We start from the raw sequence: 71,093 nt of genomic DNA on the forward strand, positions 1-71,093 counted from the left end.
TTATACTGAACTTTGATTATTTCACAAATAGCCAAATGTACATGTTAGGGTTATAATTGCAATAACTTTGCAATAATAGCCCATCTGTGCACAATTACCTTATTTCACAAGAAAATAACCTTTTATATTTTTATAATACTAAGTAACTATTTTAAATTATTTTCATGCATAAATAATATTTTATCATTTATAAATTATTTTATGAAGTTGTTTTATTAATAAATTGGGTATTTAACAAATAACCCCTTTAATTATGTTAAATTCGGACCCCCAGCCCAATTCAAATTAAAACCCCAGCACAACTCATCTACCTTAGCCCAATTTCCTATCTAACCCGTCCCAACCCGGAACCAATCTTGACCGTTGATCTCAAATATCAATGGTCCAAAACCCACTTTCCATTTTTAATTAAGCCAAACCCCCCAAACCCTACCTCACTCTCTCATTTGCGCCGCCTCCGAATCCTCTCCTTCTCTCTTCTCTCTCAGACAAAACTCAAACCCTAGCCGCCGTCACCAAAAAATTACCCGTTCCATGGGGTTCCTCTGTGATTTTAGGCCCTTCCGGCCTCTTACCTCTTTTGGTTGTTCGATTACGTTGATTTATGAAAGAATCTCGAAGAGATTCAACTCAGATTTGTTCAAAACCTTCGTATGAATCTACCTACGGTCATCTCTGTTTGTGAGTACTTCGTGTTTATAGCTCGAATCTATGGTTCCAAACCAGATTTTCTTTCAGCTCTGTCATTCTCTTAAAACCCTAGCCTCTTGCTACTCGAATCCGTTCAGATCCTTGTATATCTGAGATAGTTTTAATTTTATTTTGTTATTTCTCTTAAAAAAAACTTTCCGTGTTTTCTTATTATTAACCAATTTTTGTCTTCTCTAAAGCTAGGGTTTCACCCCTTTAAGTTTCTGAAAAATACTAACTTTTTAAGTGTTTAACCTTAATTTTCTTTACTTGTTCGACTGATTCTCATGACTGTGTTCTAAACCCTAGGGTTTTGATTTCTAACGAGCCTTCTGTAAAATGCTTAGACGTTTAAATGCTTTCAATTATGTTTTTCTTCTTTACTATCTTGACCGATTCTTTTTGAGTTCCATCTCTATGCCTTTGACATATCCTAGGGTTTTGATTCTCCGACTATTTATCCTGTTATCTTTTGCCCGTTACCTTTAACTATGTCGATTAAGTTGTTAATCGATTTACTTACCTAAATTAAGGTTTGAATTTAGTACCCATATTTCCTTATTTAAGTTTTACTTGTTCTTACCCTATTTATGTATCTGTATTATTGGCTTGATTGTGTGTCTTGATTCCTAATTGATTCCGAAAATTGTTTCTTATCTTATTAACCTTGCTCTTAATTACATATTGATTCTGTATGAGATTTTCCTTAAATTAAGTGGTACTTATTTGATTTTGTCCTCTTAATTGATTCCTGGCTGATTGCTAATTGATTTTCATACCTTATGTATATGTGATTGATTCATTACCTTATGTGACCCACCCTATTGCATGTTATAAAACCTTCTTGTTCTCATTTTTAAAAGACAGACTCAAAGACTTACACAAACACTCAGTAAGAAACACACACACACACACACGCACACACACAACTCTTGCTCTCACTCAAACCTTTCTGTTACTTATGTTTGCTACATTGTCTAGCTGGCTGAAAGACAAGGCTAGACTATTGGACTCTACTTGTTCTCATCTTCCTGTTTGCTATTTCTCAACTAGTATGTCTCCACTTCTACTATCGTTCAATATGCTATGTATTTATATTTATGTTCTTCCTGTCTACTGCTTTTAAAATAGCATGTCCATCTCTGTCACCATTCAGTATGCTATTTGTTGTAGATATCAACATGCCTTTGTGTGCCTTTATGCTTCTGTCAACTAGCATGTTTCAACTCCTGTGAACTTGTCCTATCCAATGTTAGTGTTTAATACACTTAAGCATGCTTTTGTTTGATCCATGTCACTTATTTACCTATTTCTCAACTAGCATGCCTTAACCCTTATCCTTCTTTTATGTTCTCCTAATTTCCATGCTCTCAAATGTCGCTACTTTTTCTGTTATGACTGTCTGATCAGTAACTTGATCCCAACATGTTATACTCTGTTTAATATATGCCTATATGCTCACCTAAGTAATAGCTAATGAACTAAGTCAATCCTAGGCATTGTGAAACCTATTTTGAATTGATTGTGACTCTGACCATTGAGGTTCATGTCTGAACCTCATATACCTAACATGTTTCTGCTTTTAGTCTTTGTGATATGGTAACCCGTTTCTATTCACTTCTAAAAATTCAAACTATTTTCTTTCCTAAAACTACTTCCTACTCTTATACTATTTTCAACTCCTACTCTTAGTTAACTAGGGTCCTACCACCCCTAATGTGAGTACTGATAGGGTCCATGAGACTCCTCTGAACTCTGACACATTGGGGCTGGTTTCCAATCCTTTATGAACTGCTTCTGAACATTGGTTCTCTAATGTGAGCACTTCCCTGGGTTCTTGAAGCCCTTGGGAACTTTGACACACTAGAGATTTGGGTTCTTTGTGCATTTCCAATACTTACTGTGTATCTCTGAGCTTTGGAGCTGTTATGGTTTGAGGGCCTGGGTTAGCCGAACGCATTGGTCCTGCTACAGGCCTCCTATAATTATATACTTTGTAATTTATCCATTTGCTCATGGTCTGTAATAATTATTTTGTAATAATGATGGGGTAATAGTGAATTGGGAAAAACTAGGCTTAGTTTAATGTTTGCATGAGAATAGGGTAGAAAACCTGTTTTAGGTGTCCACTTCTTTCACATATTTTTACCACTATATGCTAGATATCCTGCCTATAGGTTATTTATATTCTTTTATTGCATGCAGTAGATAACATGCATATAGATATTTGTTTCAATGCATTTTGTTACTGTGTGCAGTAGATGACATGCCTATAGGATTTAATTTGTTCAATATGTCCTGACCTATTTTAGATGTTATGCCTATAGAACCAAAATAATTCTGAATATCCTTTCAAGATTCACACTACTGCATTTAGATACCATGCCTATAAAGCTGTCAAATTAAGTTCTACATTTAAATCATGCCCACAAAGTTTCAAAATCGGTTCTGCATTTTTAAAATCACGCCTATAAAGTTTTAAGTCACTTCTGTATTTAGATACCATGTTAATAGGAATTTTCAGAATTATTCCTGCATTTTAGATACCATGCCTATAAGGTCTTAAGTCAGTTCTTCTACACTTAGATATCATGTCTGTAGGGCCTAAAAGATAAAATCAGCCTGCTAAAATCAGTAACTATTTACAGCTCAGACACCAGGTTTATAAAATTCTATTCGGCTATCACTTAGGCAATCTTGTAGGACAGTTAAAACCTGAGATTATAATTGTGATTTTGACTGTTTATAAACTACCCAGGTTAAGGAGGTAATAAAATCAGTAGGCAAACTAATTAGGTATTGACTGCCTCGCCTTAATAAAACTGCTGCATATCTTGTGCTCATCTAGATATCCTGCTATAGGACTTTAAATCGTTTAAAACTGTTTATTTGAGACGTGCAATTGTTTGTTTATTTGTAGAGGTAAACATGAGCCTTTAACTGTATATATATATGATGGTCCTATGTGACTTTTTATTTTTCGCTTAGTTTTCTCCTTTTAAAACAACATAGGTGAGTCTAGAACTTCCTTAAATAGAGGTCCTAAATACCTCTAGGGCCACAGGCAAGGGATGGGTAATGCACACATAAGGCATGTACTGGACGCTATTAGAATGCTTAAGTAACAATAATTAAGGGGAGGGCAATCGGGTAGTAAAGGATATGATGACATGTGCGCTAATGCTATGCGTAACACCTCTATTTGAGGAAAGTTTACCGAGTATTGCACAGAAGTGATCCTATATGCTAATAAACCTAGGATCCCCTTTATTCCAGTTTAAATAATCTCTGTTTGTTTATCTGCTTATAAGACTAATTCACCTAATTCGAGTTTGGCTAGGACACACCGTTGTGGACCTCGAGGGGTGCCTAACACCTTCCCCTCAAGATTATTTCGAGCCCTTACCCAATCTCTAATAATGCAAACCGGCTTCATGAGTTAATTGTCCTAGGTGCCCTAACGCACCTTAAATCCGTTAGGTGGCGACTCTTCAAATTCCATACCTAATTCCCAAAAGGAAAAGAGTTATCCCAAAGAATGTCGAAACCCGGACTCCGCGAGGAAAAAGGGGGCGCGACAGATAGGGTTCAGCACGGTGATGCCAGAGATATGACTATTGGAGATGTGGGGTGTTAAGGATGTATGGATAGATTTGTGTGCCCAATGTAGATGGGCTACGTGAGTAGATTCTTGAGGAGGTCCACAATTTGCGGTACTCCATTCATCCGGGTGCCATGAAGATGTACCAGGACTTGAGGTAGCACTATTGGTGGAGGATAATGAAGAAGGATATAGTTGGGTTTGTAGCTCGGTGTCTTAACTGTCAGCAGGTAAAATATGAGCATTAGAGACCCTGTGGATTACTTTAGAGGATAGAGATTCCAAAGTGGAAATGGGAGCAGATCACCATGGATTTCGTAGTTGGACTCCCACGGACTTCGAGTAAGTTTGATGCTATTTGAGTAATTGTGGATCGGCTGACCAAGTACGCACACTTCATTCCAGTTAGCACTACTTATTCTTTAGATCGGTTAGCTCTGATTTACATCCGAGAGATTGTTCGCCTTTACAGTGTGCTAGTGTCCATCATTTCAGATCGAGGCACACAGTTTACATCACAGTTTTGGAGAGCCGTGCAACGAGAGTTGGGCACTCAGCTTGAGTTGAGTCAGCTTGAGTTGCGTACAACATTTCACCATCAGACGGAAGGACCGTCTGAGTGCACTATTCAGATATTGGAGGACATGTTACGCACTTGTGTCATTAATTTTGAGGGTTCATGGGACCAGTTTCTGCTGCTCGCAAAGTTTGCCTACAACAACAGTTATCAATCAATCATTCAAATGGCTCCGTATGAGGCTTTATATGGGAGGGGTGTAGATCTCTGATGGGTTGGTTTAAGCCGGGTGAGGCTAGGCTATTGGGTATTGACTTGGTTCAGGATGCTTTTGGGCAAGGTTAAATTTATCCAGGAATGGCTTCGTACGGCGCAGTCTAGACAAAAGAGTTATGCCGATAAGAAGGTCCGTGATGTTGCTCACATGGTTAAGGATAAGGTTCTGCTGAAGGTCTCACCCATGAAGGGTGTTATGAGGTTCGGAAAGAATGGAAAGTTGAGTCCTCGGTTCATTGGGCCTTTTGAGGTACTTTAGAGGATTGGGAAGGTGGATTACAAGCTTGTCTTGCCACCTAGTTTGTCGAGTGCGCATCCAGTATTTCATGTTTCTATGCTCCGAAAATATGTCGGCGATCCGTTTCATATTTTGTATTTCAGCATGGTTCAGTTGGATGGTGATTTGACTTATGATATGGAGTCGGTGGCCATTTTAGATCGGCATGTTCGAAAGTTGAGGTCAAAGGATATAGCTTAAATGAAGGTGCAATGGAGAGATCAGCCCGTTGAGAATCTACTTGGGAGACCGAGCGGGAGATGTGGAGCAAATATTCACACCTATTTGAGACTCCAGGTATGTTTTTAGACCAGTTCGAGGACGAACGTTTGTTTAAGAGGGGGAGGATGTAATGACTCTACCGGTCATTTCGAGAGTTCTAGCCCTAATCCTCTATTTACTGCCCCTTTTGTGCTCTACATTCGTTATATGACTTATCGGGTTAGTTGGTTTAGGTCCGGAGAAATTTTAAAGTGAATTGAGACGTTGAGTCTCATAATTGGAAGCTTAAGTTAAAAAATTGATTGGATGTTGACTTATGTGTAAATGACCTCGGATTTGAATTTTGACAGTTCTGTTAGCTCTGTTGGGTGATTCTGGACTTAGGAGCATGGCTAGATTATGATTTGGAGGTCCGTAGTAGAATATGGCAAAATTTGGAATTTTGGAAAGTTTGACCGGGAGTGGGCTTTTTGATATCGGGGTTGGATTGGATTTCCGAAAGTTGGAGTAGGTTTGTGGGGTAATTTGTGACTTGTGTGCCAAATTTGAGGTCAATCGGACGTGATATGATAGGTTTCGACATCGTTAGTAAAATTTGGAAATTTCAAAGTTCATCAGGCTTGAATTGCGGTGTTATTCGTGTTTTTAATGTTGTTTGAGGTGATTTGAAGGCCCAACTAAGTTCGTATGAGGTTTTAAGGCTTGTCAGTATGTTTGGTTGAGGTCTGGGGCCTCAGGTTGATTTCGGATGATTTTCAGAACGAGGTTTGAAGTTGAAGAGTTGTTGAAGATTTGAAACTGCTGGTGCAATCGCACCTGCAGAGTGAGAACCGCAGATGTGAGCTCGAAGAAGCGAGAAGGTGACTGCAGAAGCAGTCAAGGAGTAAGTTGGCAGAGGTCGCAGGTGCGAGGTCCTTTCCGCACCTGCGTGTCCGCAGATGCACGTATTGGATCACAGAAGTGCATGGGCGCTTGGTGAGGCAGCTTCCGAAGTGAACGGCCCTTCGCAATAGCGAACTGGGCGCCGTAGAAGCGTGAAAGGCCGCAGATGCAGTTAAGTGAACCGCAGAAGCTGTTTTGCTAGGCAGAATTAAAAACATAAGGGTTCGCGATTTTCTTTATTTTCAAACGTTTTGAGCTTGGTCTAAGGCGATTTTGGAGAGGGTTTTCGAGGGGATTCTTGAGGTAAGTCCCTTGTGCTCGTTTTTAATCAATAATCTTGTATCCCTATTGATTTTCCCACGTAGTTTGTATGTTTTTGAGGTGTAATTTAGGGGTTTGGGGATAGGGATTTGGAGAGTTGATTTGGGAAATTTGGATGACGATTGGGTGTTGGATTTTGATAAAAATTGTTTAGTTGAACTCGTTGTTGGATGGGCTTTCGGATTTTATAATTTTTGTCGGATTTCGAGACGTGAGCCCGGGAGCTAGATTGGAGCCAATTTCAGATTTTTGAGTTGTAGCTTCGTAATTTCTTGTAGAATTGATTCCTTTAGCCCGTATTGATAGTATTGTACTGCTTGTGGCTAGATTCTAGACGTTTGGAGGCTGATTTGAGAGGCAAAGGCATGTTGGAATAGAGTTTTGCTCGGATTGAGGTAAGTAACACTTCTAAACTTGGTTTTGATGGTTCAAAATACCGAATTATGTGTTATGTGACTGGTATGAGGTGATGCACATGCCAAGTGACGGGCGTGCGGGCGTGCACCGTGAGAATTGTGACCTGGTCGGTTCCATGGCACTGTATAGTGGTTCTATCTCATTGATACCCGCATTTTCATCATGTGATAAAGTATTTGAGTTGTCATTCATGCTAGAGATCATGTTTAGGCTGTATGCCGGTACTGTTGGGACCCGTAGTGGTCATTTCTTGCTGTTGTCTTACTGATTTCTTTGATATTTCGTACTCAGTCATAGTAATTCATTTCATATCATTTCTTAGTCTCTGTTGTTATTTATTGATACATCATATTATTATTTTTGAGCTAGTTTCATGATATTGTGAGCCCGTGAGTGAGACTGGAGAGATTGATGACTGAGTGAGGCCGAGACCCTGATTATGAGTGACATTTATGGGATCGGGTTGCACGCCGCAACGGTTATACTGATTTATGTTAGCGTTTGGGCTGAAGGAGCCCTCCGGAGTCTGCACACACCCCGAGTGAGAGCAGTTAATATTATTGAGGGATGGATCTTCACTGCATATGGATCTTGTCCGAAGCATTATATACCTGGAGATGGATCTTCTCCACGAGCTGGATTGACCCTACTAAGTACTGGGTGATTGAGCACATGAGGCTGTCAGCATTGTGCATCACATATAATATGTGCATTGGCATGTAGAAATAGAGGAGTTATATTCTTCATATCACTCAGATTTGATCTATTTTACTATTTTGAGTTATCTATTGAACTTGAAAGCATGCCCACGTTTTTACTGTTTGAGCTCGAAGAAGCGAGAAGGTGACCGCAGAAGCGGTCAAGGAGGAAGCTGGCAGAGGTCACAGGTACGAGGTCCTTTCCGCACCTGCGTATCCGCAAATGTGCGTATTGGATCACAAAAGCGCATGGGCGCTTGGTGAGGCAGCTTCGCAGAAGTGAACGGCCCCTTCGCAAAAGCGAACTGGGCGCCGTAGAAGCGTGAAAGGCCACAGATGCGGTTAAGTGAACCGCAGAAGCTGTTTTGCTAGGCAGAATTAAAAACATAAGGGTTCACGATTTTCTTCATTTTCAAACGTTTTGAGCTTGGTCTAAGGCGATTTTGGAGAGGGTTTTCGAGGGGATTCTTGAGGTAAGTCCCTTGTGCTCGTTTTTAATCAATAATCTTGTATCCCCATTGATTTTCCCACCTAGTTTGTATGTTTTTGAGGTGTAATTTGGGGGTTTGGGGCTAGGGATTTGGAGAGTTGATTTGGGAAATTTGGATGACGATTGGGTGTTGGATTTTGATAAAAATTGTTTAGTTGGACTCGTTGTTGGATGGGCTTTCAGATTTTATAATTTTTGTCGAATTTCGAGATGTGAGCCCGGGAGCTAGATTGGAGCCAGTTTCAGATTTTTGAGTTGTAGCTTCGTAATTTCTTGTAGAATTGATTCCTTTAGCCCGTATTGATTGTATTGTACTGCTTGTGTCTAGATTCTGGACGTTTGGAGGCTGATTTGAGAGGCAAAGGCATGTTGGAATAGAGTTTTGCTCGGATTGAGGTAAGTAACACTTCTAAACTTGGTTCTGATGGTTCGAAATACCGAATTATGTGTTATGTGACTGGTATGAGGTGACGCACATGCCAGGTGACGGGCGTGGGGGCGTGCACCATGAGAATTGTGACCTGGTCGGTTCCATGGCACTGTATAGTGGTTCTATCTCATTGATACCCGCATTTTCATCATGTGATAAAGTATTTGAGCTGTTATTCATGCTAGAGATCATGTTTAGGTTGTATGCCGGTACTGTTGGGACCCGTAGTGGTTGTTTCTTGTTGTTGTCTTACTAATTTCTTTGATATTTCGTACTCAGTCATACTCATTCATTTCATATTATTTCTCAGTCTCTGTTGTTATTTATTGATATATTATATTATTATTTTTGAGCTAGTTTCATGATATTGTGAGCCCGTGAGTGAGACTGGAGAGATTGATGACTGAGTGAAGTCGAGACCCTGATTATGAGTGATATTTATGGGATCGGCATGCACGCCGCAACGGTTATACTGATTTATGTTAGCGCTTGGGCTAAAGGAACCCTCCGGAGTCTGCACACACCCCGACTGAGAGTAGTTAATATTATTGAGGGATGGATCTTCACTGCATATGGATCTTGTCCGAAGCATTATATACCTGGAGATGGATCTTCTCCACGAGCTAGATTGACCCTACTCAGTACGTGATTGATTACATGAGGCTGTCAGCATGGTGCATCACATATAATATGTGCATTGGCATGTAGAAATAGAGGAGTTATATTCTTCATATCACTCAGATTTTATCTATTTTACTATTTTGAGTTATCTATTGAACTTGAAAACATGCCCACATTTTTACTGTTTGAACTCGAAGAAGCGAGAAGGTGACCGCAGAAGCGATCAAGGAGGAAGCTGGCAGAGGTCGCAGGTGCGAGGTCCTTTCCGCACCTGCGTGTCCGCAGATGCGCGTATTGGATCGCAAAAGCGCATGGGCGCTTGGTGAGGCAGCTTCGCAGAAGTGAACGGCCCTTCGCAAAAGCGAACTGGGTGCCGTAGAAGCTTGAAAGGCCACAGATGCGGTTAAGTGAACCGCAGAAGCTGTTTTGCTAGGCAGAATTAAAAACACAAGGGTTCGCGATTTTCTTCATTTTCAAACGTTTTGAGCTCGGTCTAAGGCGATTTTGGAGAGGGTTTTCGAGGGCATTCTTGAGGTAAGTCCCTTGTGCTCGTTTTTAATCAATAATCTTGTATCCTCATTGATTTTCCCACCTAGTTTGTGTGTTTTTGAGGTGTAATTTGGGGGTTTGGGGCTAGGGATTTGGAGAGTTGATTTGGCAAATTTGGATGACGATTGGGTGTTGGATTTTGATAAAAATTATTTAGTTAGACTCGTTGTTGGATGGGCTTTCGGATTTTATAATTTTTGTCGGATTTCGAGACGTGGGCCCGAGAACTAGATTGGAGCCAATTTCAGATTTTTGAGTTGTAGCTTCGTAATTTCTTGTATAATTGATTCCTTTAGCCCGTATTGATTGTATTGTATTGTTTGTGGCTAGATTCTGGATATTTGGAGGCTGATTTGAGAGGCAAAGGCATGTTGGATTAGAGTTTTGCTCGGATTGAGGTAGGTAACACTTCTAAACTTGGTTTTGATGGTTTGAAATACCAAATTATGCGTTATGTGACTGGTATGAGGTGACGCACATGCCAAGTGACGGGCGTGCACTGTGAGAATTGTGACCTGGTCGGTTCCATGGCACTGTATAGTGGTTCTATCTCATTGATACCCGCATTTTCATCATGTGATAAAGTATTTGAGTTGTCATTCATGCTAGAGATCATGTTTAGGTTGTATGCCGGTACTGTTGGGACCCGTAGTGGTCGTTTCTTGCTGTTGTCTTACTGATTTCTATGATATTTCGTACTCAGTCATACTCATTCATTTCATATCATTTCTCAGTCTCTGTTGTTATTTATTGATACATCATATTATTATTATTATTTTTGAGCTAGTTTCATGATATTGTGAGCCCGTGAGTGAGACTGGAGAGATTGATGACTAAGTGAGGCCGAGACCTTGATTATGAGTGACATTTATGGGATCGGGTTGCACGCCGCAGCGGTTATACTAATTTATGTTAGCGCTTGGGCTGAAGGAGCCCTCCGGAGTCTGCACACACCCCGAGTGAGAGCAGTTAATATTATTGAGGGATGGATCTTCACTGCATATGGATCTTGTCCGAAGCATTATATACCTGGAGATGGATCTTCTCCACGAGCTGGATTGACCCTACTCAGTACTGGGTGATTGAGCACATGAGGCTGTCAGCATTGTGCATCACATATAATATGTGCATTGGCATGTAGAAATAGAGGAGTTATATTCTTCATATCACTCAAATTTGATCTATTTTACTATTTTGAGTTATCTATTTAACTTGAAATAGAGGAGTTATATTCTTCATATCACTGTGCCAGTTGAGTTCGTCACTACCTTTCAGTCCAAAGGTTATATTTGTTACTTATTGAGTTGGTCGTACTCACGCTACACCTTGCACCTCGTGTGCAGATCCAGGTGTTTCTGGTCACGGCGGCTGCTAGTCGAAGAGCCAGGATCCCGGGAGACTATCGAGGTAGTTTCATAGCGTTCCCAGGCCTTGACTCTCCTTCATTATCTTTATTTGTATTTCAGTTCTTATTCCTTAGACTTTATAGTAGACTGTATTCTGGTATAGATGCTCATGTACTTGGTGACACCCCGATTTCGAGATAGATTGTATTGTGTTGCGGATCTATTTCTGTTTCAAAAAGGTTTACTTAAATATTTATTGTTTCCGTAAATATATTAATTTTCAAAGCTTTTACTGTGTTGAAATAGTTGAGTAGTGACTTGCCTAGTTGCAAGATAAGCGTCATCACAACGGTTGATTTTGGGTCGTGACACAAAATCTGTAATCCTATTGTCTAGAGAGAATATATTGAGAATAAAAATCAAGTGTAGAAACTAGCATTTGGATATTCTTTAAAACTAACAAATACGGAACCTAGTAGTTTAAGCATTATCAGGTTAATGTCTTTCCTTCGAACATGTTTCAACGGAATAAATACATTATCAGGTTAATGCCTTATTATTTTGAAGAATGAAGTACTACTTTGGCTGTTTTAATTTATGTGACAACTTTACTATTTCGGGAGTCTACGAGGTTGTTCCTTGATCATATTTTTCTTAAATATTTTATTAATGTTTTGAATTATTGTAAATTTTTTAATGTAACTTTCAAATATGTAAATTTTATTTTGAAAAACTTGAAGAATTTATGTCTAATTTCACGGTCAAAATTAATAACTTTGATTCTCGCACTTGGAATCGCGTCACGTAAAGTGAAACAGAAGGAGTAATAATTACTTAATTTCTTGTATTACTATGATTTTTTCTTTTTAATTTGACACTGCTTCATCAAACTTAAACTCTTATTTCCCCATACTTTCTTTTATATAGGTGTTGGACTACTATCGTAGCCTATGCACTTTGAGAAGGAGGATGGTTAAGTTTAATAATACTTTTCTCAGTAGCAATTCTGTGTTGCTACACGGGATTCCTTTTTTTTTAAAATACATGAGCACTGCTCCAACATTAATCAAAACATATCCAGCTTAGGATTATTAGTTTATGTTTCTGCTAGAAGAGTTTTATCCTCTATACACAAATTTTAACAAATATATGTGACGTTTAAAAAGTATTTATTTATTTATTGATACGGTATGCACGTGTGACGTAGGAGATGTACGTGTTATGAATAGGCACATTACTGATTATGTTATTGGGTTAGAAGCTAAGATACTTAGGCCAGTTGCTGAATTGAGGAAAACTCAACGTGTGATGGAGGATCCAGGTTGAGACCTGGTGAGCTGAAAAGAATACAAGGCTTATATATAGCAGGAAGATGTAGGAAGTAAAGTATGGAAATACTGAGTCTTTTCTTTAATTTGGTTTAGCTGTTGGAGCACTCTCGAACCTCCCTCCATTCTTGTTTTCTTTTTTTTTTAGTTCCTTTTCCTTGTATCTAGCGTTGTTCACCGTTTGTTAGATACAAAGAAGAGCTTTGTGTGTACAAAAAGAGTAGTGTTACGAACACCTATATGTAATCCTTTAAATAGACCATGATAAAGGTCCATGCTATCACTAGTATTGATACTTACTGATGTGGGAGCACACGTGTGAAATTAAACTTTCACTACTCCTCACCAATGTGTTTAGGTGTTGGAATACTATCGATATCCTATGCACTTTTAGAAGAATGATGGTATAGTTTGATAATACGTGATGCAGGGGCGATGCACGGGATGCACGAGTGATGCACGAGATGCACATGTGATGCACGCTTCTGCATGCGCATCTGCTATATTGTTATGAGGGGCCTTAATTTTTTAATTTTATTATTATTATTTTTCTAATTTGTCATGACATTTATAGGTGCATCTACGGGCATTAGTCTGTCTATATTGTTCCCACGCATCTGCTACCCCAAAATCAAGAAGCTTTAATCAAGAAGTGTTGGGATATAAGTCATGTTTATTGCCGTGATTATAGCTTTGGGTTCTTTTGTTGCCATATATGAAACTAAATTAAATTAAATTAAATTAAATTAATTAAATATGGTAGTTTTATAACATTTCTAGAAATCGACTACTAAAAATATCGAACCAAAATGTCTAAAAAAAATTATTAATTAGCTTGAAGGGGAGGGTGGCTCAACTAGTAAAGTTGCTGCCATGTGACCAGGAAGTCATAGGTTGGAGCGGCGAAAATAGCCTCTTGCAGAAATATAGGGTAAGCTACGTACAATAGACCTTTCTGGTCCGACCTTTCCCCGAATCCCGTGCATAGCGGAAGCTTAGTGCATCAAGCTGTCGTTACTCCTAAAAAGGCTGCATTTCTGCAAGAGGTTGTTTCCACGGCTCGAACCCGTGGCCTCCTGGTCACATGGCAGCAACTTTACCAGTTACGTCAAGGCTCCTCTTCATTGCCGTTACTTTTAATTAGCTTATTGTTGACCTAGTTGTGTACCCTATGCACTTTGCATACTATCAGTACCCTATGCACTTTCAGAAGGAGGATGGTTAAGTTTGATAATACTTTTCTTGGTAGCAACACTATGTTGCTATACTGGATTACTTTTACAAAAATGTATGAGTGCCTCTCAGACAATCAATACATATGCTGACATTGGTCAATTTGCTTTTGGGAAAAAAGGGAAAATATTAATATCAACTTTTATGTATCTTGAACTATACTTAGTTGCAGTTGAGTTCCTTATATTAGAAGGTGACAATTTCCAAAAATTATTCCCAAATGCAAATATTCATATTGGTGACCTCAAAATTGGAGGAAAAGAAACATTTGTCATGTTAGTTGCTCTAATAATATTGCCAACAACATGGCTAAGAAGCTTAGGGTTATTGGCTTATGTTTCTCTCGGGGGAGTTTTGGCGTCTATTGTTCTGGTTTGCGTAGTTTTTTGGATTGGTGCAGTAGATGGTGTCGGTTTTCAAGAGAAAGGTATACTTTGGATATTAAATATATTTTTTTTTACAGAAAGGTGACATTCTTCTTTAAAAAAAAACAAAAAGAAGAAGAAGAAAGATTGGCGTATAAAATGAAATATCATTTTTTTTTTTTTACAGAAAGGTGATATTCTTCTTTATTAAGTTGATTTTATGAACTATAGCCAGCCACAAATTGTGCCGAAAACCTTATTAATGGTGTCGCTTGCTTATACTTTAAAATTTCTATTACATCGATTTTTATGTGATGAGAATTATAAATTATAAATAGGACAAAAAATTCTTGGAGTTTTAAGATTATAGGAAAAGTTTTAAGGTCAAATTTGCTATTTTTAGTTCCAACATGACCTTACATAACTGTCCAACAGTTTTACCTCTGCTTCTACCAAATATTCCCTCCGTCTCAAATTATCTGTCGTGTTTCTCTTTTATACGGTCCATTGAATATTTATTCTATTTATTTGTCATCTCCATCTTCAAGAATAATTACTACCAAATATAAAATGAAAAAAATAATTTCCAATTGAAGATATATTTCCTTGTCGCAAGAGTAAACCTATGAGCTACTTCATCAGAACAGTTTTGGTCATCAGCACAGTTATTGTTGCATTAGTCGTTCCATTTTTCGAATATGTCATGACATTTATAGGTGCATTTACGGGCATTAGTTTGTCTATATTGTTTCCATGTATCTGCTACCTCAAGATCATGAAGCCTTGCTCAACAAGTGTTGGAATAGAAGTCATATTTATTGGGGTGATTATAGTTTTAGGTTCTTTTGTTGCCATATATGGAACTTATGTTTCGTTGAAAAACATCATAAGTCATGTCCAACAAAAATTATGTACAATTTTTTTTATTTTGGCCAAATACGTAGACAGCTACTTAAACTTGGCTCCAAATTTCAGTTTTGACATGTCAACTAATGTAAATACCTGTTGTATACTCCAACCTTTGGCTTCTGTTTTTGTCCCCCAAACACTTTTGGCACCTAATCCACTCGTCTGCATACAAGCCAGAATTGTTATATTTCAAATATAACATAATTCAAAACAGAGAATGCAAACATAAAGAAGGGCGCATGCCTCAAGATTTATGTATCAGCATACAACTTTAGCTTGGATAACAATTTCGATACAATCACATCATTACAACTGGAAATTGTCCTACAAAGAAGGGTGAAACCCCGACGTACACTAGTCTAGAATCCTGATGAGTACCTCTGTTGGAAAATGGTAGTGGTAAGTTCAGAAGCTAGATCAAAGGATCAACGGACAGCCACGAAAAGTGGTTGATGAGGAAACATAAATCCATTCTCAAACTGGTAAAGAATTAAGCTTACAAAGCTCTTGTAAATTTACGACGATATTTTGGGAACAAATTTCACTTGACAGATTGGCCCAAGCTGCCTTCCATCGACGAAGAACAATTTTTCATCATTATCAAGAGCTCCTCTTCTTCAACTGCCTCTACCATGACGAATTGTACATCAAAAGCCAGGTATGAATCATTACTGGCAGAAAATATGATCTCTTCACAACGGCTTCACTGTCAAGTCTTGTGGATCTTGAAACCAAACACCCTGGGAGTATAATTTTGTGTTGGTTTTTGCGGCTTGAGGTGTCCATAAGTCATCAAGAAGAGATGAGGAAATGTTGTCCCAAAGTAAGCCCCGTCAATATCTTGAGCAGTTAAAGAAATCAAATAAGGATAGAAATAGGCTACTCACGGCAAGCGAACAAATACCAATATGCAACTTATGAGCACAGACCTAATGTCAAAATTTATATGCAACTTAGGAGTGCAGAATCCTTAGGTAAGATGGATGCAGCTCAACTAAACATAAGCACGAATTGCATTAGAGATTCTGAGAAAACATAATTGCTATTAGAGGAAATATATGGATGAAATTAACTAATTGAAAATACATCTCACAAATATGTAAATGTATGTGTGGTGTATTTTATATATATTTTGTGTGTGTGTGTGTGTAGAGAGAGAGAGAGCACATCAAGAAGTGGTAGCAGAAAAGGATACTGCCTTGGTACTTTGATCGGGGGTAATAAATGTCCTCACACTTGGGACAGTATATTTTTACAGTACTTGAGCGCGGAATATCTGATTGACCAACAGGAAGGCAAGGCTGTCCACTGCAATAAACTCGCGGGCATCTTCCAAAGTCGTAGTTTTTGTACTTCTCCAACTGAAAGGTTTGGCACAGATATAAAACCATCATTTCAAGGTTTGGCACAGATACAAGGAACCATCATTTCAAGGATAGGTTAAACAGTAATGAAGATCAAGAGGAGGAAAATGTGAAGTATACAAGAGAATGGTGATAAGAAATTACCATTGCGGCCATTCCCTTGGTAGTCAAAATGTACCGAACATGAATCAAACCATATAACATCTCTGCTGCCGATTCAACTAATTCATTCTGCTCCTCTGTGAACATATCACCTATTCAATGCAGGAAAATTTGACAAACTGCAATTGTCTTAATATGAAAGATGATACTGCTGCATCTTGGATATCAGACAACATTCTTGGTTGCCATTACATAGAGACGGAAGTTTACTTAGATTATCATGTAGGATGTTTTTCTAGCGTGAAAACATAAGCTATAAATAAATGATCGAATAGCTTGATCTGCCACCATTACTCCAAGGATGTACTGGTAGCCGAGAGATTTTTAAGTTTCTTGGACACGGGTGCGAGTGTCCGACACGGGTACAGATCTAGAGGTCGGATCCTTCGATATGTAAATTCTAAGATTCGGGGATACGGATCCTAATACCGATTGGGGTCCGGCTAAAAATAATTCAAAAATATAAAAAATATTTCTAAATTATGAGAAATTTTGTGGAATACTTACATATAGCTTGTCAAGGGTGGATTTCTTTTTTATTCTCAAGTTGTAGATTAGTAAAGGATTGATTTCCTAGATAAAGTATGCTATTTTTTCAAATTTACCCTAGTTTTGGTTTTGATTTAGGGAATCAAATTGTATCTCGTCTCGAATATTTCCGTCCGTCGTGGTCAAAATACCCAAAATTATTTGACCAAATCAGGTACGGATCCCATATCCAAACCCATACTATTGTTGTGTCAACACGGGTGCGGCACCTAAACTGCCATGTCGGAGAAACTTAGGAGATTTTCGGCTCAGGCATTATTATCTTAAAACAGATCCAAGACTTGGAACAGAGAACTTGTTAGATCATGCAACAGACTATTCAAAGCATCACATATACCAAATTTTCAAAGCATCAGAATTAGGTAAGAGCTCATTGAAACAGATCAAAACTCCAATAACCCACCCCAACCCCCCTCAAAGAAAAGAGAAGGATAACTTGTAATGTTTTATACAAAAGAAGGAACTGCAAAAGAAAATAGCACTTCACATTTAATAATTAAGAAAAGCACTTTGATTATTTACAAAAAGAAATATTGATAGCATAGAACTCCAAGAGTTCCTAAAAAGGAATCTACATAAAGATGCACAATGGGTTGTGATCTCCATATATGGTCTTGGCAATCCTCCCCTCATTTCTTCACATGGTATCAAAGCCATTGTTATTGTATTTCTCAACGTTGGGCCCCGTGTTATTTTTTGGTGGAGAGCAAATACCACTATTTTGTTTTGGATATCTAAATTGATTGTTACTGCTGATAGCTCCAATTGCATCATATGAATTACACAAAAAAGGCGGTATCATAATCAATTCGTGGTTTTAATTAAACCCTTTTGTTTTATGTAATGGTATTTGATTGACACATGTTTTAAAATATTAATTTGATTTACATTATATATTGGAGATGTATTTTTTCTCTAGTGCAAGTCATTAAGAAGGTAGGGGGTTTATTGTTGTTGTTGCATCTTTTTTTGAAGCGTTCACTTATATAAAAACATGACTTCACCCATAAAGTGATAACCCTTCATGTCACATTGTTTCATCGCTTTAGGCGACGAAACGATGGTTTTTAATAACACGGGAGAAAAAGAGCTGCTTCTTTTCAATCAAGGAACATGACACTTTTATGAAGCACATGATTTCATCCATTAGGACACGAAAAAAGTATATGACGTTATCTCAATGCAAAACTACCATAATACCAGGAAAAATTGATTTCTTGAATGAAAAGAAGTAGCTCGTTTTACCCAATGTCATCAAAAGCCATCATTTTGTCTTCTCTTCAATCAAGGAACATGACACACTTTTATGAAGCACATGATTTCACCCATTAGGCGATAACCCTCGCTTCACATCGATTAATTGCTCTAAGAGACAAAATGATGGCTTTTGATGACATTGGGTAAAACGAGCTACTTCTTTTCATTCAAGAAATCAATTTTTCCTGGTATTATGGTAGTTTTGCATTGAGATAACGTCATATACTTTTTTCGTGTCCTAATGGATGAAATCATGTGCTTCATAAAAGTGTCATGTTCCTTGATTGAAAAGAAGCAGCTCTTTTTCTCCCGTGTTATTAAAAACCATCGTTTCGTCGCCTAAAGCGATGAAACAATGTGACATGAAGGGTTATCACTTTATGGGTGAAGTCATGTTTTTATATAAGTGAACGCTTCAAAAAAAGATGTGCAAGGTGATCCTAACCAAAAGCGATGGGTTTGTTGAATCTCAATTTTGAGGAGTTGGATTAATATCGATATTTATTGTACACTGAATACGGAAAATAGTTATTTCGATTGCAGTTTGATCACTATAGTACTAAATTGAGTAAATTCCACATATGTTTGGTATTCTTTTAATGCCGTGAACTGTGCGTTTCATTCCAAAGAAGCATGCACTCAACTTCAAGTTTTTTGCTTCAAGCCCCATGAACCTTGTCACTATTTTGAGATGTTTGTTTTTAAAGAAACTGCTTCTATCAGCAGTTAGACAATGTAAACAGAACATTCCCCCTTCCATCTTTTCTTCCGGGGCAAGCATTGGTGGTTGATTTTTAAAATTTTCAATGAGATGGGCAATAGAATACAAGACACAGTGAGCCTTAGGGGCACCGTTATTTATATCTATCGATTAAATGATTCAATGGCTTCATTTAGAATTTCTGCAATTCGGCATGAATGTCACATCAAACCCGGACAATGGCAGGATACATTCCTCCAAAAACTTACTATTGGACAAACGGATATAAGATGATTCTAACAATAAAATTTACCCAAATATCTACAAATGGGCATTTATACATGTCATTATAAGATGGATAAGCCTAGACCAGTTGGAAAAACCTGGTAGAATGCGACTCAAAATTAACTTTAAGTAGTTTCTTTTTACTTTTTTTTATAAAGAAACTTTCACTAGTTTCTCCCAGCCTTTATAAGAAGTTATTCCAAACAACCTAAAATATATCAAGTAAAGCTGACCAGTTCTCCACATGTTTACTTCACTAAAGATACTAATTTGTCAAAATAGTCCATAGGAAATAAAACAGCGAACCATATAGTTTCAGAAGACAAGAAAATTGCATCCTTCAACTGAAAAGTAAGTCCAAAATCAATCTTCGGAAATTCATCATAAAATATGAAGTAATCTAAACAAGAGAAAGAATACATACCATGGGAGGATTCAACATCAAGGATGAGGTCAAGCGCATAGTCATAGTAGGGAACTTGACTGCTCAATCCACAGAGGTTAAAATCATCTTGAATGTAATCATCATCAACTTCACAGAAGAACTCATTACCACGCAGGTTACAAAACCAAGAAATCCATGAAGTATCATCCCCATCAGAACCACTAACATCAGACTCTTCACTGTCCGTTTCAGATTCCTCTACAAAATACATAAACATGAGAATGTACTCACGTCATTTGAAATGCAAGGAAAATAGTGAGTTAGGTAGGCCAGTATAGTATGCCAAGCTATACCCAAAAAGGTAGCGCACCTCGAGAAGACTTAAACAGCTATGTTATTCAGAAAGATGTTGCTAAAAGCTTTCCACAACTCAACATCAAGAACCAACCATAAGTAAAAGACAAACAACTCTACTTAAACAGCTGAAGTTTTTCTTTCAAATTAAAACATAAAAGGCTGAGTTAAAGATAAATAATTCAGAAATGTAAAACTTGGAGAAGAAGAAATTCAGTTGAGGAGCAAATGATTTTCATTCTGCTTGCAAATGAACTGTCTGTACAGTGTTTTAATATATACACCTACTAACCGACATAACTACCAAGCATGTGCCCTCTTCTATTATCACGTGTGTACATAAATAAGCTAAGTTGGGTCTTCTGCATAAGAAGCTTCTAGAAATGAATCCTATGGCTGAGATCAAACACATCATTTAGGGAACAAAGGCTGTGATTAAAACATGTGTCCCTGCTATTGTGTTGAAGAGGCAGTTTTGTTATCATCTGAGACATTACAATGCCCTAGCCGCCACAGCTTTCTTCCAAACCAATACCAACACTGTCAACACCCCCCCCCCCCAAGTTGGAGGGGAAGAATGAACCCCCAACTTGCTCAGAAGCTCACGATGAGAAGGCCCAGAAAGAGGTTTGGTGAAGATGTCTGGCAGTTGAGAGCGAGTGGGAAGAAAAGAAAGGGAAATGAGGCTGGATTGAAACTGTTGACGGACAAAATGACAATCAAGTTCGTTTCATCCTCTCGTGAAAGACAGGGTTTTTGGCGATATAAATCGCAGCCTGGCTGTCAGAATGAAGAGGAATAGGCAGAGTGGGAGGCACAGAGAAATCCGTAAGAAGGCGAGACAGCCAGGTTAACAAAAATGGCAAATACTGTTAATAAGTTATGGCAATATATCATAGGAATTTTCAATTTTAACCTCAAAGCTCATTCCATACTAGATTATAATGGCATGACATAGAAGCTGTATTCACCAGTACTAGAATAAAAAGACCACAAAAGTCTAGCCTGCACTTATGGTTGCACATCACAAAACAGACATTTTTTTTATTTAAAAAGAAAAATCAACTTTGTAAACCTCTAGCAAGAATTGACTGTGACAACCGAAAAACTACATATGAAACCACAGGGATAATCTTTCTATCGCCGTGCTGAGAATCTAGGAATATCTGAAATACAGTTTGGAAACATCCAGAGAGAACCACAAGCAAAATAAGTATATATTCGGAACACACTAATTTTTTCAATGTTCATGCTATGTGACTAGATAAAACTATATCTGAATTCATTCCATGCTGCTTTTTGGATTAAAGGAATATTTCCATTTCTTCCAAAAGGGTGCATCATTACAGAGAAACGAAAATGAGAGCAACTTTAGTACAAGAACAACAAAAACGCGCCAAAGACACCCCTCAACATATATAGTGTACCTTGATCAGTTGTTAAACTAATTTCCCCCATAAATACAAAAGAAAATGGATTAAAAAAAAAACAATTTACAGCAAACACCAAAAATGGAAACAGTATATCTTTCAAGCTTCTGAACATGACAAAAAAAAGTTGGAAACCATTATTTCCAACTAAAAAAGAAAAACTTTTGTCCCATTTTATGTGACTCCTTTTTCGCTCGTCCTGGAAAGAATAACACCTATCTCTTATCGGAGACAATTTTAGCTTTAAACTTCCAATTCTACCTTCCATGACATGATTTATACCCGCTCAAATGTCTATGGCCTTAAGGACTAATTTCAAAAGTATTCTATATGCCTTAAACCCATGCCCACTCAAATATTGTCACATAAAATGGGACGGAGAATGTGGCTAAAAACCATAGTATTATAATATCACACCTAAAGCCTTAAAAGCTCGTATCCAGCAATTACTTCCAAAATCACATATCTATTAATTAAAACATTTTAAATCCAAACAGCTTGTGGATCTTCTAATCAACCACTAAAGACAACATTTTTACCCTAATAAAGGCAAAATCCAATACTTTGGAAAATGATTAATAAAAGATACTAACCATCAGAGCACTTATTTTTGCTGGTGTTGCGATGATCAAAATGCGATTTTCCACCACCACCACCGGCGGAGGCGGAGGTAGACGGAACAGCTTTATCCTTCAAAGACCTAGATGTTGACGGTGATAACTTCTCTAAGTGCTTATCCAACGCATCGTTGATTCGTTTCCGATCCAACGGTCCTCCTCCGCCACCTCCTCCTCCTCGATCTCTATACATTTCTTCTACAATATATCAATTTGTTGCTACTATATTTATATCTGCATATAGTAGCTTGAAAATGAAATTGGAGAGACTCTGAAGCTGAGAAATCCTAGATTTTGAGAGAAGAGCAAGGAACTGTGTGTGTGTGTGTAGAGAGAGAGAGAGAATCGGGTAGACGAAGATAATTAGGGTTTCGGCTACAATAGAGAAAGGGGAAAGTGGGAGAGAAGGGACAAAGAGAAGTTGGTTTTGTTATTTTCAGATCTTTTCTGTGTCATCCTTCTTCTTGTTTTTCATAGGGGTCATTTGCTATTACAATTTCGAAATAACTAATTTCGAAATTAAATATATTGCGATCTTATCTCAATTAATTTAAAATAAATTCGACTCAAATTTAATTTTGAGATTAATTATTTGTATCCTTCGTATCAAATGAGCCCTTATATATTGAACTATTAATTGTTTTCCTTTGGTAGTTAATTATACTTCATTATTTACCTCTTTAATTATTTACTAGAGTAAAAACTATAAATTGAAATGAAAAGAAGAGGAGATGATTAATTTTCTCAATATTACTATTACCACTAAACATTTTATATTTTCATCTTATTATTATCTCTTAGAATAACATCACGAGTTGCACATATTCATATATTTTGAAACACTAAGAAGGAATGCTACATCACAAATTGTCGGTGTGAATTTGCTCACATTATTGACTCGGACTCCGATAAAAGAAGAGGAATGCTATAGGCTAGTAACCAGTGTATAATACGATGAATCCTCACAGAATACTATGAGCTTAAATATTGGAACACTATTGTTAATAAAGATTCATATAGTCGGCCCAACTTTCTTTCAGGGGTGAGAGGTTGTCAACGGCGGGGACCCTTGATAGAAGGATGTGGAGATGGTAGAATTATCGTAGATCTCTACTACTACCTGATGTTGCTTCTGTTTCGGTCCACTATTATCTTGTTATTGTTACTGACCCCTTTTCTTCCTCGTTACTGTATCTCTTTTTCTAAACTGTTGTGATTATGCTTGCATGAGGCGAGGGTCTATCAGAAACAACCTCTCTACCTGCACAAGGTATGGAAATATAAGGTTTGCATACACACTCAGACCAACTTTTGGGACTATACTGAGCATATTGCTTGGAATTGACGTGTAGTCGTAACAGTAGTTGTAGCTAGATTGACCAATTGAAATATATGGAATAAGATTCATGATTAAAATTGATAAACTATTACCAAAACTTAATAAATCAAAAAATAATGCTTGGAAATCATAAAGCATTTAAAAAGAGAAGCTAATGTTACTATATTAGCACTGAACAATTTATAGTATTTTCATCGTATTATCTCTTAGAATAACATCACGAGTCACACACCTTCATACATTTTGAACCAAATAAGAAGGAATGTTACAACACAAACTGTCGGTATGAATTTGCTCACATTATCGGACTCAGGCCCTGATAAAAGAAGAGGATTGTGATAGGCTGATAGCAAGTGGTAAATACGATGAATCCTCACTATACAGAATATTATGAGCTTAAATATTGGAGCGACATTGTTAATTACGTAGGATTTATGTGGTCGACCTAACTTGCTTGAGATTGACGACATGACATGTAGTAGTAGCAGTTGTGGTAGCTAGATTGACCAATTGAAATATAATGGAATAAGATTCATAACAAAAGCTGATAAACTATTATCAAAACTTAATGAATCAATAAATAATGCCTGGAAATCATATGGCCTCACATTGTGTAATCCAACACTATAAGTCTATAACTAAAAATCCCAGTAATATGCCTGGAAATGTTCTACCTCCTTGTAATATGTATCTTTAATTTGCCATATTATCAACTGGTTCTTCATAAATTTCTTCTGTCTCAGGATCAATTTTCCCACTCTGAACAAAGAAATTATCGCGTGCATCAACCACATTTTTACTTTCCTCTGGTTTCGCGAGTATCATCTGCAGTTTTAACGAATTCAAGAAGTACGAGTTACGACTACTTATATATGACGATGATAAGTGACAAAAATACAAGTGGATTTATTAATCAAAGGTACCTAGAGATGTCTCACAACAACAACAACAACGACACAGTATAATCCCACAAGTGGGGTCTGGGGAGAGTAATATGTACGCAGACCTTACCCCTACCCCGAAGGGTGGAGAGGCTGTATGCAATACCTAGAGATGTCTCCTCTAGTTTATATTCCTACCAAAGAATTGGAGTATTCCAATGTTTCATAATATTTTCAACTTTATAGCCCATGGATGCATATGGCAACCTTTTGGCCTGAAGGATGAAATATCATGCAATATAACATGCAAAACTAGAAAGAACAAAGGATAATATGAATAAGAAGAAGCTAGAGTATTTCCATGAATTTATTATCTCTGTCCATGTATTCATCAATTACTAAGTAATCATACTTAGCTGAGCATAGACTAGTTTGTTCAGGTAGTCACAAGCTTGCTAAAGCTAAAAACGGAATTTAGTTTCTTAATGACTATGATAAGAGCAAAAATTACACCTATGCAAAAGTGGGGTTTGGGAAGGGTAGTGTGTACGCAAATCAGCGGCGGACCCAGAATTTTTACACGACGGAAGCATATTATTCTGCTCAACCAGCGCCCCCTAAAGGTTTTTAGTGTTCAGGGTGCCAACTGCTTTAAATTAACTATTTTCAAAGTATATACCTATATATACATCGGTCGAAGTTTACGGGGTCTGGTGACCCCTCACCCATACATATGGGTCCGCCTCTGACGCAGACCAAGGCAGAGACGCTATTTCCGATAGACCCTCGGCTAAAAATTACACCGATAACAACAAGAAAAACTAATACATACTTCATTTTAGCATCGTGGAATCAGCCATTAATGCTTGCATCAGAGTAGTTGGTTGCCTACATCATACCCTTTTGGGATGCGGCCCTTCCCCGGATTCTACATAAATGGGGATGCTTCGTGTACCGAGCCGCCCTTGTGCCAAAGTCTGTCATCTTACTTACTATAGACTCCAAGCTCATGATATTGAACCAATACATTACAAAGACTTTATTATGATAGAGAAATTATATAACCTCCTCAAAGTAGAATCCTGCTTGTCAGAGAATTAGATGTTATAACTCTTCTGTTCTATTAGTTGTCTTTATCTTTCCTTTGCCAGTACCACATAATTATTTTCTCCTCTTTCCAGTGCACACACGACAACGACAATAACAATAATAAACTCAACATAATTTCATAAGTGGGATCTGGGAAGGATAGTGAGTACGCTGACTTTACCCTTATAGTAAATATAGAAAAGTTGTCTTCAATATACCCTCCGCACGAGGAAAGATGAAAATAGAATATAATTCTAAGAATCTCAATTAAGTTTTTGTTCCTCACCATTACAAAGAAGACAAATCATAGCCATATATGAATAATAAGAACTATGATTAAGGTAATAATTAGTTCAGCATTATGTATGCTAAAGAAAGCAAATGATCTTTTCTTTACCATTTTTTTCCATACCTTAGGAGCTGAAATTTTCAATTCTGCAGGCCACTTCAGTTGTTTCTTCTGCACAGGATGGAGCAATTTTAGTGCCCTTTCCAGTTGTTTCTTCTGCACATAATATAGCACAAATACCAAGAGTTAGTTATGTGCCCAAGCTATTTTTTTCCCATATATATGACATGTCTGTGAATAAGGGCAAATTTTTTTATAGTTAGGCTCGGGACGGAGCTAGTGCTTTGGTTACGAGTTCAGCCGAAGTAAGTAGTTTTGGTTCAAACCTCATATTTGTCTAAAGAAATCTATTGAATATGTACATGTTGTGAAATATTATTGGGTTGAATTTCGAAATTGTTTCTTATGTGAAACAAACGACGGCTAGGGTTAAATTCTTTGCATCTTAGAGAGGGGTAGTAGGCTGTGGACAAAGTAATTCATACGCTTTCGTGAGATTTCTCGATGACTGGTGACACAAGTCGTGGTTGCTGCAGATCCGCTTCCTCTAAGAAAAACCCATATGTCTCCTAACTAGTAATTTTCGGGTAAATACAACATTACAAATTGTTAATTTAGAACCTAGCAACTAGATTAAAATCTCGAAATCACAAGTTTCAAATTCTGGTTTCGCCTTTGATTAGGATACGTTGAATATGTGGTTCGTAATTCCTGTGTTTCGAATCATAACTCCAAAATCATCAGAGGTTTTCTCAGACCTTAAACTTCTGTGAATTTAGCTAAACCAATAATCTATTGTGAACAAACTACTGTAACAAATAATAACAATGAGATTCAAGGTTAATTAAAAACATCTTCTAACAAATAAAATATATTGAACCAATTTGCATCAAATTAGACAAACCTGTCGTGCCATAATTTTGACAAAAGTTGGTTCAGTTGTAAAATTTTCTTCATATAGGATTTTCCCACAGTTCCTACAACATCTATGGAAAAAAAAAGAATTTAGAATGAATCGTAAGAAGTAGAATGCAGAAATAAATAAATAAATAAATAAATAAAAACTTTGCATGAGAAATTAAAGCTTACACTTTGTCATCCCAATAATCTGGTCGACTGAATTTTATGCAATAATCGCAATAAACCATTCTTGAAAAACCTGAATCAATTCAAAGAAAACACAATCTTGAAATTGTTGAAAGTTGACTCTTGAACCCAGCGTTCACGTTAGGAATTTTGCTAAAGTCTGCTATATATTATAGGAATTTTTACACCCTATAGAAAATCTTAGTACCCTATTTATTTTAAATAAATATTATTTTAAAATATTACATCCTATAAATACATTTTATCCTTTATAGCAAAAAATCTAAATATAGTTACATCATACAATTAAGGCACCATATATGCTAAATATTATTTTTCTCTCTCCCTTTTTGTATTTTCTCTCACATAATTACCGCGTATCTGCAAACCCCAATACAATCTCTCTCTGTTTGCATACAACCAAGACTCTCTTCTCCCACAAACCCTAGTTTCTTAACTCTTCTCCCACCCAAATTCTCAATTTTCTGCTCCGCGTCACCAACGTTATCATCAGCCATTGTCTGAGCCGGAATATGAGCAACCACACTCGCGTACTTCACAAAAGATCCGGATTCGGGCTGAGCTGTCAGCAACAGCATGCGAGCACCGTTCGATTTGACCGGATCTCGTGTTGCGGCGGTCGTTTTTTCGCCCACCGGAAAGTCGTACACTTGTGGCAATGTTAGTTCTGCAATTGAGAGGCACTTTTCAAGTTTTTCAGAGCCATCATCGTCTGGGCTGAATTCTCATCATTCTAATTCTAATGATGTTTCTGGCAATTCCTCGGGCCCAATTGGAGGAGTGTTCATGTCGAAGACGCAGTGGGCTGACAAACCCAGCCTATTTGTATTCAGTTGTATTCGAATGTATTCTTCAGCTGTATTCACTTGTATTCAGGTTTAATCAGTTGTATGTAACCATTTTATTCAGCATAAGTTAGTTGTATTCAAGTATTTTATACAACTGTATTCAGTTGTATTCAATTGTAGTTAGTTATATTCAACTATTTTATTCAGCAGAAGTTAGTTGCATTTTTTTGCATTCAAGAGTTTATTCAGCTGTATTTAGTTGTATTTTTGTTGTATTCAAGTATTTTATTAAGATGAATTAAGGTGTATTTTGTTGTATTCAACTGTATTATTCATATGTATTTCTCTTTATTCGGCTATAATCTTTATTATGTATCTTTCAAATACAGATTAATGAGGGATCGTTTTAGTTCGTTGAGTTAAATTAGGAGAATATCAAGTGATTATATTTCCTTCCGCTTTTAGCGCAAATACGTTACTGTATTTAATGTTAATGTCGCTTGAATACAGCTAAATACATGTCAAACTTAACTGGAATTCCAGATTTTACGCCTATATTTTTGGTTGTATTAATGAATACAACAGCTTAAATACATGAAATACATTGTATAAATACATAAAAGATATCTATAACACGTAATATAACAAAGGATATCTATAAATGGCTAATTAGACAAAAAAGATGGTGCGTTATGAAAAATTCCCTATATTATATACTAGTTACCATTAGCCCGGGCTATGCCCGGGCCCAATTGCATAGTCAAGCTTGTAAAGTCTGACTACCTTATTTTTTGTCGTCGAAGTATAATTGTAAATATCTTGGGGCATTTACATCTATACCCGTTTTTTGTGTCACGTTTTAACTTGTACCCGCTTTGCAAAAAAAATTGCAAGCGTACTCGCTTTTTCGCATAATTTCAGCATACGGGACTGAAGTAGCAAAGGCAATCACGCAAAACTTCAGCACTCTAGTAGTCAGGCCTAAAGTTCATCTCTAGAGCTGAAGTTTTTTGTTTTTTAACTAGCGAACTTCATCTCTAGAGTTGAAGTTTTTTAATTTTTAACTGACAAACTTCAGCTCTGGAGCTGAAGTTTTTGTTTTTGTAACTGACGAGCTTCAGCTCTAGAGCTAAAGTTTTTGTTTTGTAACTGGCGAAGTTTTTATTTGTAACTAGCGAACTTCAACTCTAGAGCTGAAGTTTTTGTTTGTAACTGGCGAACTTTCAGCTCTAGAGCCTGAAGTTTTTGTTTTGTAACTGAAGAACTTCAACTCTAGAGCTGAAGCACCACAATTGGCAGTGATTTTTTAAGAAAAATAAGGTACATCTTCTCAGCTCAAACACGAATAAACATACAAAAACTTCAAAATTTTACAGCCTATCTTATTGGTAACTTAAACTTTTTCTTAAGACTAATTTGCTGTAAATTTGGAGCAGAAGTACAACTGCCAAACCGTTCAATTAAAAAAATTTGACCTTATAACTAAAACAGTGTTGCTTCTGGAGATAAATACCAGTTTGTTTTGTAACTTGAAAAAGAAAACGAAGGAGGAGAAGGAGGAGGAGAAAGGGGGCTGAAGTTATTTAAAAAGTTGGTATAAGTTAAAAAATTTAAAAAAATAAGTATAGGTTAAATAAGGGGCGACTAAATAGGGCGCCCTAGCCAATTTTTACAAATTTCTTTAGAACTTTCAATAGCCCGGGCCCAATTGCATAGTTAAGGTTGTAAAGTGTGACTATCTTATTTTTTGTCGTAGAAGTATAATTGTAAATTTCTTTAGAACTTTCAATAACATTGTTAGAGTAGATTTTTTGCAAATCATATGCCTCTTAAACTCTCAAAAATACTATACGTTGTAATAATAGGTAATAATAGAGCAGTCTATAACCAAGAATCTCAAACCTAAGTGCAAAAGCTTTGATGAAGTTAATGAAGAACGTGTAAAATATTGCTAACCGTTGATAAGTGTATTATGCATTTTTTATGGTACTAATATATCGGCTCCTGTTGCTTTTATTTAGCCGAAGGTCTCCTGGAAACAGTCTTTCTATCCTTCAGGGTAGAGGTAAAGTCTGCGTACATATTACCCTCTCTAGACCCCACTTGTGGGATTATATTGGATTGTTGTTGTTGTTGCTAAGATCCGATCATGAGAGAGTTTTATTTGTGATGTACACATGAGTCATTAACCTGGAAAATAAATTAGCGTATAAGAAGTTGTTAGTGTATACAGTTCTTCTTTGTACGATCTAAACTGAATCTCTTACTCTTCTTCTTCACATAGCCGGCCAGAGGAGGTAAAAATAGCACGGTATAGCCAGTTTTCGGACTTGTCATTCAAAAATAGCCAGCGTTTACGAAGTCAATAAAAAATAGCCACTATTTTGCTGCAACAGAAACCGGTCCAGCATAATATACTGGAGTTCGGTGCACCTGTGTATGAACTTCAGCATATTATGTTGGACCGGTATACTGGAGCATCGATGCTCCAAACTCCAGTATATTATACTGGACAATTATACTTGCTGGAACTCCAGTATATTATGCTGGAGTTCTAGTGTACTTATGCTGGAACTCCAGTATAATATAATGGCGTATTTTCCGGGGTTTGAATAGTATTTTCGCTCAAATTTATCTTTACATGAAAAGTGGCTAAATTTCGATTACTTTTGAAATTGGGCTATTTTTGAACGACCAGTTATAAATCTGATATTTTTGAATTTCTCCCCCAGAAGAGGCCATTTCATAATAATAGTACATGTAAAAGTACTTTTTTTCTCAAAAAAATTAAACACTATGGTATAAGAACTATAAAAAAAAACTATAAAAAGGTAAGTAAACTTTTGGAATAGTACTTAATATGTAGAAAAAAATTAGGTAACAACAATAACTCGTTTAGATCCTAACTTTCCTTTATATAAATTATTCTAGGTCTATTGGAATAAATAAGCTAAATTATACTTTTATCTTCTTCTTATTTTCCCCTTGTCCAAATATATTATTATTCCATCAAATACAAGTCCTGTAGTGCAAGGCATATTTTTAATTACATGCTCTCTTTTTCACTGTTTCAAGCATTGCAATAAGCAAATTTACGTAGTGATACTCTAATTTGATATAATTAAAGTTATCAAAGTCAAAATCAAGTTCAATTATTCTAATTTTATTATATTATCTTTTTTCAATCTAAAATTTTTATATTTTTATTTCATAAGTATATTATGCCTTTTATATTTTTCTTAATTCTACTTGTATATTATTGTACCTCTTAATATGTACTATGTGTGTATGTGTTTCTTTGTATATACGATATAATATACGTATTTTTTTTTCTTCGTATTATATCAACCATCATTGATTCTGTTAATTTTGATTGTGAAATTTTTCAGTCAATGTGCTCGACTTCTCAAAAACATAAGTGCTATCAAAAACATAGTGATTGTAGTGATTGTTGGACGTGTTGTTGGTAGGGGCGGATTTAGGGGGCGCAAGGGTGTTTACGCGAACACTCTTCGCTGAAAAATTACATTGTATATATAAGGTAAAATCTGTTTTTTATCTCTATATATTAAGTTTTGAATACTCTTAACACTATCCAAAAGTGTAGTTTAGTGGTTAAGGGGGTTCAAAATCTACATAAGGTCATGAGTTCAATTCCTACTAGCTACAAAAAAATTTTTTTGAACCCCCTTCGTGGAGATCCTGCCTCCGCCACTGTAAGCAGGCCTTACCTCTACCCTGAGGTAGAGTTTGGTCAATCCATATGGCAATCCTTCCTAATCTTCACGATATGTTATTTTCACTGGTTGGACCTGCTTTTTATGTAACTAGTCTTATAATATGCGTGTTGCTCGTGTATACTTTCTCAATGGGTAATTTATTTTTAAAAAGCATATACATACATATTGACAATAAGAAGATTGGTGGCGAACTTCGATGCTCAGATTATTAAGCTTTCTTTATTATACCAGTGACTATTTATTATTATTTTTAATTTCAATTTTGTTGTCCAATTCTAATTTTTTTTAATATTATGAGAAAATAAAAGAATACGAATTTCTCTGTAAAATAATCATTTTTAATGAAACTAAGGACGTCTAAAGAAGTCATGAATGTCTGGTTATATGCTTCCTTCTTCTATAGTATGTTAAGAATATTTAGCTATGGAAAGATTTAAATTTCTAAATATTGGTAGTTCTTACAGAATTTATTAAAATTTTAGTTAATTTAAAATTCTAAAATATTAGAAAAATAATAAGATGACAATGACTATTTTGTCCAAAATTGAACTTCATTTTAAAGGAGTAAAAAAGACGTATTTCTTCTTTACTTACCGTATTAGGCTTCTCTCATTCGTTTATTCTTTGTTTTGGATAGGTTTCCAGAATTTTACAGAGGATTCAATTTCTCCTTTGCTTACCGTATTAGGTTCTTTCTTCTTTGTTTTGAAATCAGAATTTTACAAGTATAAAAGAAGTTATTTTGTACATTTTTTTTATCATAAACATACGTCCTCATAGCAAATTTACTTGTCATTTGCGGTGAATTTCTATCTTGTACTACGGTTTTGATGTTAGAATTATTGTTTGATAATTGATAAACAACTCTAAATCGAAAGTTTTCAATTGTGATTTTTATTTATAATGTCTCATATATTATCATTGGTTTATGTCTCATGTATGATCATTGGTTTAAACTCACTTACGAATGTTGTACAGGTTGTTTGGATCGTTGCATTCATCACATAAAATTGGTTAGGTATTCTAACTCATATCAAGTTAATATTTTATAAATTTAAGACTTTATCACTATATGGTTGATATATATTTTTAATTAAACGGACAAGTAACTGTAATAAATATCTGAAAAAGTATTAAATGACAGTACCCTACAGCACGTAGGAATTGTTCAACCCCAACACATAATATGACTATGAATGAAAAAGAATCTTAAAACTGAACAATAGATCAATTAAATACTTCCCTATTTTTATATAAATTTGGGCTAGTCAAGCAAAAGGGTAATGATTGTTTGTTATGGTCATTTAACGACTAACATAATATAAATATTTTTAAAAAAATTAACATGAACATAGTTCTTATAAGAAAGTGGTTTATACATAAGGTAAAATTATGATGGACTTTAGATTCCTAAATATTAAGATTTTTTACATAAGTCAAATAAGAAAAGATTTATTAACCATAATTTTAGTTAATTTTAAATTCCTAAATAATTAATGGAATGACTATTTTGTTTAGTGTGAACTCTATTTTAAAAGGGTAAAAAAGACGAACGACATTTCGCTAAGGGTATTCGTGCTTTTAATATAGTACTAACTTTGAGGTACATGCATTGCACGTATATCTCTCGTTACCTATTAAAAGGTAAGGTAAAAAATACTTCTTCCTCCAACTTTATATTAAAATGAAATCCATCCAACTTTAAACAAATAAACATTTATTACGGCACGTCTCAAAATATGTCAATTAAGCAACCATTTTAGAAAGACAATGTAACTTTATCCTTTAAATTCGATTATTAAGTTATTCTTTTTGTTTCATCATATTTTTATTGTCTTTCATAAAAAAATATGTATGTTGGCAAATTTTATATATTGAGTTGTATGCTATGTTGTGCGGACTCTCCAAAATGTAGCCGCACCCGTGTTGAATTCTTAAAAAATGCACTACTTTTGGAGGATCCGACACGTATCCGACCACATTTTCGGAAAGTCCAAGCAACATAGGTTGCATGTTTTTCTTCTCGTCTTGTATATCCATGTTTAAAGAATGAATATTTGAGTTTTGAGCTCTTTCTAGAAAGACTCTAGTCTTAAAATAAAAATGGTAAGTGTCATTAGCCAAATCATGTAGATTTCAAATATTAATGGTCGTATATCATGTTGCAGTAACGATAAATAGTTTAAAATAATTATTAAGTTGAGAAATCAAAACAAGGGAGCAAACTTTGTATTATGAATTGCACGGAAGATTAGTTAGAGCTGTCAAAACGGGTCAACCCAGCCTAGCCCAAGCCTCGGGGACCGGCCCGCCACATGAATGGGCCTTAAAATAGCCAGTCCAACCCAGCCCTAAGAGGGTCGCGGGCTAGGGCGGGTCGTCTCTTCAATTTTTTTTATAAAAAAGAATTTCTTTAAATCCTTAAATATTTTTTCGTGACATAGTCAATTAATCATGCGAAACAACTTCTATTCGCTTAGAGCGTACAAAAAGCTTGATATTTGACAAGGAATTTCGTAATTGAAATGCGAATTCTCTATATCTCTAGCTCTTCTTTTTTAAAGCTACATGAATATTTTCTTAATGTTTTTCTTTCATTTTTCTCAGGTTCAGGGATTTCTTCAATAAGTTTATATGCCGAGATTTTTTAATTAAGGATTAACATCATTGGCTGAGTTCATCATTATAGTCCATAAATTTTTAAAATTTTTGAAATTTGCTAGTGGACATTTTTTTTTCCTGTGTGTTTATAATTGATCTTTTTCTATACTGAAGAGCAGTTTATATATTAAAAATATATTAAAGCAATTCAAACCGATCATTGGCCACTTAAAGTAATATTTTCTTTTGAAAAAAGATTATTATTGGTCACTTAAAACTTTTCGAGTTCGTTATTAATTAAGCAAAAGAAAAACTAAATTTTGTCATATTACATGCATGTCAAAAATCTAAATTCTAATTGATATGGTAAGGTAAATGAGCAATCTAGAGTTGGGGAATAGGGATGGCAGTTAATAGTTTTTTAGTTTTTACTTTTTCTAAATATTTAATAGTTAATTTATTTGAATTTAATTAATTTTTGGCCCACGGGCCGGCCCAGACCCAGCCTAGGTCAAGCCTCAAGGGCCAGTCAGCTGACTTGGGCCGGACTTATAAGCCTCAATTTTAAATGGGCTCAAAAAATCTTAGCCCAACCCTACCCAAGTCGCGGGCTGGATTGGGCTGGCTTTACGGGCCAAGCCTATTTTGACGGCTCTAAGATTAGTGTTACAAGCCAAATTTGGAGGGAGGTATGTGAAATTATACTTATATAAAAAGTAAGTAATTTTTTAATAGATTATTAATTCTAAAATGTCCGAATATTAGAGAACTAATTGTGACCTATCATGTAATTATTGCTTGTGCACGTACGACATTGTCGAAATTCATACTTGTAAAAAATTACATATGCAAAGCGAAAAAAATTCATTAATGGTGAAAAAAAAGTAAAAATTTCTCTACCAATCTCAACAATAATTTAAAAGAAGAATACAATTATTACAAACCCTAATTCACATCATAAATTCTCTAATATATTAAGATATTTAAACATAAAGCACATACAAGAAATTTACCAAATGAGCAAGAACTCAATTATTGTATCGCAAAGCAACATAACCACCTTCGGCCTGCAATCACAACTAAAATATGTTGAATAATTGATGGGATTCAAAAAATAAACATGCAAAGAAGTTAAAAGAATTTAATATTTAAGCATATATATACAATATAATTTTTCAGTAAAGAAATTCGGCTAAACTCCCTTTCGTCCACCTAGCTTCGCCCGCCCGACCATCACAACAGCATTTATGAATTAAGCGATAAACAATGCCCAAATGTTTGGAGAAGTGGGCTCCGCTAGAGCTGTACTCGATAAATATAGACGGAAAAAATAATATATACTCCCTCCGTCTTTCAAATTATTTGTCGTGTTTATCTTTTACACCTTCCTTATAAAATATTAAATAGAAAAGGTTTTTGACTATTTTACCTTTATTTATATCGTAAAATATAATCTCTCTTCAGTTCACTTAATACTTATAATTGAGGTGTTTGTAGTCTTCAAGAATAATTAAATTAAGGGTAAAAAAGAAAAAAATAATTAATTTTGTCTTGAACTTTTAAAATGATAAATAATTCAAGACAATTATTTTTAGTAACCTCGACTGATAATATGAGGTGGAGGGAGTAATTTTATATGTATAATATAATTTTCCGACGTCAATCGGTTTTGTGGCCAATTACAAACTTGTACTCTTTAGTTTTATGACCCCATCTTTTTTTTTACTCTTTAGTTTTAGTGGGGTCTGGGGAGGGTAGTGTGTACGCAGACCTTACCCCTACCCTAGGGTAGAGAGGTTGTTTCCAAATAGACCCCCGACATCCTTCCCTCCAAGAACTTCCCATCTTGCTCTTGCGGAGACTCGAACTCACAACCTCTCTACTTCCAACCAAGAGGTTGTGAGTTCGAGTCTCCCCAAGAGCAAGATGGGAAGTTCTTGGAGGAAAAAATGTCGGGGGTCTATTTGAAAACAGTCTCTCTACCCCAGGGTAGGGGTAATGTCTGCGTACACACTACCCTCCCCAAACCCCACTAAGTGAGACTATACTGGGTTGTTGTTGTTGTTGTTATTTTTTTACACATGAAAAATTTATTTTTACACATAAAAGATCTATTTTTTTTTATACACGTACAAAATTTGAAAAAGACATTTTCTTAAATTCAACATGGTAAAAAGCCAGGAAGGCCTAAAACCACACGTTTAAACTGACCACCAAGTTTATGTTATAGATCTTTTCTGTTTTATAATATAATAGACCAAATTCGGGTATACTTTAATTCTTGAAAATTACTAAAACCTCCCCTCACCCCTCATCAATCTATCCCCCCTCCCCCCCCCCCCCCCCACACCAAAAAAAAATTCTCTTCATATTCCTTTGTTTTCAAGTCCAAAGGATATGGCCTAAATGAGCTTTAAAGAGAAATTAGTTGAGATCATTAGGAGAAAATTAAGATGAAAATCCAGTGTGATGTGTGTGAGAAAGCTCAAGCTACTGTTTTTTGCTATGCTGATGAGGCAGCTTTGTGCACAAAATGTGATATTAAAGTTCATGCAGTCAATAAATTGGCTAGTAAACATCAAAGGCTTCTTCTTCAGAATCTCTGTAACAAACTTCCTCTTTGTGATATTTGCCAAGTAAGCTAAATCTTATATTTTTTCCTATAACCTTTTCAATGGAATTAAGTAGTTTATTGTTTTTATAGTGTCATATTCTTAGATTTCTTTTGTTGCATGTATCTCCATTTGCGTCCATGTCTAATTACTTGGTTGTTGCTACTGTCTGTTTACTGCTTCATTTTCACTTCCTTTGAGCCAAGGGTCCTTCGGAAACAGCCTACCTACTAAGGGTAAGGTCTGCGTATACTTTACCCTCCCGACCCCACTTCTGTGATTTCATTGGGCTTGTTGTTGTTGTAAGTAGTTTATTGTTAATTGTTCTGTTGGTAGTTGGTGTTTTGACTGTTGGAATTTTAACTTGACTTGTTTCTTGATTAAACTTCTGTTTAGAATTATTAGAGGTAAAGGAACTAAGGAGATTTTTTTCTCTACCTTTTATATATGGCAGCAATAGAAAAGATAAAGTAGCCCTTAGCCATCAAAATCTGCTGCTAGTCCTTAATTTGTTTTCTTCTCGTCCGCAGAGGCGGACACAGGATTTGAAGGTCAAAGGTATACTTTTGCTTTCAACCAAAGTCTGTTTTATATAATGGCACCACTACTAATATATCAGTATTTTCTAAAAACATATACGTGTATTCTCACGAAAAACATATCAGTATTTTCTAAAAACATATATCACTATTAGTTTGTTTTCAACCAAACTAATATATCAGTATTTTCATGAAAAATTTGCCGAACTTTCTGAGTGCCGGTGGCCAGAGGCGGAGCTAGGATTTCAAGCTTATGGGTTAGAGATTCTAACCGTTTTAAGTTACTGGGTTCTAAATTAATAATTTACACATATTCAATAAATTTTTTAAGACAAATACAAAGTTCGCACCAAAGCTACTCGGTTCGACCAAACCTGCTACTGCCATCTAGCTCCACCCTACCGGTGGCCCCTCACCTGATAACATAGGTCCGCATCTGCCCCGCGTAAGCCTGGGTAGGTGGAGTTAGTCGGTACCTATGTTGGTAGAAGATAGCAAGCAGGGGCCGGAGCTAGGGGGTTCATCACCGGAAAATTACACTATATATAGAAGACCCTTATTAATTTTCTTATGTATAAATAATAGATGTTGATCCCTTGGCTTCTTTGCGTTGAATCTCCTTAGTGAAAATACCAGCTCCACCACTACTAGCAGGTATCCGGTGGTATCGTCGAGGTGTGTGCATGTTGTCCCTGATAAAAGAAGTGGAACATTTGCTTACTTGCATAGTTGTATTGTAAGTTTGGAAGTAAAGTGATAAGTTCTCATCTGTAAGGCAATGTAGAAGAGAGAAAAGCTACCTTCAAACTGCTAAAGAGAATGTATAAAGGAATATTTCTGTAAATAAGGTAAGTGAAAAGAATTATGAGACATAAGGGCTCGTTTGGCACGAGGGGGAAGGAATAACTAATCCCCGGATTAAATTTGAGATGAGTTTATACACGTTTGGTTGGGATAAAATCGTGGTATAACTAATCCAAGATTTTTTATCCTAGGATTGTAGTGTTATTTTTGTCCCTACGGAAGGGTGGGATAATAATTCCGGGATAACTGATCCTGGGATAGCTTGTTCTCCAACTAAACGACCCCTAAGAGTATAAAGATAACGCGCACGAAATGCCAAAGTTGAGATTTTCAAGAAACTATAGTTACTGCAGACTTTCTCAGATTACTGAATTTTTGATTCAAGAAAGAGTATAGGAGTCTGATAAAACAGTTTCCGATGATAATAATCAACCATTAGGGAAATACATTTTAAATAACGCGCGATGCATATAGCGCTGATCCTAACTTGGAATTTTGATGCTAAACTATTCTTGAATGCAGGACAAAACAGCCTTCATTTTCTGTGTTGAGGATAGAGCTCTATTTTGTAATGAGTGCGACGAGTCAATTCATTCAGCTGCTAGCAGCTTATCTGCTAAGCACCAACGCTTTCTAGCCACTGGAATTCGGTTAGGTTTGAGCTCAAGCTACTATAATGATGCCATAAAAAGCCAAATGGAGCGACAACGTCCCAAGCAGAGTTCTCAGCAGCTTTCCATTGAAACAACTTCTCAGCATTTGCCAAATATTGCATTACCATCTTTGGCTGTTGATGGCTTACTAGGTTATTCAGAACGCGAGTCCATTCACAAGGTGAGAGATACTTACTCGATTTATATTTTGGCCAAATACATAGACAACCCCCTAAAATTGTCTCGTTTTTCTATTTAGACACCTTAACTGAAACCTAACTATTCTCCGTGGCGTACCAGCTCACCAAATTTAAGACATGCTTACATGAAGTTGTAGCAACCATTCATGTAAGAAACCTATCACATTGTTCATATTTTGACATAAATTGTTTCATTCTATACAGAAAGAGCAACTTGAACTAGGCGAACTTAAGTGGTTGAAAGACATTGGTCTGTTTGGTGAACCACCGGCAGCTGCAGTACCTGAGCTGTCAATATCTCAATCAAGCAACTTCGACCTACCTCATAAAAAGCCCAGAGTAGAAATCCCAGATAACAATGAGTACTATTTTACAGTCCCGAATCTTGGTTGAACACTTGAACTCCAATGTCAACAAGTTAGTATATGTTACAACACGTTAAAATTAGTTACACTATAGAATATTTATGAAAATATGTAAGTGTGCTTGCATGTATTAAGGAATTAGTGACCTCGTGATTAGTAGCGAAGTCAATACTTTCACCAAAAGTGTTCAAGACTTCATATTATGTATAAAACTAGTATTTGACCTATATAAACAGTGCAATCTTCCGTCAAAAGGGTAATTAACTGACCACCTTTCAATGATTGTAGCTTCGCCCCTGCTCATGATTGGTTACACTATGGAATATTTGCGGAAAACTGTAGGTGTGCTTGCATGTATTAAATAATTAGTGACCTCATGATCAGTGGCTAAGCCAGTACTTTTACTAAAGGTGTTCAAGACTTTATATCATGTATAAAACTAATATTTGACCTATGTACGCAGTATAATTTTCCGTCAAACGGGTGTTCAACTGACCATCCTTCAACGATTGTAGCTTCGCTCCTACTCATGATTGTCAAAATATAGTTTTATTAGTAAGAAAGAAAATTTTAATTTTTCACAACTTAAAAATGATCAACTTAATTATACATAGTGAAGGTTGGAACAAGACTAATGAAGCACAATCTCCACACTTATAACCTACTTTCAAGAATCAATTTTCCATGACCTTCCTACAATTTTCCTTTTCTGACTTCAAAACTTCATATAAGAAGCTCTTAACCATATTATTCAATCACTCAAATCTCTCTAAACAAAATGGCCACATTACTTAACCCCATCTTCTTCGCTTGCATGTACACAAGTTTCATATTTAGCCTTTCAAACCTAAACTCCCGTTCGATCTTTGTCAATGGAAAAACTCTAACATCCGATATTCAAGCTCTACAAGCGATCAAGATGTCAATAGATCCAATTTCAATCTCCTCAGAATCATTCATCAGTAGTTGGGATTTTGCCTTAGACCCTTGTGAGACGACAGGGACAAGTTTCTTAGGCATTCTTTGCACAGTCCCTCTTGACAATAACTCAACAAGCCGGATAATGGAAATCGATTTAGAAGGAGATGAACTAGAGGGGTTCTTAACACCAGCAATAGGAAACTTAACAGAACTTGTTGCTCTAAATCTTGGTAGAAACAAATTCAGAGGACCGGTGCCAGAGACTATTACTAATCTAAGAAAACTCACAAGTCTTCAACTTTACGAGAACTTTTTCTCAGGTAGTCTTGTTAATGGCATTGGTTTTCTAAGGAAACTTGAAGTTCTTGATTTGTCAAATAATAGACTATCTGGTTCAATACCTTCATCTATTACTTCACTTAGAAGTTTAACTCAGTTAGATTTATCTAACAATGAACTGACCGGTAAAATCCCTCAACTTAATGGCTTATGGCAGTTGAATTCATTTGATCTTTCAAATAACCAAATATATGGGAATTTTCCAGAGTTTCCATTGAAGATCAAAACATTATCACTTGGTCATAACTTACTCTCTGGCCACATTTCACCTGTGAATAAACTTCATCGTCTCAGGATTTTAGACCTAAGTGATAACAGGTTTTCAGGAGCAATAAACAAGGGGGTGTTTATGTTGCCTGATATTAGTCACGTGAACGTTTCAGTGAACCGGTTTACTGTGTTAGAAGTGGTGGAATTCACTGATAAAGCAACACAGCTTCATACATTGGATGTCCATGCTAATCGTCTACGTGGTCATTTGCCTGTAAACTTGATAACTTACCCAAACTTAACTGAGATAAACCTCGGACATAACCTGTTTTCGGGTCAGATTCCATTGGAATATTGGCCGAGGTTGGGTTTTGCATGGAGAAGTCTTGATTTGGAATATAACTATCTAGAGGGAACTGTACCCCGAGAGCTCAACAGAACGTTAGAAGGCGTTCGCGGAAGTTTTGCACGTAACTGTCTTACTTGTCCTAAGGGTTTACAGCTTTGTCAGGGAGGACAGAGGCCAGCTTCTGAATGTGTTGGAAAGAAAGGTGGAGGAGACCATAGTTGAAATATATAATATACCTTTTGAATGTCTTGAAATTTACTACTACTGCATTATATTATATGGAATATCTAATGTTTGTTTTCAAGGTTAAAATGTTTTCCTGTTTTCTTATATAGTTTTGAGTTGCAGCCTGTTATTTCAATAGAATATATAATAGCATGGGAATGAAGCAGATATCTTCCTTTTTTGTTTAATCAAGAAACCATTTTCGTTTCATCTTTTCTTGAGTTGAGGGTCTATAGGAAATTGCCTCTCTACCTTATTAAGGTAGGGGTAATATCTGCGTACACTCTACTCTCCCCCGACCCTACTTGTGGGATAACACTGGGATTGTCGTTGTTGTTGTCTCTTGTGACAACCCGCAACAACTAATTGTAGACAATCTAGTGTACACTGATAAATACCATGTCCCCAGGTATTTATCAATTGACAAAGGTTAAGGGACTTCTGTTTTAGGTCACAAGTTCGAGCCTTGCACCAAGCGAACTAACTCTGCTACTTAAGTGGAGAAGGGTAGAGGGGCGAGCCATCATCCCCCAGTTTCGAAGGCTGACGGATTTCTCGGTCATCAAAACACATTCTTTGCATTTCCTTTAGGATCACTGTGCCAAGAAATCTCCATTTTTTGTTAACTAGGAGAGGCACAGGTCATGTGTATGTAGTTTCTATTACAAGTTACAACTGATTACTTTGCTTTCTCTAAATGAAAAAGGAGATTTGTTGCTATGGCCAAAACTTGGCTTTACTTGAACTCAAGATCTTAATTTCTCTTATTTTGGCCAACTTTTCTATTTCCATTTCTCCTAATTATGTACACTCACCTACTTTTAGTTTGGTTCTTGAACCTAAATATGGGGTTAATCTTCTTGTTAAGAAGCTTTGATCAAGATATTGTTGAAATATTAAACTTCATTCATGCACTTTATTTGTTTAGTTCATGAACTAATATATTAAATGTATTCATTTACTCCCATCATTTCAATTTGTGTCTTTCTTTTCTCTTTATTCAAAAAGAATGCACTTTTCTTTATTTAGCTCTCATTTAGCCATAGATTTTGGCTTTAGTTTTTCTTAAGAAGAAAAAATTAAAAACATTGTTTGTTTATAAAATAAAATCATGTTTTGGGGGAAAAAGATTCAAGTTCCCAAAAACTGCCTAGTTTAGGGCAGTTATTGGGTGAAATTTTTTCATCCACTCACGAAACTTCAACTTTTCTTCAAATAAAATGCATGTCCAAACACAACTTTAACTTTCAAAAATTATTTTTCAACACAACTTCAAAAACTCTTTTTTCAAGTTTCAATCAAATCTATATCCAAACGCTAGCTTAGTAACACTACATTCGAAGGGTACTTTTGGTGCGTTTATTACTATATGACACATAGGATTGTTATTTACTTTCCCCAAAAGCTGATCAAGGATTTAAAGTGTATGAAAACTAGCGACTCCTTGCTTGCCGGAACACGCAACCCATTTGTGCCACTATTTCACCCTTTATAATATGTACATATTTCATGAATTTCTCAACACATACATGATCTAGGCCAAAATAAAGCTACATGATTATGTCGACCCTATATATATTGTAATCGTGGTAGCTTTGGCGTAACTGATAAAGCTGTCATGTCACGTGTTCGAGCAGTAGAAACAGTCTCTTGAAGAAATGCATGATAAGACTACGTACAATAGATCTTTGTGGTCCAGCCCTTCCCCAGACCCTGCGCATAGCGGGAGCTTTGTACACCGGCTACCCTTTTTTACCTCTGCACTCCCCTATGACCCATACCATGAACAAATTGCACATTGTTTTTAGTTTCCATAGGCAAGATGATTCATATGGCTACATATACAACCCAAGAAGTTTGTTAATGCGAGACGACCACCTCCTATGTTTCTCGCTTCAAGAAGAGAAGCCAATTCTAGTAAACATGATGCAAAGAATAAGTCAAGAACCATTAACCAGTTCAAGTCTATCATCAAATTAAGAAAGGGTATAAATGAGTAATCAACATCCACTCTATCGATGCAAATAGACAAATTTACAGACTCTTATCAGACTAACACAGCAATAGTTCCACAAGTAGTATAATGCTACACTCTCTCGCAATGGTCTTCTCTGTGGTGACGTATTCAGCATATGCTTAAAACGCTACAGGTTTGAAGGTCTCATGCTGCTCGAGTTTGGCCAATCTTGTATTGATGAGCATAGCCTTATGCCAGAAGCAAACAAATACAAGGAGCACCATTCGAAGGAGTTGGTTTTGACTGAATCATGCTGTTCTCCGCAAAAATAGAGCCAACATGTAAGACAAGGCAGAATCAATCGACGATAAAGCAATGATAAACAACCCAACTAGAACAAGTGCCAGTGTTGCAGTCTTCAGCTGCAACAAGTGGAGAAAAGATTAGTTCTACTGCATGTATTGATATCAAAGATAAAGAAACATTCTTTGGAACTATGCTTAATATCTATGTCAATCAAATCAGTGAAACTCAACATTGTATTTAGCATAGATACAGACTCCCAGGAACAAAATATTTTGGGTAAATAAATGTTTTCACTTCATTAGACAAAAATGGAAGAATTGTTACAGCTTCTGTTGCGGAAGCCAAATGTATAGAGTGTGAATAAGTCACAACTACTATACCAAAAATTATGACAGCCACCAAATAATAAATAAGACAATAAAGCAATAATAAAGGGAACACCAGAATTTACGAGGTTCGGCTAATTTTGCCTACTTCTCGGACACAACCAATATTTTATTCCACTCCAAAAATACAAGTGAAATAATACTAAAGAGAGAAGATACAAATGCCTTAAACAGATGAGAAGGCAAATGAGAGGTGTGTTTCAATCCTAAACATTAGGCCTTCTTTTATAGGGGAAAAATCCCCCCAAACTTAACTCCCAACCAATGTGGGACTTTGGCATTTTGCCAAACTTCAACAAATCTCCACCTTGGCAAAATTCCACATTTTCAATTCTCTCTCAATAACAAATTTTGGTTGTGTCTTCATCTTCAATCTTCAGTGTTCAACAATGTTGATCAAATCCAAACAATGTTGAAACTTGACCGCAGTCACCACCTTTGTCAGCATATCAGCAGGATTCTCTGTAGTATGAATTTTCTTCACCGTGACTCCACCTTCTTCTATGATTTCTCGTACGAAATGATACCGAACATCAATGTGCTTCGTCCTTGCATGATAAACTTGGTTCTTCGCTAATTGAATAGCACTTTGACTATCACAAAAAATTGTGATACCTTTTTGTTCAACACCAAGCTCCTTTAGCAATCTTTGAAGCCAAATTGCCTCTTTCACAGCATCTGTAATAGCCATGTACTCTGCCTCTGTTGTAGACAAAGCAATTGTTGACTGCAAAGTAGACTTCCAACTAACTGGTGCCTTTGCAAAAGTAAACACATAACCAGTAGTTGATCTTCGTTTGTCCATATCACCCGCAAAATCTGAGTCACAATATCCAACTACAAACTGATTGTCTTCCTGCTCAAAAACTAACCCGACATCTACAGTATTATGAATATACCGTAGAATCCACTTCACAGCTTGCCAATGCTCCTTCCCTGGATTGTGCATATATCTGCTAATAACTCCAACAGCTTGTGAAATGTCAGGCCTTGTGCAAACCATTGCATACATCAAGCTACCAACAGCATTTGCGTATGGTACCTTTGACATATACTCTCGTTCAGCTTCATCCATTGGCGACATAGTAGTACTTAGCTTAAAATGGGAAGCAAGTGGAGTACTAACTGGCTTAGTCTTGTCATCTATGCCAAAACGTTGAAGTACTCTCTTCAAATATTCCTTTTGAGATAAACAGAGTTTCTTTGAACGTCTATCTCTAATTATCTCCATGCCAAGAATTTTCTTTGCCTCACCCAAATCCTTCATCTCGAACTCCTTCTTCAGTTGAATCTTCAACTTATCAATTTCTTCCGAATTCTTGGAAGCTATCAACATATCATCAACATATAGGAGAAGATATACAAAGGAACCATCTTTAAGCTTGTGCAAATACACACAATGATCGTATTTGCTTCTCTTGTACCCTTGCCGCAACATAAACTCGTCAAATCGCTTGTACCATTGTCTAGAAGATTGTTTCAATCCGTACAACGATTTTTCAAGTTTGCACACCATATTTTCTTTTCCAGCAACTTTGAATCCTTCTGGCTGAGTCATGTAGATTTCCTCCTCCAAGTTTCCATGTAAAAACGCAGTTTTTACATCCATCTGAACTAGTTCCAAATCCAATTGTGCTACCAAAGCCAACATAATTCTAATGGAGGAATGTTTTACAACTGGAGAAAACACTTCATTGTAATCAATTCCCTCCTTTTGAGCATATCCTTTGGCCACCAATCTTGCTTTGTAGCGAACATCTACTTGGTTAGGAAATCCTTCCTTCTTTGCAAATACCCATTTGCACCCAATTACTTTCTTTCCCTTCGGGAGATTGGCCAATCTCCATGTATGATTCTGATGAAGGGACTGTATTTCATCATTCATGTCAATCCTCCACTTATCTTCTTCTGAACTTTGGACAGCGTCTTTATAAGTAGTAGGAACATCATCAGCTACAATTGAGGTTGCACAAGCAACCGTCTCTATGAGACGAACAGGTTTCGTTATTGTTCTTTTTGGCCTGCTGGTTGCTATTGATTCAAGTTGTTGTTGAGATTCCTGAGTTGGAATCTCCTCTACTGGCTCTCCTTCCAGAGGGTAATCTTCATTTGTTTCCTCCTCTGCTTCTTGTGTAGGAAAAATAAATTTTCCCTCAAACTCCACCTGCTTAGAAGCACCTTCATTTTGTTTGGTATCTTCTGTTACCTTATTTACCATAGCAAATTCATCAAAGATAACATCTCTGCTGAATATTACTTTCTTTGTCATAGGGCACCATAAGCGATATCCTTTGACTCCAGAAGTAATTCCCATAAAAATAGCCTTCTTTGCCCTTGGATCCAATTTTGACTCCGTCACATGATAATATGCAGTTGAGCCAAACACGTGCAAAGAGTTATAATCTACAGCAGGTTTTCCGTACCATTTTTCAAATGGTGTTTTGCCATCAATAGCAGCAGATGGTAGACGATTAATGAGGTGACATGCATATGTAATTGCCTCAGCCCAAAATTCTTTGCCCAAGCCAGCATTGGACAACATACACCGTACCTTCTCCAGCAAGGTCCGGTTCATACGTTCTGCCACTCCATTCTGTTATGGTGTATGTCTAACAGTGAAGTGTCGGACGATGCCATCATTTTCACAGACCTTATTGAAATGATCATTTTTGTATTCACCTCCATTGTCTGTGCGAATACACTTGATCCTCCTGCCTGTTTGATTCTCCACCATCGTCTTCCATTTGAGAAAAATTCCCAGCACTTCATCTTTGTTTTTCATTGTATACACCCACACTCTTCGAGAAAAATCATCAACAAAGGTTACAAAATAGTGCTTCCCACCCAATGAAGGTGTTTTGGAAGGACCCCAAACATCAGAGTGTACATAATCCAAAATGCCTTTAGTATTATGGATCGCTGTACCAAATTTAACCCTTGTCTGTTTCCCTTTGACACAATGCTCACAAAACTCCAAGTTGCAAGCCTTTACTCCTTTTAACAATCCTTGATCTGATAGAGTTTTCAAGGATTTTCCTCCAGCATGTCCCAAGCGCATGTGCCATAGCTTGGTTGCTTCTGCCTCTTTGTCGTCACTGGATGTTACTGTCGTTGTCCCAATAACTGTACTGCCACGATAGCGGTACATATTATTATTCTTCCGATTAGCCTTCATTACCACTAGTGCACCGGAGCATACTCTCATCACTCCATTTTCTGCAATGATTTTGAACCCTTTTGATTCTAGGGCTCCCACAGAGATGAGATTCTTCTTCAAATCCGGTACATATCGAACATCTATCAATGTTCTGATCATTCCATCATGGTTCCTTAATCGTATTGAACCAATGCCATATGAGGTAAGAGGGCTGTTATCCGCTGTGTGGATGACTCCATATTCTCCTTCTTGAAATTCCATGAACCAGTCCCTGTTGGGACACATATGATAGCTACAAGCCGAGTCCATCAACCATATGTCTGATGATGTTGATGACTCTGTTGTAACTAATGAGAAGTCTGAATCATCACAATCAGCTACATTTGAATCCATAAAGGCCTTTCCATTGTTATGTTTGGCCTTATTCTTCAACTTCGGACAGTCTTTCTTCCAGTGCCCTTTTTCTCGACAAAAGGCACATTCATCTTTGCTGGGTCTGGATCTTGACTTGGATCTTCCCTTCTTTGTCCTCGTTTGATTTTGAGGACGACCCCTCACAAATAGTGCTTCTCCTTCTCCGCCCTTCTGTTTTTCTCGCTTTCTTTGTTCATAGCTGTACAAAGCCGAACAAACTTCTCTGAGAGAAACTTCGTCATTTCCATGGAGTAGAGTAGTTTCAAGGTGCTCGTACTCATCAGGAAGTGACGCCAACAACATCAAGGCCAAGTCACCATCATCATAAGTTGTATCCATATTTTGCAAATCTGTAACCAACTTATTGAAACTGGTGATATGTTCATTCATCGTGGTACCAGGAACATAGGTGAAGTGAAACAGTCTCTTCTTCATGTACAATTTATTTTGACTGTTTTTCTTCAAAAATTTATCCTCCAGTGCTTTCCATAATTTACTTGCAGAAGTTTCCTTTGTGTATGGATATTTCTGCTCTCTAGCAAGGTAGGATCGAATGGTACCGCAAGCAACACGGTTGATAATTCTCCAATCTTCTTCTCCAATAACATCTGGTTTCTTTTCTTCAATGGCCAGATCTAGCCCTTGTTGAAAAAGGACATCTAGAACCTCGCCTTGCCACATCCCAAAATGTCCGGACCCGTCAAATATTTCGACCGCAAATTTCGCATTTGACACAATTCTTGTCATAAGCGAAGATGCCAATGATGACGTATTGTTGACACTTGATGTAGATTCTTCTTGTTTATTGTCTCCCATCTTTGACACAAATATTATTTAATAGCTGACGACACAAATCAAGATTATTTCCTTTCTGGTGTGGAAGATCAGACTAAGCTGCAACCACAGAGCATACTCAGACAGAACCTTGACTCAGTTACCAAGATAAATCTTTTCTGATGTGGAAGATCAGACTATGCTGCAACCACAGAGCATACTTAGACAGTACCTTGGCTCTGATACCAATTGTTGCGGAAGCCAAATGTATAGAGTGTGAATAAGTCACAACTACTATACCAAAAATTATGACAGCCACCAAATAATAAATAAGACAATAAAGCAATAATAAAGGGAACACCAGAATTTACGAGGTTCGGCTAATTTTGCCTACTTCTCGGACACAACCAATATTTTATTCCACTCCAAAAATACAAGTGAAATAATACTAAAGAGAGAAGATACAAATGCCTTAAACAGATGAGAAGGCAAATGAGAGGTGTGTTTCAATCCTAAACATTAGGCCTTCTTTTATAGGGGAAAAATCCCCCCCAAACTTAACTCCCAACCAATGTGGGACTTTGGCATTTTGCCAAACTTCAACAGCTTCGACGTAGACGATTTGCAACAATTAGCATCAGAAATTCAAAATATAGCAACAGTTAGAGCAAATGTGCAGATACTTCAAAGGCGCCATAGTTATCCAAATATTCTTCTATTTGAAAAGCTGGCTCCAGCTATTTTCAGGTAAACTTGGATATTAAGACACTGTACAAGCCATATGCATAGGGTAGGGGGTCTACTTCCAACCGAGAGGTTGTGAGTTCGAGTCTCCCCAAGAGCAAGGTGGGAAGTTCTTGGAGGGAAGGATGCCGAGGGTCTATTTGGAAATAGTCTCTCTACCCTAGGGTAGGGGTAAGGTCTGCGTACACACTACCCTCCCCAGACCCCACTAAGTGGGATTATACTGGGTTGTTGTTGTTGTTGTTGTTGTGTACAAGCCATGCATAGTGCAACAAATGAAATGAGAAACTTAACTCGAGAGAAAGGAAAATTTTCTAAAACTACCGGCATAATGGTTCAATTCAAGGGGTTACATGCACAAGCAGATGGCATTATCTCCCTTCACAAGAGCGGAAAAACACCAATGCTGCAACAGGCTTGTCTCAGAATGGAAAACCAGCAGAAAGATATTGACAAAAGTAGCAATCAAATTACTTCTTCTGTAGTTTTGTCTCAGAGTCACCAACTAGAACTAGTTTTCATAGCACATGTCAATATGTGGCTCAAAACCAAGGCATTGTTAACTTTTTATACTTAATTGACAATGGAAATCAATCTTCACTGTTTTATAATTGTCTTTACTTTTTATTTTTCCAACCTGAAACAAGAGCATTTAGGCCATAGACAATGGAGTAACCAAAACAGTACTGAAAACTAACCAAGCCATATCGATACCGAGGAGGAACCGAGATGATTGGGACGGTTTCGAAAAGCCTAAATTTGGTTATACACAACGGAGTAACCAAAAAAGTGGCATGATATAAATTTTTAAAAATAACCAGCTGAACCGAACAATTGACACCCCTAGGTAGCGCTATAAAGACCATTAACTATTTATTAGCATTTGTTATTTTGTCTTGACAACAAGAGTTGAGCACACTAGAGTAACAAGCCAAATACAATGTAGAGCTTTGCTCACGTTATCAGCACCTAGTATTGGCCACATATTGCAACGGAAGGGAAATGACAATTACCAAATAGAAAGAAAAGATTATACACACTAACCATGCTTTGAAATTCAGGCCATTCTATGTACTTCAGCTGACTTGGCTGCTCAACCAGAAATAGTAGTATCAATTTTACAGCCCTGAGCCATTAAAAAATGGAACTTCAGACCATTATCGATACAACATCTAAAACATTTTATCTAGCAAAACTTTTAAAATTCAAATTATTAAAGGATCTCAAAATATCCACGAAAGTTAATTATTGAAAAAATGGATATCAAAGCGAAGGAGAAATTATTGGAGAAGCTAGTAAAATTTCAAACAAGTCATCAGATCCAGATGTGCAATGTTGATTCACGAGTCAACCAACACGATGAAGTCATCAAAACCAATATAGACCTTCTTGAAAAGGAAATCTCATATAAACAAGATATCAACGCCTATTTCTGGACGAACAACAACAACCCAGTATAATCCCACAAGTGGGGTCTGGGGAGGGTAGTATGTACGCAGACCTTACCCCTACCCCGAGGGGCAGAGAGGCTGTTTTCAGGAGACCCTCAGCTCAAGAACGCACCAAGTGACGATATATTAGTACCATCGATAGACTCATAATAAAATAACATAAAATACATAACATAACATAAAGGAGCCTAAAATAGCAAAATAACAGCAATATTGTTGAAGTTTGGCAAAATGCCAAAGTCCCACATTGGTTGGGAGTTAAGTTTGGAGGGGATTTTTCCCCTATAAAAGAAGGCCTAATGTTTAGGATTGAGACACACCTCTCATTTGCCTTCTCATCTGTTTAAGGCATTTGTATCTTCTCTCTTTAGTATTATTTCACTTGTATTTTTGGAGTGGAATAAAATATTTGGTTGTGTCCGAGGAGTAGGCAAAATTAGCCGAACCTCGTAAATTCTGGTGTTCCCTTTATTATTGCTTTATTGTCTTATTTATTATTTGGTGGTTGTCATAATTTTTGGTATAGTAGTTGTGACTTATTCACACTCTATACATTTGGCTTCCGCAACAATTGGTATCAGAGCCAAGGTACTGTCTAAGTATGCTCTGTGGTTGCAGCATAGTCTGATCTTCCACATCAGAAAAGATTTATCTTGGTAACTGAGTCAAGGTTCTGTCTGAGTATGCTCTGTAGTTGCAGCTTAGTCTGATCTTCTACATCAGAAAGGAAAAAATCTTGATTTGTGTCGTCAGCTATTAAATAATATTTGTGTCAAATATGGGAGACAATAAACAAGAAGAATCTACATCAAGTGTCAACAATACGTCATCATTGGCATCTTCGCTTATGACAAGAATTGTGTCAAATGCGAAATTTGCGGTCGAAATATTTGACGGGTCCGGACATTTTGGGATGTGGCAAGGCGAGGTTCTAGATGTCCTTTTTCAACAAGGGCTAGATCTGGCCATTGAAGAAAAGAAACCAGATGTTATTGGAGAAGAAGATTGGAGAATTATCAACCGTGTTGCTTGCGGTACCATTCGATCCTACCTTGCTAGAGAGCAGAAATATCCATACACAAAGGAAACTTCTGCAAGTAAATTATGGAAAGCACTGGAGGATAAATTTTTGAAGAAAAACAGTCAAAATAAATTGTACATGAAGAAGAGACTGTTTCACTTCACCTATGTTCCTGGTACCACGATGAATGAACATATCACCAGTTTCAATAAGTTGGTCACAGATTTGCAAAATATGGATACGACTTATGATGATGGTGACTTGGCCTTGATGTTGTTGGCGTCACTTCCTGATGAGTACGAGCACCTTGAAACTACTCTACTCCATGAAAATGACGAAGTTTCTCTCAGAGAAGTTTGTTCGGCTTTGTACAGCTATGAACAAAGAAAGCGAGAAAAACAGAAGGGCGGAGAAGGAGAAGCACTATTTGTGAGGGGTCGTCCTCAAAATCAAACGAGGACAAAGAAGGGAAGATCCAAGTCAAGATCCAGACCCAGCAAAGATGAATGTGCCTTTTGTCGAGAAAAAGGGCACTGGAAGAAAGACTGTCCGAAGTTGAAGAATAAGGCCAAACATAACAATGGAAAGGCCATTATGGATTCAAATGTAGCTGATTGTGATGATTCAGACTTCTCATTAGTTACAACAGAGTCATCAACATCATCAGACATATGGTTGATGGACTCGGCTTGTAGCTATCATATGTGTCCCAATAGGGACTGGTTCATGGAATTTCAAGAAGGAGAATATGGAGTCATCCACACAGCGGATAACAGCCCTCTTACCTCATATGGCATTGGTTCAATACGATTAAGGAACCATGATGGAATGATCAGAACATTGATAGATGTTCGATATGTACCGGATTTGAAGAAGAATCTCATCTCTGTGGGAGCCCTAGAATCAAAAGGGTTCAAAATCATTGCAGAAAATGGAGTGATGAGAGTATGCTCCGGTGCACTAGTGGTAATGAAGGCTAATCGGAAGAATAATAATATGTACCGCTATCGTGGCAGTACAGTTATTGGGATAGCGACAGTAACATCCAGTGACGACAAAGAGGCAGAAGCAACCAAGCTATGGCACATGCGCTTGGGACATGCTGGAGGAAAATCCTTGAAAACTCTATCAGATCAAGGATTGTTAAAAGGAGTAAAGGCTTGCAACTTGGAGTTTTGTGAGCATTGTGTCAAAGGGAAACAGACAAGGGTTAAATTTGGTACAGCGATCCATAATACTAAAGGCATTTTGGATTATGTACACTCTGATGTTTGGGGTCCTTCCAAAACACCTTCATTGGGTGGGAAGCACTATTTTGTAACCTTTGTTGATGATTTTTCTCGAAGAGTGTGGGTGTATACAATGAAAAACAAAGATGAAGTGCTGGGAATTTTTCTCAAATGGAAGACGATGGTGGAGAATCAAACAGGCAGGAGGATCAAGTGTATTCGCACAGACAATGGAGGTGAATACAAAAATGATCATTTCAATAAGGTCTGTGAAAATGATGGCATCGTCCGACACTTCACTGTTAGACATACACCACAACAGAATGGAGTGGCAGAACGTATGAACCGGACCTTGCTGGAGAAGGTACGGTGTATGTTGTCCAATGCTGGCTTGGGCAAAGAATTTTGGGCTGAGGCAATTACATATGCATGTCACCTCATTAATCGTCTACCATCTGCTGCTATTGATGGCAAAACACCATTTGAAAAATGGTACGGAAAACCTGCTGTAGATTATAACTCTTTGCACGTGTTTGGCTCAACTGCATATTATCATGTGACGGAGTCAAAATTGGATCCAAGGGCAAAGAAGGCTATTTTTATGGGAATTACTTCTGGAGTCAAAGGATATCGCTTATGGTGCCCTATGACAAAGAAAGTAATATTCAGCAGAGATGTTACATTTGATGAATTTGCTATGGTAAATAAGGTAACAGAAGATACCAAACAAAATGAAGGTGCTTCTAAGCAGGTGGAGTTTGAGGGAAAATTTATTTTTCCTACACAAGAAGCAGAGGAGGAAACAAATGAAGATTACCCTCTGGAAGGAGAGCCAGTAGAGGAGATTCCAACTCAGGAATCTCAACAACAACTTGAATCAATAGCAACCAGCAGGCCAAAAAGAACAATAACGAAACTTGTTCGTCTCATAGAGACGGTTGCTTGTGCAACCTCAATTGTAGCTGATGATGTTCCTACTACTTACAAAGACGCTGTCCAAAGTTCAGAAGAAGATAAGTGGAGGATTGCCATGAATGATGAAATACAGTCCCTTCATCAGAATCATACATGGAGATTGGCCAATCTCCCGAAGGGAAAGAAAGCAATTGGGTGCAAATGGGTATTTGCAAAGAAAGAAGGATTTCCTAACCAATTAGATGTTCGCTACAAAGCAAGATTGGTGGCCAAAGGATATGCTCAAAAGGAGGGAATTGATTACAATGAAGTGTTTTCTCCAGTTGTAAAACATTCCTCCATTAGAATTATGTTGGCTTTGGTAGCACAATTGGATTTGGAACTAGTTCAGATGGATGTAAAAACTGCGTTTTTACATGGAAACTTGGAGGAGGAAATCTACATGACTCAGCCAGAAGGATTCAAAGTTGCTGGAAAAGAAAATATGGTGTGCAAACTTGAAAAATCGTTGTACGGATTGAAACAATCTTCTAGACAATGGTACAAGCGATTTGACGAGTTTATGTTGCGGCAAGGGTACAAGAGAAGCAAATACGATCATTGTGTGTATTTGCACAAGCTTAAAGATGGTTCCTTTGTATATCTTCTCCTATATGTTGATGATATGTTGATAGCTTCCAAGAATTTGGAAGAAATTGATAAGTTGAAGATTCAACTGAAGAAGGAGTTCGAGATGAAGGATTTGGGTGAGGCAAAGAAAATTCTTGGCATGGAGATAATTAGAGATAGACGTTCAAAGAAACTCTGTTTATCTCAAAAGGAATATTTGAAGAGAGTACTTCAACGTTTTGGCATAGATGACAAGACTAAGCCAGTTAGTACTCCACTTGCTTCCCATTTTAAGCTAAGTACTACTATGTCACCAATGGATGAAGCTGAACGAGAGTATATGTCAAAGGTACCATACACAAATGTTGTTGGTAGCTTGATGTATGCAATGGTTTGCACAAGGCCTGACATTTCTCAAGCTGTTGGAGTTATTAGCAGATATATGCACAATCCAGGGAAGGAGCATTGGCAAGCTGTGAAGTGGATTCTACGGTATATTCATAATACTGTAGATGTCGGGTTAGTTTTTGAGCAGGAAGACAATCAGTCTGTAGTTGGATATTGTGACTCAGATTTTGCGGGTGATATGGACAAACGAAGATCAACTACTGGTTATGTGTTTACTTTTGCAAAGGCATCAGTTAGTTGGAAGTCTACTTTGCAGTCAACAGTTGCTTTGTCTACAACAGAGGCAGAGTACATGGCTATTACAGATGCTGTGAAAGAGGCAATTTGGCTTCAAGGATTGCTAAAGGAGCTTGGTGTTGAACAAAAAGGTATCACAATTTTTTGTGATAGTCAAAGTGCTATTCAATTAGCGAAGAACCAAGTTTATCATGCAAGGACGAAGCACATTGATGTTCGGTATCATTTCGTACGAGAAATCATAGAAGAAGGTGGAGTCACGGTGAAGAAAATTCATACTACAGAGAATCCTGCTGATATGCTGACAAAGGTGGTGACTGCGGTCAAGTTTCAACATTGTTTGGATTTGATCAACATTGTTGAACACTGAAGATTGAAGATGAAGACACAACCAAAATTTGTTATTGAGAGAGAATTGAAAATGTGGAATTTTGCCAAGGTGGAGATTTGTTGAAGTTTGGCAAAATGCCAAAGTCCCACATTGGTTGGGAGTTAAGTTTGGAGGGGATTTTTCCCCTATAAAAGAAGGCCTAATGTTTAGGATTGAGACACACCTCTCATTTGCCTTCTCATCTGTTTAAGGCATTTGTATCTTCTCTCTTTAGTATTATTTCACTTGTATTTTTGGAGTGGAATAAAATATTTGGTTGTGTCCGAGGAGTAGGCAAAATTAGCCGAACCTCGTAAATTCTGGTGTTCCCTTTATTATTGCTTTATTGTCTTATTTATTATTTGGTGGTTGTCATAATTTTTGGTATAGTAGTTGTGACTTATTCACACTCTATACATTTGGCTTCCGCAACAAATATAAGAGAATATAATAAATACGAGCGAGATGGAAGGTAAACTAATACCCGGCTCATAAAGCCCTGCATCAGTAGCTGACCAGTAGCTGACCAGTAGCATCCTAAGCCTAACTCCTAACTGGCTAGGCTCACTCTAGTACGTTGTAGAAATATTCACAACTTCCCCCTAACCTTCAACCTTAATATTCGACCTCCACAATTCCCTGTCTAGGGCCATGTCCTCAGTAATCCTAAGTCGCGTCATGTCCCGCTTGATCACCTCTCCCCAATACTTCTTAGGTCTCCCTCTACCTCTCCTCGTACTCATCACCGCCAATCGCTCACACCTCCTCACAGGTGCATCAATGCTCCTCCTCTAAATGTGCCCGAACCATCTAAGTCGTGCTTCCCGCATCTTGTCCTCTGGACGAAATTTCTGGACGAAATTGAAGAAATAACTAATTTGATAAAGGGATTTGAGGAGCTTGTAGCTCCAGAAAGTAAATATTGGGCGAAAGAAAAGGTCTTTAGGCTAGGTAAGTTGATATCTTCTCTCTCACCTACCTCTACAGTTATGCACTTGCCGAAGATGTGTTATGCTGATGCTCTAGTTTTCACACACAAACAAAAACAAACACAAGTATAATATGTATTGGATCCTCTGTTATTAACGTACCTTATAGCTTGCTTCATAGTGTTTATCAGAAATGGATCTTCATCGTTATTGACACTAGATTGATAGTTTCTTTCGACAAATGAAGCACATTTTGGGGCTTATTAGTTTGAATTTGTAGAATTTGCACAAATTCGACAAATGAAGCACATTTCTCGGACGGACTCCACCAATTTTGGGGCAGAAGACACCTAAAGTAATTTCACAAAGTTATGTCAGATTAATTGAAGTCACAGAGCCAAACTACACGGATGTGACGGATAACGGAACCTGGAACTAAATCCAAATGCCAGCTGGAAATAGTGATCATCTCAGTGATCTATCACAATGTCAGGACAACCGTTAACTTGCACTCGACAAAAATCTACTAATGAATCATTTGACATCAAACATGACCTACTAATGGTACTTATATACATAAAAAGATGCCAATGATGACGTATTGTTGACACTTGATGTAGATTCTTCTTGTTTATTGTCTTCCATCTTTGACACAAATATTATTTAATAGCTGACGATACAAATCAAGATTATTTCCTTTCTGGTGTGGAAGATCAGACTAAGCTGCAACCACAGAGCATACTCAGACAGAACCTTGACTCAGTTACCAAGATAAATCTTTTCTGATGTGGAAGATCAGACTATGCTGCAACCATAGAGCATACTTAGACAGTACCTTGGCTCTGATACCAATTGTTGCGGAAGCCAAATGTATATAGTGTGAATAAGTCACAACTACTATACCAAAAATTATGACAGCCACTAAATAATAAATAAGACAATAAAGCAACAATAAAGGGGACACCAGAATCTACGATGTTCGGCTAATTTTGCCTACTCCTCGGACACAACCAATATTTTATTCCACTCCAAAAATACAAGTGAAATAATACTAAAGAGAGAAGATACAAATGCCTTAAACAGATGAGAAGGCAAATGAGAGGTGTGTTTAAATCATAAACATTAGGCCTCCTTTTATAGGGAAAAATCCTATCCACTTTTGCTAACCCACCGACGTGGGACGTTGAAATTTTTGACATTTCAACAAATCTCCACCTTGGCAAAAATTCCACGTCTTCAATTTTCTCTCTATAACAAATTTTGGTTGTGTCTTCATCTTCAATCTTCAGTGTTCAACAATGTTGATCAAATCCAAACAATGTTGAAACTTGACCGCAGTCACCACTTTTGTCAGCATATCAGCAGGATTCTCCGTAGTATGAATTTTCTTCACTGTGACTCCACCTTCTTCTATGATTTCTCGCACGAAATGATACCGAACATAAATGTGCTTCGTCCTTGCATGATAAACTTGGTTCTTCGCTAATTGAATAGCACTTTGACTATCACAAAAAATTGTGATACCTTTTTGTTCAACACCAAGCTCCTTTAGCAATCCTTGAAGCCAAATTGCATCTTTTACAGCCTCTGTAATAGCCATGTACTCTGCCTCTGTTGTAGACAAAGCAACTGTTGACTGCAAAGTAGACTTCCAACTAACTGGTACCTTTGCAAAAGTAAACACATAACCAGTAGTTGATCTTCGTTTGTCCAGATCACCCGCAAAATCTGAGTCACAATATCCAACTACAGACTGATTGTCTTCCTGCTCAAAAACTAACCCGACATCTACAGTATTATGAATATACCGTAGAATCCACTTCACAGCTTGTCAATGCTCCTTCCCTGGATTGTGCATATATCTGCTAATAACTCCAACAACTTGTGAAATGTCAGGCCTTGTGCAAATCATTGCATACATCAAGCTACCAACAACATTTGCGTATGGTACCTTTGACATATACTCTCGTTCAGCTTCATCCATTGGTGACATAGTAGTACTTAGCTTAAAATGGGAAGCAAGTGGAGTACCAACTGGCTTAGTCTTGTCATCTATGCCAAAACGTTGAAGTACTCTCTTCAAATATTCCTTTTGAGATAAATAGAGTTTCTTTGAACGTCTATCTCTAATTATCTCCATGCCAAGAATTTTCTTTGCCTCACCCAAATCCTTCATCTCGAACTCCTTCTTCAGTTGAATCTTCAACTTATCAATTTCTTCCGAATTCTTGGAAGCTATCAACATATCATCAACATATAGGAGAAGATATACAAAAGAATCATCTTTAAGCTTGTGCAAATACACATAATGATCGTATTTGCTTTTCCTGTACCCTTGCCGCAACATAAACTCATCAAATCGCTTGTACCATTGTCTAGAAGATTGTTTCAATCCGTACAACGATTTTTCAAGTTTGCACACCATATTTTCTTTTCCAGCAACTTTGAATCCTTCTGGCTGAGTCATGTAGATTTCCTCCTCCAAGTTTCCATGTAAAAATGCAGTTTTTACATCCATCTGAACTAGTTCCAAATCCAATTGTGCTACCAAAGCCAACATAATTCTAATGGAAGAATGTTTTACAGCTGGAGAAAACACTTCATTGTAATCAATTCCCTCCTTTTGAGCATATCCTTTGGCCACCAATCTTGCTTTGTAGCGAACATCTACTTGGTTAGGAAATCCTTCTTTCTTTGCAAATACCCATTTGCACCCAATTACTTTCTTTCCCTTTGGGAGATTGGCCAATCTCCATGTATGATTCTGATAAAGGGACTGTATTTCATCATTCATGGCAATCCTCCATTTATCTTCTTCTGAACTTTGGACAGCGTCTTTATAAGTGGTAGGAACATCATCAGCTACAATTGAGGTTGCACAAGAAACCGTCTCTATGAGACGAACAGGTTTCGTTATTGTTCTTTTTGGCCTGCTGGTTGCTATTGATTCAAGTTGTTGTTGAGGTTCCTGAGTTGGAATATCCTCTACTGGATCTCCTTCCAGAGGGTAATCTTCATTTGTTTCCTCGTCTGCTTCTTGTGTAGGAAAAATAAATTTTCCCTCAAACTCCACCTGCTTAGAAGCACCTTTATTTTGTTTGGTATCTTCTGTTACCTTACTTACCATAGCAAATTCATCAAAGGTAACATCCCTGCTGAATATTACTTTCTTTGTCATAGGACACCATAAGCGATATCCTTTGACTCCAGAAGTAATTCCCATAAAAATAGCCTTCTTTGCCCTTGGATCCAATTTTGACTCTGTCACATGATAATATGCAGTTGAGCCAAACACGTGCAAAGAGTCATAATCTACAGCAGGCTTTCCATACCATTTTTCAAATGGTGTCTTGCCATCAATAGCAGTAGATGGTAAGCGATTAATGAGGTGGCATGCATATGTAACTGCTTCAGCCCAAAATTCTTTGCCCAAGCCAGCATTGGACAACATACACCGTACCTTCTCCAGCAAGGTCCGGTTCATACGTTCTGCCACTCCATTCTGTTGTGGTGTATGTCTGACAGTGAAGTGTCGGACGATGCCATCATTTTGACAGACCTTATTAAAATGATCATTTTTGTATTCACCTCCATTGTCTATGCGAATACACTTGATCCTCTTGCCTGTTTGATTCTCCACCGTCGTCTTCCATTTGAGAAAAATTCCCAACACTTCATCTTTGCTCTTCATTGTATACACTCATACTCTTCGGGAAAAATCATCAAAAAAGGTTACAAAATAGTGCTTCCCACCCAATGAAGGTGTTTTGGAAGGACCCCAAATATCAGAGTGTACATAATCCAAAATGCCTTTAGTATTATGGATCGTTGTACCAAATTTAACCCTTGTCTGTTTCCCTTTAACACAATGCTCACAAAACTCCAAGTTGCAAGCCTTTACTCCTTTTAACAATCCTTGATCTGATAGAGTTTTCAAGGATTTTCCTCTAGCATGTCCCAAGCGCATGTGCCATAGCTTGGTTGCTTTTGCCTCTTTGTCGTCATTGGATGTCACTGTCGCTGTCTCAATAACTGTACTACCACGATAGCGGTACATATTATTGTTCTTCCGATTAGCCTTCATTACCACTAGTGCACCTGAGCATACTTTCATCACTCCATTTTCTGCAATGATTTTGAACTCTTTTGATTCTAGGGCTCCCACAGAGATGAGATTCTTCTTCAAGTCCGGTACATATTGAACATCTGTTAATGTTCTTATCATTCCATCATGGTTCCTTAATCGTATTGAACCAATTCCATATGAGGTAAGAGGGCTGTTGTCCGCTATGTGGATGACTCCATATTTTCCTTCGTGAAAATCCACGAACCAATCCCAGTTGGGACACATATGATAGCTACAAGCCGAGTCCATCAACCATATGTCTGATGATGTTGATGGCTCTGTTGTAACTAATGAGAAAGTCTGAATCATCACAATCAGCTACATTTGAATCCATAATGGCCTTTCCATTGTTATATTTGGCCTTATTCTTCAACTTCGGACAGTCTTTCTTCCAGTGCCCCTTTTTCTCGACAAAAGGCACATTCATCTTTGCTGGGTCTGGATCTTGACTTGGATCTTCCCTTCTTTGTCCTCGTTTGATTTTAAGGACGACCCCTCACAAATAGTGCTTCTCCTTCTCCGCCCTTCTGTTTTTCTCGCTTTCTTTGTTCATAGCTGTACAAAGCCGAACAAACTTCTCTGAGAGAAACTTCGTCATTTCCATGGAGTAGAGTAGTTTCAAGGTGCTCGTACTCATCAGGAAATGACGCCAACAACATCAAGGCCAAGTCACATCATCATAAGTTGTATCCATATTTTGCAAATTTGTGACCAACTTATTGAAACTGGTGATATGTTCATTCATCGTGGTACCAGGAACATAGGTGAAGTGAAACAGTCTCTTCTTCATGTACAATTTATTTTGACTGTTTTTCTTCAAAAATTTATCCTCCAGTGCTTTCCATAATTTACTTGCAGAAGTTTTCTTTGTGTATGGATATTTCTGCTCTCTAGCAAGGTAGGATCAAATGGTACCGCAAGCAACACGGTTGATAATTCTCCAATCTTCTTCTCCAATAACATCTGGTTTCTTTTCTTCAATGGCCAGATTTAGCCCTTGTTGAAAAAGGACATCTAGAACCTCGCCTTGCTACATCCCAAAATGTCTGGACCCGTCAAATATTTCTACCGCAAATTTCGCATTTGACACAATTCTTGTCATAAGCGAAGATGCCAATGATGACGTGTTGTTGACACTTGATGTAGATTCTTCTTGTTTATTGTCTCCCATATTTGACACAAATATTATTTAATAGCTGACGACACAAATCAAGATTATTTCCTTTCTGATGTAGAAGATCAGACTAAGCTGCAACCACAGAGCATACTCAGACAAAACCTTGACTCAGTTACCAAGATAAATCTTTTCTGGTGTGGAAGATCAGACTATGCTGCAACCACAGAGCATACTTAGACAGTACCTTGGCTCTGATACCAATTGTTGCGGAAGCCAAATGTATATAGTGTGAATAAGTCACAACTACTATACCAAAAATTATGACAACCACCAAATAATAAATAAGACAATAAAGCAACAATAAAGGGGACACCAAAATTTACGAGGTTCGGCTAATTTTGCCTACTCCTCGAACACAACCAATATTTTATTCCACTCCAAAAATACAAGTGAAATAATACTAAAGAGAGAAGATACAAATGCCTTAAACAGATGAGAAGGCAAATGAGAGGTGTGTTTAAATCATAAACATTAGGCCTCCTTTTATAGGGAAAAATCCTATCCATTTTTGCTAACCCACCGATGTGGCACATCAGGGATGATTCGAACAGTTACATGTTATACAACTTCACATCATACACCAATAGAACTTGTTAACAGTTATATGCTATTATTAACGGTCATTAACAACTTAATTAGTAGTAAAAACGTCGTTTAACAGCTAAATAAGGCGGGACTAATTGAGCTGAGGGGACTACTTGGATGGGGCGGATTAATAATAATTGCAAATACAATATACAATTTGAAGTATAAAACAATTCTATTGAAAAAGGGATTACAGCGTGGGAACTTAAAGCGCCGGAGCAAGTTCGCAGCCGAGGGAGCAAGGGCGGCTCTAGGGTAAGGCAAGCGAAGCCCTTGCCTTAGGCCCCCAAATAATTAAGACCCAAAAAATAAAAACTGATATTATATTATTATATAATATATACTTCATAATTTATATTTATATAATTATTAATAATGATTTCAAATTTTTATGATTTTTAGCATTTGGTAGACGTAATATATATCTACCTTCTCATCAAATTTATTTTTCTTTCTTTATGTATAGTCTCCTTTTATGCTTCTTACGATTTTACTTTCTAATTTCAATTCCAATTTTTTAAATTAACTATTTCTTTTTGTCACATTTGATTGATCCACACACCAGAAAGCAAGTTCTTTTGTGTCTCATCTTTTTTTAACTAAGAAATCCCCGAGACAAATGTCGCAAGGTCCAAAACATGATGAATAATGGGCTAACCCTTTACCATTTTCACTTAAGGGAAGAATTCAATATCATATGACGCGCGCCTAACTCATACATCATAATTTCTGCTCTCACCACTATATTAAAGTCATGAAGGTTTTTTTGTATCTTAATATTATATGAATTTTATAAAAGACGTTTCAGGGCATTTTTAATATATTTTGGTTTAGGCCATCAGTTCTGTTGAGCTGCCCCTCATTGACAATCAACAATTATTTACATACTACTGTCCCACTATAAACGTAATGTTCAACCAGCTTCATTCACATTTGGTAACTGAATGACAAACTCGCTGTTTTTAATGCTCTTGTCATAGTTGCCTTATTTTAAGTGAGACTCTATAAATTTTATTGAGAATGTACGGGGTAGATAAGTGGCTCTAGTAGGAGACTAGTAAAGCCTTGATTTAGGTCCCCCAAAATTTTTAGTAATGGATTTCATAATTTTATTTCAAATTAGACAATATTAATGTTTGTAGAAAAAATAAAAAAGTACAAAAAAAATTGTAAAAAAGAAAGAAAGGTGTCTACTCTTAAACAGTAAAAATATTTTTTAAACTTTGAATTAAACTACTTAAATCTTCATATTAGTAAATATATTTTTTACAACAACATCAAAGGTAACATATCGCAAATACATGTCTAATATCTCATTTATTTAAATTTTCCTTTTTAAATATAAATAATAATATTACTATGGGAAGTTAAAGACTTTATGTCATTTAAGAAGATATTCTATAAATAACAAGTATGAAAAAAATGGCAAGATTAATTTTTTTGCATATATGTGTGGACACGTACTAATAGAAAAAGTATAAGGCCTCTTATTAAAATTTGGCTTTAGGCCACCAATTTTACAGAGCCGCCCTTGCGAGGGAGAGTGAAGCCGAGCGAGAGAAAATTGAGTTGTAATCTGAATTGGGTCGGATATTGGAATTTGGGTGCTTTGTCTATTGCCCACCCAAGAAGGGATTGTGGGCCTATTAGTTTGAATTTGTAGAATTTGCACAAGTAACCGCTTTTACATGTATTATTTAAAATTTAGCCAATATTTTAAAAGTATTTAAACTTTAGCCTGACCAGGGAACTTCAGACAAAATTAGTGTTGTTGTTGCTTTTCTTCTTCCTCTTCTTGTAGACATATAGCAGCAATAGAAATTTGATGCAAACCGTGGATCAGCTAGTTCAATATATTTACGTGTATTTTTGAATATCGGTAAAGCCTAAAAGAAGTACAACTGATTGTTTAAATTCGGAGTAGAACAACACATAGATCACGTTTAAAATTAGGGACTGTCCAACCTAACTTTGGAGCAAATATCTTAAGTTTGAACTGCTATTCAACTACAGACTCAAACGATTGAAGCTTGAAACTTCAGACCTTTAATTCTCAACTTTGATCATGCAAGTCTAAATTTGATTATGAAACGGCTAAGTCATAAAAAATGCGTAAATTTTGGCTAATTTTTAAACAAAGGTCCTAAAAACGACTATTTGTGCCCTTCCTCCCTGAATTTGTATTGTCTAATCCGACCCAAATCCCCTTTTCATTTTACTTTTATCTGCAATATAATTACTCGTTACTCCTACCATAAAAAATGCTAACATATTTTTTGAGGGGCAAAAAAAAGGAAAAAGACAAACACAAAAATTTGTTGTGTTATTTGGAGTTTTGCCTTGATTACAAATTTTATTTGATTTCCTTTAAATACTTTTTATTTCAAAAGTATCAGAGTTCTATATCAACACATTTTACAAAAAATTACTAGTTAAAATGTACATGCATAGTACGTATAAGCTCGTATTAATTTTCCAACGTACCAATTTTTCATGATATATATACACTTATAAATGAGTTTTACTTATATTGATAAGAGTTATTAAGAAGAAACAAAAAACAGAAAGTCACAAAGAATATATTACCTACCAATTAAGACATATTCTAAGATTTCATAAATTGGCCGTGCACAAAAATTTGTATACAAAAACAACAACAACAACAACAACAACAAGAACGACAACCCAGTATAATCCCACAAGTGGGGTCTGGGGAGGATAATATGTACGCAGACCTTACCCCTACCCCGAAGGGTAGAGAGGCTGTTTCCAGGAGACCCTCGGCTCAAAAAAAAAAGCAACAGGAGCCGATATATTAGTACCATAAAAATGCATAATAAAATATCTGCAATATAAGAGATATGAAATACAGAATACGAAATAGATGGTTGGTATAGTAAAATAGATCCTTAATTGGAATTATTACAATAAACTTTGGATAAGAATCAATTAGGAAACAATTATATATATAATGTTCTTGACGGTCGACCACCAAATCAAATGTGGTTGTTATTCATAATAACAATAATATACTTAAATTATAAGTATATAAATTTGCCAAACTTTAGGCGTGATCACACATGCCATAAAAGCAATATCCACCAGTCATACGCTTACTGTTGCAATATCCACAATGCCTCTTATCAAAAGACAAATTCAAACATTCATCTCTGCAATAAGTCTCTGTAAACCGACATTTTTTTTTACAGGAGCCGCAGTTATGATCATCATACTTTAAATCGACACATTTATTATTACAACAAGTTGAGTTCCCGCCCTCTACTTCAAAAGCGCGACAAATTTCATTGTCCTTGTGGCAATGATCAGCTGCTCTGGGATTCTTTGATTTTTGTTCAATAAGAAAACGACTTATTTTCCTCTTGATCAATGGAGGGGGAATTGAGAGATTTTCCTTCGATTTTTCGAATTTTTCGACACGTTGAGCGGTAAGTATAGCAATGGTGAATGCCATGGCAATGGCGAGAGGAATCAAGATTTTTATCATCTTCATTTTTTGAGAAGGTGAAATGTAGGTTAATGTATCCGGTTTCGTTAAATTTTATTCAGGGATAAGAAAGAAGAATAAAAATGTTTAACTTGGTGATAGGTTGAAGAAGAATTGAATGGTTTTATACTTGAGTTTAAGTTATGGGACAATTGAAAATTTTAACCCTAAGTTATAGGTAAATTTTTATTTTAACTTGAACAACGTAAATATGAAAAGCAATTTGGAAAGTGTTTTCATAAATTCCAATATTTTCAATTAAAATAATTTAAATCTAAAGGTCAATGCCTTATACCATAAAATATCCTAATTGTTTAAAGACATTTATTTGGTGTCCATTTCCTATAGGATATCTTCATCTTCCCAAATCCCTTTTTGGAATTCTTGCATTTCAATTTTAATTTGTATTTCTATTATAGAAGTCAAATCTTTCTCTTTGTCCATTGATGGTTTTAGATTAACAGGACATGGTATTATTTATTATTTTATTCTTGATATTGTCAAGTTAAAATTACAAGCACAAGACTAAGCAAAGATAAGAGTTCTTTCTATGTATGACCTTCATAAGTTACTAAATTTTACATTTGATAACTCTACCAGTCTTAAAAGAACAAAATCCAAAAAGGATAGTCGTTTTAAAATTAATAGCCGAAAAATATATAAAATTTGCATATTTAGCCGAAACAATCAGAATGGATCCTCATCGTTGTTGACACTAGATTGATAGTTTCTTTCAACAAATGAAGCACATTTGACAGGATGACCAGCTAGAGATAAATGCATAATGCTTCTATTTGGTTGAACATTATTCTGAATGAATATAACTCATATAACACATCCTCTATGATTCGTACAGTTAGAAATTATGCAACTGCACAATACCCGATATTGTGCTGGTGGGAGGTATCAGGTATCCGGTGGAATGGTCAAGGAGCTAAAAGCTAGCCCCATCACCACTGTTACCGAAAAGAAAAGAAAAAAAGTTATGCAACTGCACAACACTCAAGGGTGTAGCCTAGTGGTCAATATAGTGGGAGGAAAACCATGAGGTCTCAAGTTCAAATGCCAGGCAAAAAATACTAGGTAATTTCCTTACACGTGCCTAAACTTTGATTGGTAGAGTTACTCGATATTTTTATTGGTGGGAGATAGGTGGTATATAGTGGAATTGTCGAGGAGAGCGCAAGCTCGCCTGGGCACTACCATAATATTAAAAAAGAAGGTTATGCATACATAGTCAGCGGCGGATGCAATGTATCGGTACCGGATTCAACTGAACTCGATACTTTTGACGTCGAAGCATAACTTTATATGTAAAAATTTACTAATATTATAATATATAGCAATATGAACTCATAACTTTAAAAATAAAATAGGTACATAACATGAACACCGAAGCAGAAAAATGACAAGTTATGAAAATAATTCCACTTTCATGACCTTATTTCTTTCACTTTTTCAAGAGAAACATACTGAATTGCTACTGTGTGGGAAGCAAACAAGACTACAAATTCACTAGTTAAAAATAACCAACAATTGGTAGCAGAAACAAATAAATACAGCACAGTGCACAAATTTGAGTTATACAACAATTCTACTGAAAAACGGATTACGGTGTGGGAAACTTACCGTGTCGGAGCAAGTTCGCAGCCGAGGGAGAGTGAAACCGAGCGAGAGAAAATCGGGTTGTAATCTGAATTGGGTCGGATATTGGAATTTGGGTGTTGTGTCTATTGGACACAACAACAACAACAACAACAACCCAGTATAATCCCATTTAGTGGGTCTGGGGAGGGTAGTGTGTACGCAGACCTTACCCCTACCCTAGGGTAGAGAGACTGTTTCCAAATAGACCCCCGGCATCCTTCCCTCCAAGAACTTCTCACCTTGCTCTTGGGGAGACTCGAACTCACAACCTCTCGGTTGGAAGTGGGGGTTGCTTACCATCAGAGTAACCCCAAATAGACACCTCCAAGTGTCTATTGGGCAGAAATTCAAAAATAGCCAGATTTGCAAGTGGTCATTCAAAAATAGCCACAGTTTCAAAAGTAATCGAATTTTAGCCACTTTTCATGTAAAGATAAATCTGAACGAAAATACTGTTCAAAATCCGAAAAAATACTCCAGTATAATATATTAGAGTTCCAGTATAATATACTGGAGATTGGAGCACCAGCATAATATACTGGAGATATATTATACTCGAACTTTCTGCGTGTTGGAGTTCCAGCATAATATGCTGGTTATGCTGGAAGTTCATACGCATGTGCACCGATCTCCAATATATTATGCTGGAATTTTTCGTGTTGCATCAAAATAGTGGCTATTTTTCAATGACTTTACAAATGCTGGCTATTTTTGAATGACTAATCTGGAAACCGGCTAGCCCGTGCTATTTAAGGGTCTATAGTCCATCCAAGAAGATGTTGGGCCTATTAGTTTGAATTTGTAGGATTTGCACAAGTATCCGTTTTTATTTAAAGTCTAGCCAACTTTTAGAAGTATTTAAACTTTAACCTAAAGAGAGAACTTCAAACAAAGTAAGTGCTGCTGCTTTTCTTGATTGAAACTTTTATAACAACAACATACCCAGTATTATCCCACATCGTGGGATCTGGGGAGGGTAGTATGTATGCAGACCTTATCCCTACCTTGTGAAGGTAGAAGAGGCTGTAAATATAGGCTCGGCCTAGAAATGTAAGAATTGAACTTTTTGCTTAAACTCGGAGTAGGACAATGCTACGTAAATCGCGTTTAAACTTGGGGACTGTCCAGCCTAACTTCATAGCAAATGTCTGAAGTTTGAACAGCCATTCAACTTCAGACCCCAATGGCTGAAGTTTGAAACTTCAGAAATTAATTTTCATCTTCGATCACGCAGTCTAAGTTTGATTTTGAAACGGCTAAATTTTAAAAACTATGTAAACTTTGGCTATTTGTTAAATAAAGGTCCTAAAAATTGACTATGTGTGCCCTCCCCCTTGAATTTCGTATTGCCTAATCCGACCCAAATTCCCTTGGGGAGAGAAGGGGCGGGGGTTGGGGTTGGGGTGGGGGTGGGGGGGGGGGCAATCGTGTTATTTGGAGTTTTGCCTTGATTATAAATTTTATTTGATTTCCTTTAAATACTTTTTATTTCAAAAGTATCTAAGTTCTAAGTTCACATATTTTACCAATATTACTAGTTAAAATGTACATGCGTTGTTCGTATAAGTTCGTGTCAATTTTTCAATGTACCAAAAAAAGTTGTATGGGCCTTTCTTGTTTTTTGTCTTTTTGAGATTTTTTTCATACCTCTTAAGAAAAACGTTTAATATGTTATAAAATAAAGACTGTAAAGTAAAGACAACTATAGAGAGAAACTGATATATTATTCGAATTCAAACTAATGTACATAATGAACTGAAATCTCTTCTATTTATAGAAGAAAGGAAGCTGTTGTGTAAGCTGCTACGCAACCAGATATGGATAATCTTCTACTGAGAGCAATGTTTATCCATAGCGGAGTACTGAAAAGATAAGCTTATTATACCCGGTATGGATAATCTTCTACCGGGGATAATGTTTATCCATAACTGGATACTGAAAGGATAAGCTTATTATACCCGGTATGGATAATCTTCTACCGGGGATAATGTTTATCCATAACTGGGTACTGAAAGGATAAACTTATTATACCCGATATGGATAATCTTCTACCGAAGGTAATGTTTATCTATAACTAGGTACTGAAAGGATAAGCTTATTATACCCGGTATGGATAATTTTCTACTGGGGGTAATGTTTATCCATAACTGGGTACTGAAGTGATAAGCTTCTTCAGGAATCTTATTTCCAATAGAGTACTAAATAGATAAACATATTTACGGTGGAGTCCCATATGGATAAGCTTCTTCAGGAAGCTTATTTACAACGGAGTACTAAATGAACATCCATAATATAATATATTTATAACACTCCCCCTGGATGTTCATTAAAAGATAATGTGCCTCATTAAAACCTTACTAGGAAAAATCACGTGGGAAAAAATCCCAGTGAAGGAAAAAGAGTACACATATTTAGTAAGACGCATTGCTAGGTGCCTCATTAAAAACCTTATAAGGAAAATCCCATGGAAAAAATCTTAGTAAGGAAAAAAGAGTGCATCGCGTATTTTACTCCCCTGATGAAAACCTTGTTTCAAATATTTGAGTCTCCGCATTCCAATCTTGTATACCATCTTCTCAAAAGTTGAAGTTGGCAAAGATCTAGTGAATAAATCTGCTGGATTATCACTTGAACGGATTTGTTGCACATCAATGTCACCACTTTTCTGAAGATCGTGTGTGTAGAATAATTTTGGTGAAATGTGCTTCGTTCTATCTCCTTTTATAAATCCTTCCTTCAATTGGGCTATGCATGCAGCATTGTCTTCGTATAAAATTGTGGGTCTTTTCTCACATTCCAAACCACAATTCTCTCGAATAAAATGAATTATTGATCTCAACCATACGCATTCCCTACTTGCTTCATGAATAGCTATTATCTCAGCATGATTTGAAGAAGTAAAAACAATAGATTTCTTTGTGGAGCGCCATGATATGACAGTACTTCCATATGTAAATGCGTAGCCGGTTTGAGATCGAGCTTTATGGGGATCAGATAAATAACCTACATTTGCATAACCGACAAGATCTGCACTATCTTTGTTAGCATAAAACAAACCCATATCAAGAGTTCCCTTTAATTATCGCAAAATATGCTTAATCCCGTTCCAATGACTCCGTGTAGGAGAAGAACTATATCTTGCTAGTAAATTAACAGAAAATGCTATGTCAGGCCTTGTAGCATTAGCAAGATACATTAGTGCACCAATTGCACTGAGATAGAATACTTCGGGACCAAGGAGTTCCTCGTCCTCTTTTGGAGGTCGGAAGAAATTCTTATTCACTTCAAGTGATCGAACAACCATTGGTGTACTCAATGGGTGCGCTTTGTCCATGTAAAAGCATTTTAAGACCCTTTCTGTATAGGCAGATTGATGGATAAAGATCCCGTCTGCTAAATGTTCAATTTGCAGACCAAGACAAAGTTTTGTCTTTCCAAGATCTTTCATCTCAAATTCTTTCTTAAGATATTCAATTGCCTTTTGGAGCTCTTCTGGAGTTCCAACAAGATTTATGTCATCAACATAAACAACAAGTATAACAAATTCTGATGCCATTTTCTTTATAAAAATACATGGACAAATAACATCATTTATGTAACCTTCTTTCAGCAAATATTCACTAAGGCGATTATACCACATGCGTCCATATTGCTTTAAACCATACAAAGATCTTTGTAATCTGATTGAATACATTTCCTGAGATTTTGCTTCAGGCAGTTTAAATCCTTCAGGGATTTTCATATAAATTTCATTATCAAG

General features: G+C 36.7%; 5 protein-coding genes and 1 long non-coding RNA gene across 7 annotated transcripts; 3 read left to right on the forward strand and 3 right to left on the reverse strand.

Annotated features, from left to right (window-relative positions):
- Positions 1-11,835: 11,835 nt before the first annotated feature.
- On the forward strand, positions 11,836-15,983 carry LOC142166155 (amino acid transporter AVT1I-like). The gene is made up of 2 exons (XM_075224581.1): positions 11,836-11,882; positions 13,841-15,983. The coding sequence occupies exons 1-2, from the start codon at positions 11,836-11,838 to the stop codon at positions 14,367-14,369; spliced, it is 576 nt and encodes a 191-aa protein (XP_075080682.1). The 3' UTR covers positions 14,370-15,983.
- Positions 15,340-22,737, reverse strand: LOC107815247 (putative casein kinase II subunit beta-4). 2 transcript variants are annotated; one of them, XM_075225807.1, is made up of 5 exons: positions 22,252-22,737; positions 19,914-20,132; positions 16,681-16,775; positions 16,368-16,533; positions 15,340-16,012 (listed from the first exon to the last, which is right to left on the reverse strand). In XM_075225807.1, exons 1-5 carry the CDS (start codon positions 22,466-22,468, stop codon positions 15,882-15,884), a joined length of 828 nt encoding a protein of 275 aa, XP_075081908.1. In that variant the 5' UTR covers positions 22,469-22,737; the 3' UTR covers positions 15,340-15,881. The 2 variants fall into 2 exon arrangements, with proteins under 2 accessions (XP_075081908.1, XP_075081907.1); XM_075225806.1 differs by having other exon boundaries at positions 16,681-16,790; positions 22,252-22,735.
- A 1,379-nt stretch (positions 22,738-24,116) lies between these two features.
- Positions 24,117-27,181, reverse strand: LOC107828732 (uncharacterized). Its single transcript, XM_016656100.2, has 4 exons — positions 27,023-27,181; positions 26,838-26,919; positions 25,997-26,089; positions 24,117-24,439 (listed from the first exon to the last, which is right to left on the reverse strand). Exons 1-4 carry the CDS (start codon positions 27,079-27,081, stop codon positions 24,308-24,310), a joined length of 366 nt encoding a protein of 121 aa, XP_016511586.1. The 5' UTR covers positions 27,082-27,181; the 3' UTR covers positions 24,117-24,307.
- Positions 27,182-36,544: 9,363 nt separating this feature from the next.
- On the forward strand, positions 36,545-39,530 carry LOC107828748 (B-box zinc finger protein 24-like). The gene is made up of 3 exons (XM_016656120.2): positions 36,545-36,805; positions 38,647-38,958; positions 39,182-39,530. The coding sequence occupies exons 1-3, from the start codon at positions 36,623-36,625 to the stop codon at positions 39,368-39,370; spliced, it is 684 nt and encodes a 227-aa protein (XP_016511606.2). The 5' UTR covers positions 36,545-36,622; the 3' UTR covers positions 39,371-39,530.
- A 497-nt stretch (positions 39,531-40,027) lies between these two features.
- Positions 40,028-41,492, forward strand: LOC107828740 (uncharacterized). Its single transcript, XM_016656108.2, has one exon. It carries the CDS (start codon positions 40,121-40,123, stop codon positions 41,381-41,383), a length of 1,263 nt encoding a protein of 420 aa, XP_016511594.1. The 5' UTR covers positions 40,028-40,120; the 3' UTR covers positions 41,384-41,492.
- A 1,818-nt stretch (positions 41,493-43,310) lies between these two features.
- On the reverse strand, positions 43,311-56,818 carry LOC142166451 (uncharacterized). The gene is made up of 4 exons (XR_012696886.1): positions 56,723-56,818; positions 56,456-56,643; positions 50,169-50,250; positions 43,311-43,765 (listed from the first exon to the last, which is right to left on the reverse strand). It is a non-coding gene; the product is annotated as an uncharacterized LOC142166451 (long non-coding RNA).
- Between the last annotated feature and the right edge of the window lie 14,275 nt (positions 56,819-71,093).

Source organism: Nicotiana tabacum, chromosome 11, assembly GCF_000715075.1.
Source record: "Nicotiana tabacum cultivar K326 chromosome 11, ASM71507v2, whole genome shotgun sequence".
Classification (NCBI taxonomy): domain Eukaryota; kingdom Viridiplantae; phylum Streptophyta; class Magnoliopsida; order Solanales; family Solanaceae; genus Nicotiana; species Nicotiana tabacum.

What these genes read in the sequence shown, in the direction of transcription:
- LOC107828748 (XM_016656120.2), top strand. Translation starts at nt 36,623, where the DNA reads ATGAAAATCCAGTGTGATGTGTGTGAGAAAGCTCAAGCTACTGTTTTT. An exon ending in CTCTTTGTGATATTTGCCAA is followed by an intron (nt 36,806 to 38,646) that starts GTAAGCTAAATC and finishes TCTTGAATGCAG; the next exon opens with GACAAAACAGCCTTCATTTT. An exon ending in AACGCGAGTCCATTCACAAG is followed by an intron (nt 38,959 to 39,181) that starts GTGAGAGATACT and finishes CATTCTATACAG; the next exon opens with AAAGAGCAACTTGAACTAGG.
- LOC107828740 (XM_016656108.2), top strand. Translation starts at nt 40,121, where the DNA reads ATGGCCACATTACTTAACCCCATCTTCTTCGCTTGCATGTACACAAGT.
- LOC142166155 (XM_075224581.1), top strand. Translation starts at nt 11,836, where the DNA reads ATGTCTTTCCTTCGAACATGTTTCAACGGAATAAATACATTATCAGG. An exon ending in GGAATAAATACATTATCAGG is followed by an intron (nt 11,883 to 13,840) that starts TTAATGCCTTAT and finishes TGTACCCTATGC; the next exon opens with ACTTTGCATACTATCAGTAC.
- LOC107828732 (XM_016656100.2), bottom strand. Translation starts at nt 27,081, where the DNA reads ATGGTTTATTGCGATTATTGCATAAAATTCAGTCGACCAGATTATTGG. An exon ending in GATTATTGGGATGACAAAGT is followed by an intron (nt 26,920 to 27,022) that starts GTAAGCTTTAAT and finishes TTTTTTCCATAG; the next exon opens with ATGTTGTAGGAACTGTGGGA. An exon ending in TGAAAATTTCAGCTCCTAAG is followed by an intron (nt 24,440 to 25,996) that starts GTATGGAAAAAA and finishes TTAAAACTGCAG; the next exon opens with ATGATACTCGCGAAACCAGA.
- LOC107815247 (XM_075225806.1), bottom strand. Translation starts at nt 22,468, where the DNA reads ATGTATAGAGATCGAGGAGGAGGAGGTGGCGGAGGAGGACCGTTGGAT. An exon ending in CAAAAATAAGTGCTCTGATG is followed by an intron (nt 20,133 to 22,251) that starts GTTAGTATCTTT and finishes TGTATTTTGTAG; the next exon opens with AGGAATCTGAAACGGACAGT. An exon ending in TGATGTTGAATCCTCCCATG is followed by an intron (nt 16,791 to 19,913) that starts GTATGTATTCTT and finishes TGCATTGAATAG; the next exon opens with GTGATATGTTCACAGAGGAG.